General features: G+C 40.9%; 1 protein-coding gene across 3 annotated transcripts; it reads right to left on the bottom strand.

Annotated features, from left to right (window-relative positions):
• Positions 1-48,506: 48,506 nt before the first annotated feature.
• Positions 48,507-56,376, bottom strand: PDP1 (pyruvate dehydrogenase phosphatase catalytic subunit 1). Of its 3 annotated transcripts, none has more exons than XM_067290294.1 (3): positions 56,281-56,376; positions 55,568-55,609; positions 48,507-52,482 (listed from the first exon to the last, which is right to left on the bottom strand). In XM_067290294.1, the coding sequence occupies exon 3, from the start codon at positions 52,436-52,438 to the stop codon at positions 50,831-50,833; it is 1,608 nt and encodes a 535-aa protein (XP_067146395.1). In that variant the 5' UTR covers positions 52,439-52,482; positions 55,568-55,609; positions 56,281-56,376; the 3' UTR covers positions 48,507-50,830. The 3 variants fall into 3 exon arrangements, with proteins under 3 accessions (XP_067146395.1, XP_013797366.2, XP_067146394.1); XM_013941912.2 differs by lacking the exon at positions 56,281-56,376 and adding an exon at positions 55,765-56,040; XM_067290293.1 differs by lacking the exons at positions 55,568-55,609; positions 56,281-56,376 and adding an exon at positions 54,664-55,011.
• Positions 56,377-72,089: the final 15,713 nt, after the last annotated feature.

Raw genomic sequence — 72,089 nt, 5'->3', positions numbered from 1 at the left:
AAGTCAGAATCCAGAGTTCTGGATTTTGACATTGCTCAGCAGCACAGATTAGCCTATGTGGTTTGGGAAGGAAGCCCTCCTCTGAAGTCACTAAATACCTTCAAACATGTACTGAACTCTGGCATTGCAAAAAGACAAGGATGTGTGTCTGTGACTTCAGTGAATGATAGCAAATCTGGTCACCATCTTCCAGGGAGCAAAGAGCCTCAAAGGAACACCAGACATCTCTGCGTGTTGTCAAGTGTGTATCAATCACAACAACAGGAAGTATATTGCAAAAGCAGGCATTGGTAAGCACATTCTGTCTAATTTTATGCTTATACCAATCAACCTAATTAATTCTTCAGCCATTTCTCATCTCTTCACACAGGACAATGAGGAGACAATGGTTTCTCAGTCTAAAAAGAAAATTTCATCTAATAAAGCATCTGGCATGCTCTGTTTTTGAAGGAGAGGTTTTCCATCATTCAGATCTCCTCTCCTCAGTGGTACACTGTAATACAGCTGGATATTATTATCCAGCTATTGTGGTGTTTAATATGAAGTCACAGGGCTCCCCATAATCAATTAGCTAATCTCATTTAAAACATTTGGCCACACAGGAGAGAATGGAAAGCCAGCAGGAGACAGGTCTTCTCAGACATCATGCTTTTAAGTCGCAGTAGCTAAGAAGTAGAGTCCGAAATGCTGTGGGAAGGGGACAGGAGCAGCCATGAAATACTGAAACTGTCCCTAATATATTAACTAACAAGGAAGTGGAGAAAGCTGTGTAAGATTATGAATAGGATCAGGAATGGCATGTTTCCCCCTTATCTCCTTTGTTATATTTCTCTATTGTATATATCCCAAGAAATTTATGGGTAGTTTTAAATTTTGTTTAGAAAGTGATGGTTAGATCAAGATTGGTGACAAAATATAACACATCTGACCTCCGCCTCTTTGTTTCTCATGTTGAACAGAAGTTTTTAACCTTAATCACTGTGCAGAAGAAGTAGTGAACAGAGATGCGTCACTCTTAATTTAATTTTTGAAAAACAGACGTCTACAGCTCAAAATCACTCCCCACATCAACGCTGGCATGCCTACAGGGAGAGATGCCAAGGAATAACTGAAGATGGAGAATGAATTGTCCTCTGACCCTTAGAAATTAATCTTGCCTCATCCTATTTACAGTACAGGGAAAGTTGTAGGTACCACAACACCCAGATGTGTGTGTGCCTAGAGAGAATGATTACTAGATCTTGTTGCTCTCAGCTTTATTCTCATCTTTTAATCTTCCTGAAATCAGCATGTCAGCAGCACCACATGAATGACTAAGAAGGTACATGTGGCCCATGACTGCAGGTCAGCTGGGGGAGAGAAACCTGCTAAACCACAGTAAGTTGGTTGCTTTCAGTTATATACTCATGACTGGTTTTTGGTTTGAGGCAGATGGAGAAGAGAGAAACAAGAGAAGAGAGGTAAAATGCTTAGCTAATTTTAAGATGAAGCTTGGTGAGATTAGGAAAGAGACTGAATGGTAAGGTTGTTTGAAGTAGGAGAAAGCTGGATTTGGTGACGTCAGGTAGACAAAAGCAATTTTTCTCACAAAGCAGATTATGTTGTCTATTATAAAGTGACCAGACTGTATAAAGCTATAACAGCTCCATACCATCCTGGGATGAGACATTTCCTTTGCTTGACTGGGTGAACATGAATTCTTGTAACGTGGCCCAAAGCATATGTCTTCACCTCTATGGGAGAAGTGTCCATTCAGCCCACAGTCACATGTCCTGTCACATAGTCATGTATGCTGACATCCTAGAAGTGCTTAGAAAAGACTGAGGCAGGGAAAAGACGGATCCATTGCGGTAGTCATCAGAGCTTGGCTTCAGTCTCCTAAATCCACCCCTAATCAAGGTGGGTTCATCTTTTCCCTAGCTGAGTTACATCATCATAGCCACTCAGAAATATCTGCTGAATTACAAAGCCCCTTAAAATGTTCCTCTGACCACTGACTGTCTTGCAAACTGGCATGAAAAGTCTTCTCCTTCTCACCACCCTTCCATTTGACATTAACCATACCATGAGCACACTGTCCGTATCTCTAGACTATTGCAGTATTGTTATGGAAAAACACTAGGCGGAAACACAGATTGTCTATCTTTTCATAGAGTAAGTCACTTTTGAAATTAGTTATATTTTCCTGAGATCCCTATGTTTGGATCAATAATTATTTTTCCCTACACCCAACATTAAAATTAGTGGCAATGTTCTCAAGTCATCAGCTGCATGAAAGCTTGCAAGTTGTACATTTTTAATTATCATCTTACTTATCCCATTAATCTTATTGCACGGATCTCTCCAGCAAGATATTTAACTGCTAAGATTGTTCATACATTAGATATCTATCAAAAAAATTTATTTAACACATATCAAGATGTGATACAGCTATTTTAATAACATAATTTGCTTAATGACTTAATTGGTTATTTTACTAACAGATTAATAGCAAAACTTACTAAAGTATACACAGAATCCTCATTACAAAATATCAGAACTGACAATAAATATCCAAGAAGTTGGATGAAGAAAATATTGTGAAAGGGCAGGATAATCCAAAGTGTATTCTTCTTAGATAAAAAGTGTTGTGTCAAATCTGAGGAGGTCAATGTGTCTAGTCTTGTTCATGCTGTGCTCTTCTGTATTAATGGACTTTTTCCAGTGTACTATACAATGTGCCAAGTGTTTCAGGATATTAAATTCTAACTGTCACAAGCTGTTGTGCACTGCAGATTCAGAGCTGAATACAAACGCATCTGGTTTTAGATGCTTTATAAAGATCTTTTAGGCTGATAAGATTAACTTTCCAAAATACATAAGGCAAAAAAAAAGAGACAAACACTACAGATGTGGCTTGGCTTTTATGCAGTCCTAACAACCAGAATTCCCTGAAATTCCATGGAAGATCTACTGCAGAACTGAAGACAACAAGAATTTTGACTGAAATGGAACTATGGGATGTGTACCACAGTAATCAGAGAGAAAAATACCTCTTGGGCCTTTTGATCGTGTTTTCCTCTCTGTACGCTTTTCTAAAATGATTACAAAACCCAAGCACCATGCTATATTTCATAGGCAGGAAGCCTGAAATAGAAGAAGGTCTTTTCCTAGCAGTCAGCACTGATTTTAAAATTCTACCTTATTAGTTACAGTTAGAGCTACACACGTACAACTAAACATAACAACAGATACTGGAGGTTACAGATATCACCCATTCTGTCAGTAGACTTCAACAGCATACTCAATAGCTTTCTACATTTTTCTAACATTTATGATGTTATTTATGTCATTATAATGTTATTTATGAGTGACATTTTTTTAGCTAAAATTGCATATTTAGAGAAAATTTCACAGTGAGCATGTATCCAGCTGCATATGAGCACTTGGGCATATTGTCACCGAAGTTAGGTAGCTGTCTTTGATGCTCTCTCCTTTTTCAAGGCCTTTGGGCTTCCAGCATCAGCTATTGCATTAGCAATCACTCCTGGGTGTGCCTGAAGTTAAGAACCACCCTCGAAACACAGTTTCTATGATCTAATGATGAATCTATGCTACCTCGCAAAAGTGCTGAGAACTCCAGAAGGCAGTAATACTTTCAAAACACCAAATTTTGTGAGAGAAAGATCATGCATGGATACAGCCCTCATATAGGTTACCTTTAGTATAATCCTTTTCTAGTTGATAAGCTTTAAAGAGAGCTGGTTGACTTGCTTGTGGTTCTGCCATGGCCAAATGATCGCTGGCTGGGAAGCGTCTCGGTGGCATGGCGCGAGGGCTGGTGGGGAGGGTGAGCGTGCGGCCCCGGGGGAAGAGCTCAGGCCCATGGTAGTCGGGCTGTGGGAATTTGTGTTAGGTAGTGAAGGGCTGATTTTAGGTGTTGCATAGGGGAGGAATGTTATAGAGGAGCTGCACAGAGGAGCACAGGGAATGGTGAAGGACTCGGGACTCCTGGGTTCATCTGCTACATTACGTCACTTTGTTGCTCTGTGCTACTGATTCCCTTTCGCTTTTTATCAGGTTAATGCAAATGCAAACTCTCTGGCAAGGAACGGTGCTCCCTCTGTGCAGGATCAACCCCTGGCACAACATACTCCCAGATTTCAGCTGCTGCCGCTCCAGGCTACTGCAATACAAACTGATTGCAGCAAGAGACGACATTTATGGCATAATTCCCAGGCAAGCACCATGTCCCTTTTCTGCATTCACATGACACGCACGCTGGGGCCTTGACCCAAGTGGGGAGCTACTCACTGCTCCTGTAAAAATCATCACCTTCCTCCTTCCAGTATACCGTGTTCAGAGCAGGCCCAACTGCGTATGTCTGCAAAAGCAACATCTTCTTTTTGCCTGTTTCTAGTGATCCAAAGCCCAGAATGTGCTGGCCATAATTAGCAAAAAAATAAAACTGTCCTCATCACACTCCTTTTAAAGCCCGTGGAGAGCGTTGCTGCTGACTTTAACATGGAAAGGACGATGCCACTTCTTTCTGCCTGTGCTGGGTCTGGGGCTGCTGTGCTGCTGCCCTTGAAAACCTAGCACTAAGTCAAAGCCTTTAAAGCAAAGAGCTCTGTGCACCAGCAAACAAATGGCAGCGAACACTAAAAGTAACACTTCTAGGCAGTTACAAGACCAAGGAAAATAAAGATGATATTGCAAAGGAAAGGGAGGGAGCTGTTACAGTGCTAGGGTGTTTTTTGGTGACAATTTATATTTGACCTACTTAAACTGTAATGGCTGTTGAGTGAACACAAAAATGGATTGAAAGTTTCCATTTGATTAAATAAGGAGAAGATTAGCCCTGTGTCTAATCTGTACATTCACTGATCAACAGCAAAATCTCGATGGAAACTATGGACCTGCTGCTGCCAACACACAACTAATTTGAACCTAACTTAAAGGGGCCAGTCATGCAAGCGCTGCTTTGGGTATTTATTTAACATCACTCGCAAGCACAGCTCTTTGCCTAGCTCATGTTGCTTTCTGCGCAGCGGTGGGTGAGACACGCTGGCTCTGGCCATGCAAGTGAATTGAATGGTACCGGGTTACGCCAGGTACTGGAGCGCGATTGCCGGCTGGAGGGGTCCCTGCACCCAGCCGTGCTCAGGGATGTCGTGATGGTGGGAATGGGCCGCCACTCTGCCAGGCAAAGGCATGTGCACCCCGCTGGTCTCTTTCCCCCTCCGCTGTGCCCAGCACCTGCTACCTCTCCTTTCGTTGCCCAAGCACCCCAGGAAAAACAGAGCTGACTGCACTTCTCGCACCTTGGGACATCCCAGGGGACTTACATGTTTGCCAGGAGGGCCCGCTCAGTATAAAAAGATAAGCCTTAGCCTAAGCTTTTCCAAGCTAGAATTCCTGATGTTCTGTCCTGCATTAGGCCTTTTGGGGACTTAAAAACAGAGATGACAAACTCAGGTAATTGCAGATTTTTTTCTGATATCTTGCTAAATTTTGCCATCCTTTTGTAACATCTTTCCCTAAATAGACCATTGCCAATACTGAAAATACATTCCCAGAAGAATATACAGTAGAATACTCTGCTCTCAGCTTTTCTCCAGACAGAAAGAGTGCTGAGGGAGAACTATTTAACCCATATGAAGAATTTTAACATAAACAGCCAACCGTCCTCCCACTGGGTGCTCAGAAACTTAGTCCAAGTATTTTTCCTTTATTTCAAGATTCATTATCTAGCACGTGAAAAATGCTCAACACTGCTTGCTCAGTTTAGAAGAAAGTTGTTATTTCTGTGTTTACTGGAAACATAAGAATACTTTGCTTTCTCCTCCCAATATTTATTGGCTCTTCGAATTCCATTACTAAATTCAAAGGAAGACAGAAAAACAAGGCTGCTCCTAGGTAACTTTTTCATGCCTTTTTGCAGGAACTACATATTTTCCGTGCTCTTAAATCTCTACATTTGCCCTGTGGAAACACAAAATCTTTCTCCTTTCGGGGGTTTTGGCTGAAGAGGTCTCTGCCATCCCTCTGAGGCAGTTTCCTGTGCTACTTTTAGTTAGGAATGAGGTTAAAAAAATCTGACAATCTCTTTGATTTCGGATTTCCCCACAAATCCTATTTTTTGTTTCATTCTTATGACTTTCTTTTCAGGCCTTCATTTTCATCAGCTTTGTAAACTCTCTGGATCATGTGAATGTCCTGGCTTTTAAAATCATCTCCATCTCAGCTCAGTGTCTGCATTTTTTTTCTGCCTTTACTTTTTGCAAGGGCAGAGCCAGAAAGGTACAGTGGTTGTGATTGTGGCCATACTTCATGCACGTGGCTGCCAGTCGCAGCATTAGCCTGGCTCCCCGCGGTGTGGCAGCTTCTGCAGTCACTAGAGCCCTGTGCATGGGGAAAGCCGAATGCCACAAAGGCAGAGCCGTAGCAGCTGTGCGTGCAACCCACACCCAAAGACCAAGGGGGAAAAACATCTGTCTCTTTCTTTCTTTGTAATACTGTGTGACACTAGGAGTTTATTTCCAAAGATCTTGGTTGCTGTGCCTCTATTTTTCCCTTGCTGGAGAAGAAAAAGGAGTGATAACCAGTGAGGGAGGAAAGGAGGAGGGAGGAAAAAGCTTCTCTCCTTCACTTTGACATTTGACAACATCAGTTCTCAAGCACAATTTTAGGGGAAAACGTAATGCAGTTTCGGGACCCTCAAATTTGTCTTGGCTTGTGAGTGCCTCTGTAAAGCTGGTGTTCTGGGTAAATCACTTCCTGTGAATCCTAGTGTGTGTCACATTTCCCTGAAGTTGTTTTTAATGCTGGACGTGTTTCAGAGGGAATTAGCAAGTTTTATTCTGCATCAACAAGCAAAAGGAGACATTTTAGTTGTGCAACTGAAAGCACTGTTGCAAAAGAAAATCATTAAGTAAGAAAATGCATTTACAGATCCTATTCAGCAGCAAAGCCCCTCTTTAGTTCTTCTGGTACTTTAGCTTGCAGGGGCTAGGGTCAAACCTCTCATTTCCCCCACCATTTCTAGGGTTACTTAGAGCCCCTAGGGTTTTTATTTATTTTTCCTTCTGTTGTTAAATATAGAAATCCTCTGTCTCATTTCTTTTTTTGTCCTTCAAATTCCTTCTTGTTTTTAGTTTCCTCTCTGCCAACAGTCAAGGAGGAGTGTATTGCCCCCCTCATCTTGGAAGCTTCTCTGAATTTGCAGTTTCATCGCTTTCCTCAATTAGTGCACAGCCTGAGAAGATCACACTTTCAAAACCGTCATGATATTTTAAAAAATCATTAGACACTCACAATACACACATATTTTAAATTCAGGCCTCCCAGTTTGCTTTTAGCTTTACACAGTGCTCACATATGACAAACTAATAATAAGGACTGTAGGTAATAACTCAGTTATAACTGAACTGGCTTTGAGAGCATTTTTTCTAAATTACCTTCTTCACCATGGGAAAGGCAGTAAGCTACGTTGGGGACTGGGATAACTCACAAATTGGACTGTGCCCTGTCTGAAGAAACTTTCAAGACAAAGTCAAGGCACATGTGTTAAGAACAGTCTGTCTACTCAGAAAAAGAACAGAGCCTCGTTTGCCAGCAGGTGAAGGGCGAATAGTTTTATGCCATGGAAAATGAGGCTCTGACACTGGAGTTTACTGGAGTAAACTGCACTGTCGATATACTAATAAAAAAAAGGGAACATTGGCTGTGAGTACAAGGAGCATATTGACCTCATGGAGTAAAACTCAGCTTGGCTGGGAGAGCTTGAAGGAATGATTAACTAAAACAAGAACATTTTACTAGCCCTCTTCTATCATAATCTGAAAAGAATGGTGGAGAGGGGTATAGATTTACAGTCCTGGGGGGCACCAGTCCTTAAAAGGATGGACACTGTCAGACCATGGTAGATTTTGTACTTTTTACCTTCATATGCAACATTTTCTATGAAGTTTTGGTTACTGGCATCATTTGTTGTGCTTAGTACAAATCTTTGTCATTTGAGAGAAGGGTAAAAATGATCTGAAGCCTGTCTTCAGTGCTCAGAGATGCAGACCACTGATTCTGGTTTAAAACAAAGTAGGTGGTTATTGGTGTTCAAAACACAGGGAAAAACTAAAGGGAAGCTGGATGAACAAGCTCAGAAGGCAAAATTGAGAATGATGCTGGTACTAAAGACAAAGTAACTTCTGGATCAAAGCTGTTTTCTTGGATTGTTTCTATGAGGTCAGCCTGAAAAGTATTACCATTTACTCAGAACTATAAACCCACTTGTAAAATGACCTCAGAGCATTTTCACCGAGAAAAAAAAAATTATTACCAATGAAATGGGTTTTTGGGAAGGGGGCTGGAGCCAGAGCCCCTCCCAGATGCTGAGGCCCCATCATTCTCTTTGTGGTCATCAGCATGTGATGAGTATTAACATGGTATCATGTTAATGACAGCCTCAGGCAGCTGGACTCTGCTTTCTGATGGCCGAGATGCAGTCCCTGTCCTGCTGGTAACACATCTTCAGAGCTGTCACGCTGGCTCATGTCATGGCAATTACAGATGTAATGAGCTACACTAATGTCACAACTCCTGATGTATCTGGGATCCATCCTTTGGTGACTAGGATCACCAAAGAGAGTGTCTTACAGGAGTCACACACAGAGAAAAAAATCACTCAAGGCTGATGCGCAGTTTCATTTTAAAAAGCAAGGCCTGAGGTCTGCAAGCATGTTTCTGAAGTTACTCATCTGTCTAACTTCAGGCATGCACAGATTAGGGGCTTGCAAGATTCAGATCTCAGAAGCAAAATACAGAAAAGAAGACACAGGATAGGTGAGTGTGATACTAATTTATGTCAAAACTAGAAATTTCTAGGCAGGCACAGACTTTTTTTGAGGACATGGTATTTTGTCATAAGTGCGAGAGTAAAAAATATTAATAGCAAAGTCAGTGCCAACAATTCTGAAGTATCCACTATAAAGGACTCCCACTGAAAATTATTTAAACTCAGACCAGGAAAAAGAATGCAGCCATAAACTGTAACAAGTGCGAGCTTAACAACATTTGAGAAGTGCTTTGTAAAATCAGGTTTTGTGTCCTTTCTTTCAGTTATTTTCAGTCAAAACAAGTAGGGAAGCTTTTTGCCTGTGCCTGTGTGTTGTGCCCTTTCTTCTACTCTTCTTCACTTGCATCTTCTTACAAGAAAATAGTTAGATGAAGAAGTAGGAAGAGGATGAAATAAAGAGCGAACCTCTCAACAAGACAGCTCTATAAAAGGGAATTACTCAGAAGCATTGAGAATACATCAGAAAAAAACAAATCTAGGGTTTACTGCCCTGGTCAGCTATTTTGGATGAATCAGATTCAAAAGCAAAATTTGACCTCTGGTGTCTGCAAGAAAGAGCAGTGCTTAGTCCTATACCTGGGAACAGTAATGCTTCAGGCTGGTACAGCAGTGTGCCTGCTGCTTCTTTTGTGGTCAGCCTCTGTGCCAGAGCCACACATGCTAGAGAAACACTGTTCTCAGACTTTTTCAGGGACCTTTCTCATTGCTCCTGGCCTGCTGGCTGGCTCCTGTGGCAGGGGGCAATCTGCCCTGCTGCCCTGCTGCTAGCATGTTCCTTGAACATGAGGAACGTACGATTCATGGAACATTTACTGGGGCCTTGATAGTCACCAGTGAGTCACATCATTGGGAATTACTGCTGGAGGCACATGTGGTTTAATATCCACCAACACATCATGCAGAAGGTTAACTTGAACATAAGCAGTAAGGAATGGCACATTGTCTTGTTCAGTCTTCATGCCATCCTGTAGGAGAGTCGCATTTCCATTTAAATGTCAGGCAGGAAAACAGCGTATTGAGCAAAGTACAGGTGTCGAGTCAATCTATTTCAGTTTAATATTCTTATTTGAAAGGATTACTGTGGGCTATGTAGAAAGCAAAATAGCCTGCTGCTTTCAGTCCTGTTCTCTTCCTAAATGATCCTGAAAGGTTTTATTGATGTAAGCTATTTCCTCCATTTAGGCTGAGCTCTGGATTGCCTATGAATCCAGACAAAGTGCCAGGGTGCTGAAGTCTGAAATATCATGACATTTTGCAATTGTGTATGATTTGTAAAGATGGACTACTTGAACTAAACAGATAGAGCCATTTTGGCTGCAAGGTGGGGTCTAGCTAGTGATTTCTCCTTCCTCACAAACATACCAAAGTCCCACTTCTAATGTAACATCTAGATTAAATGAAACAATAAATCTCATCATCAATCTTGCTGATTGAGGAGAACCTTTGTAGGATAAATCAGCAAGGAGAACCGGGGGCTAGGGCTAACCACATCAAGAGGAATTTACAGTTCTGGGAAACTTAGCTGACCACCAGGGACAACACAATGGGTTTCCTACACAGGCAGTGTAGAGAGACAGTTGTCTTCAGAGGGGAATTCAGCACCAGAGCATGGTTTGGGCATCCCAGTTACCTTCTGCAGGGGTCATCTTTCTCTACAGACTAAAATGGGCCCTTAGTTCCCTCTAAGGAAAACAGCCTGAGTTGGGAGCTGGAAGTGAGGTAGTATGATCATCTCTGAAGAGAACACTAAGATGTTGAAACAAGAAGCGTGCATTGACTTGCTGTGCCTGCTGCCAGGTTGCCAGGGTGAAAGCTGACTTTCCAAGGTCAGAGACAGTTTATAGGTATTTTCTGGCTCTTCTGGTTGAGCAGAGAACTGAAGGGAAGAGTAGGAACATGACAACCTTCAGGAAAAAGGGCAAAGGAATTGAGTAGAGCATGGGTGAAAAAACTTGACCCATTCCTGGTTCATAGCTTCTGATCCTGGATTCAGTGGCTGGTTGTATATTAAAGCACCATTTCTCAAATGTGCTTTGTCATGAAAAGGCTGTTACGGGAAGCTACAAGAAAAAAACGCTGCAGTGAGCAGAACGCTGACTCCAGTCCAAAGATGGTCACACAATCCCTCAGGTGCGTGTGTACAAATGACCTTGCTCAAAACAGAGCTCAAGTGAGACGGGGGATCTGCAGCCGCCTAAATTTGCTGCCTTGAGCTTCACTCACCCAAGCCTCTTGTTAACAACTGTTTTGGAACAGTTGCCTGGATACCACAAGAGTCTGGCTTCAACTTCAGGCAAGTTAATTTGACATTAAAACTTGACAATACCAAATGTATTCCCGAATTGAGACACACTTGCAGATGAAAACCACAACATTAGTAGACATCAGCATTAAATCTCACTCGAATGAACAAACCCTTTGTCAGAGATCTGGTTGAGCCCCCCCTTTTCTTTCTCCCCAGGCTCTCGCAGATTGTTGCAATAAGACCCACATACTAAATTTCACGTGCCCTCGACTTGCCAGCCCTTGGAGCTAGGCCAAGCCACGTGTCCATCCGTCTCTGGCCTCGTCTCTGCCTGGTGGGTGCTCCAGGTGCAAGTGAACACTTGCCAGTCCTCAGTGGTGGGGCACTGCAGTTTAGGAGCCTGGACTGCAAAGCTAGTGATGTTGCACCCTCAGTTCTCGCACGTTTTTTAGAAATCCACTTTGGATACGAGCTTTCTGGCTCACAGCTTATTTCTTCAAGGACTTAGGTTAATGAAGGCAAACAGACTCTACTTTAGGACATTCTGACTTAATTACCTAAGAACAAAAACTAACAAAAATGGGATCCTGTGAGGAACCTCCCCTCTCACTCTCTCTCTCCCATCCCATTTGAAGTCTGCCTGGGTCCAAGTTGGCAGGATCCCCTGAATCCACTTGTAGTGACCTTCTTAGGCTCAAATAGCTGAAGACCAATAATAAAACATTTATTAGTTTTTTGTAGCTTTCTGGTTTTTTTTCTGTTTTTTTTTTTCTTAACTAAATTACCAGCCCACATAATTCCAGGCTATTCCTCTCCTGTTGATATACTCAGAAACATAGACTGGATTAGAGGTCACTTTCTGTGAAAGCGTTCACTTATTACAAGTTCACCAGACTAAAAGTCTTGCATTCTTTAATCAGATATTATTACCAAGAAGAACAATGAAAAGGGGCCTTATTTTAGTGAAAATCAGACCACTCTGTCATTGTTTTCTGATTAATGTATCTCCCTTGGCTTGGGATGAGAGAGATTTTCTCTCTCATCCCAAAGGCTGAAAAATGTGACCATTATTTCCCCTGGGAATCATTTAAAATGAAGGGTGTAACATAGCCTCCAAGAAAGAATAACCTAAAAATAGTGCTGTAGACAACATTTTCATAAGCTTTATCAGATGATGAAAAATTGTTTTCCTGTGCTGTGCAGTCATGGAGGGAACTATGAATCTTGATCTTGACAGTGGCTCTGGAAAATAATGAAGGCAAAACTGAGAAAGGAAAAGGTTTTTAAGGGACAGCTTTCACCCTTGAAGATCTGAGTCTCTGTCTCTCACTTGGTCTGGATAAAAACTGTCTACATCTTCAGATATTTCTGATGCTTCTCCTTGTAATATCTAATCATATAAGAAAGTGTAGTTGAAGTATGCTTTTTTGACCCATATTGACAGACTGAAGCAACAAACATGTCACAACAGGCCATTTATTTTTAATGCCATGTACTTTTTTAAAAAATCACTTTTAATGAAATCTTGTCCAAAAAGAACTCCTAAAAAAAATGTAAAGAAAAAAAGTCCCTTACCTATTCAGAGAAAAATGGCATTTTTCACTTAGGCTTATTCAGTTATCAATTAAAAGTCCAGATTGCTAAATTAGCTGGAAGAAGGCTAGGTTTAATCTCAGGAGGCTGCCTTATGTCGCTTTGCATTTCCGGAGATGCGATGCATCCAAGAAGGTGTCTCTCTCTCTCCAGTTTCCAAGCTTTCTACTATATATTTACACTTGCCCAGTTTTACTGCCTACAGATTTTTCAAGCTACCTCCTTTTTCATTGTGAAACATTTTGCAATTTATGATTTCTGGAAAAATCTCTAGACAAAAAATAAGGTGAAGCAAATTGATGAAATTGTTCAGCTTAATTATCATCACCCAAAGGAAAAAAAACAGTTTGTTTTTTAGATGAAAAACATGAAGATGAAAACGTGACTTAGCACCACTTTATAGTCACCTCATACAAGGTGTGTTTCTTAGCCTGGCTTTTTCTTTCTGTCTAATTGCAAGGAAAAAAAAGGAAGCAGTTATTGTAAAAAGATGATAAATTACCTTAAATGGATAGCTGAAGATTTCTCTGTTGGTAATTCCCAGGTGGAATAGAGCCAGGAAGCATTGACAGTTCTGTGGCGTTTGCTCTTGTCCAAAGAAAGAAAGAAAAAGAAATAAAGAGAGAAAGATAAAGGAAGAAAGAAAGAGAAAGAGAAAGAGAAAGGAAGAAAGAAGGAGAGAAAGAGAGGGAAAGAAAGAAAGAGAGAAAGAAAGAGAGGAGAGAGAGGGAAAGGAAGAGGGCCTAGCTACCCCCAGGAATGGGGAAGTGCAAACATTCTACGGAAGAAATGAAATATCAAATGGCACCTAATTCACATCTGCATCTGTTTCAGGTAGGCACCTTCTTTACATGTAAAATACTTTTTACAAATAATACTGTCCCTTTTTGATAACATACATAGAAAAAGCACTATATTTGAAAACCTCATTGCGGGGAATTTCAGATTTGGGAGGAAAGCATGCAAATGGAAGTTGCTAGACATTAACACGTGCAACACTCAGTCTTGCCTACAGATATAAACATAGTAATGCTCAAACAATGCAATGTTTTATGTGCTAATTATATATTTGCAATTTTCAAAAATAAATTGAAAGGTCAATATGTATTTTGCATATATATTATACATCTTCATCTGTATAATTTTTAAGAAGGTGTATGCTACAGTGCCCTCACCAAGGTATCAAAAATCAATATCCTAGGGGGAAAATATACAGGGGAAGATATAAGAAAGTTGTAATTCCTTATCTGACATCAGAACAATGAACTTACCTTTATCAGGTAAAGGTAAAATAAATGGACCATTTATAAATTACTATACGAAGATTTGGAAAGACAGACTCATTGTTTATTAGCCAGGAACGTTAAAGACTGCATCTGCCAGGACACCTGATAACAGAATTATTTCTCAGTGTAACTGAAAAAAAATCTTTATTTAGAAATGAGTAGTATAGTTTTCTTCTAATCTGAAAGATCAGCAGGAAGAAATAAGTCAATCTTGTAAAGAATTTCTAAAGCAGTGCTGCAGTTTAATGAGCGCTAGTTTTTTACCAAGATTACTGTACAACAAAAGTTAAAAAAAGAAATTTTTTTGCTTTTTAAAGAAAGGAATTGCTATTAAAAGATAGTGATGTTCTATTAAATTTCCTGCAATCAGACTAGCAAAACAGAAGGTCTAAAGGCATACTGAGAGGAAAGGATTTTGTTCCCAGTGGAGAAAAGATTTTAAGTATCATTCAGTCATTAGCATCCTTGTGTGATGTTAAGATTCCTCATCTAAAATGTGTTTCAATTTTGTGTGATGCATAGGGAGGTTTAATCTCAAATCTTGCATCTAAAGATGCCTTTCTATAGCAAGGACATATATTCCTGGCCCACAGGTGTGCAGTGGGGTCTCCACAGTATAGCTACAGGATGAATATGTCTAACCAGCTGTGCATGATTTACTCTGTCAGGGCATCCACACAGAGTGGATGTGGCTGGAGAAACCTGGCAGAAATACGGCAGCCCTCATCCAACCTTGGAATTTAATTCAGACTTTAAAGGCCTCATCCTTAAATTTAAAAAAGAGCACTAAAGCAGTTGATGGTAAACATAGATAGCATATTTTGGATTTGGTCTTCTACTCTCCAAAATTAATGAGAATATTGAGATTTCAATTGAGCAAACTCCTTCACAAAAAATTAGGTGGTCACTGTGGGAAATGTTCATGTCATTAAACAAACAAACACCAGAAAACGTCACATTTTTACCATAAATATTTTCTCTTTTGAAATATTATTACAGTACTACATTAGTTACCAGAGCTGGAGTTCAGCTCTTTCCAATCCAGGCTTCTCTGTGGTCTGGACTTTGCAGCATATTGCCCTGGACGCACTGGGGAGGTTTGGCGGAGGAGACGTCGTGCTGCATCACGTGAGATGGGATGTGGCAAGAGACTCTGCCAGACTCTGGCAGGACAGGCAACGTGAAGCACCAACACTGCTCTGCCTGTTGGGCATAAGCAGTTTCGGATCTGTCTGAAAAGATTTTGATCGTTTAACAAACTTTTTGAAATATCTATTAGATCTCTTTCCTTCCTTTCTCCAGGCATATGTGTAGGTTTTCTGACTTCTGTCCTGCTTGCCTGTCTGCCATCTGCCCTGCCCACAGTTAATGAGTGATTTTAGCTGATAAAGAGTACACTGCAACACATGACCAAGTCATGTCACAGCATAAATGACAAAGCAAGCATCATCCTTCATCTGAAAGAAAAAAACACAAACTGCGTGTCAGGTGTGAATGACATTAAAAAAATGACATGACTTGATAGCATTGCAACTTAGATATTCAGAAGGAACTTGCAATCCAGAAGGACTGCAAAGATCTCAGTCTCTTTAACAAAGTTGGCTGATACAGCCTCGAAATAGAATTGCTTTGCTGGAATTGAAGGCAGCTGAGAGACTGCACAGCACTTGGGCATTAGGGACAGCGTGGGTGAGCGTGTCCAGAAAAGAATAATAGCTAAACTGAAACTTCTTTAAAAGTCTGCATCTTGTAACAGAGTCAATAGTATGGTCCAACAGATAGGCAAGTTGGGAGACTTGGGATATCATCCTCTGCCGCTTCCTTCCAGTGTGACCTGTTGTCGCTGTTTGTAATAATGGTTGCACGTGCTGTAAGATGCTTTGAAAACTAGCAATAGTCAGGTATAAGTTCTATTTCCTTACATTGTTGGATGCTTATTTTATATTTCTGACTTAGAGAACAGGTAGAAGCAACTGAGTTTAGGATTGACCTTACATGTTTATGTTATAAATTAATTTTTCAAACTGAGGTTTAACACAAGGAATTGTGCTTTGATCCTAAAAACAAAGAAAAAAGTGTATTTTTAATGTTTCTGTTTTCAAGTAGAGTAACAAACATTTTTATTGAAATGAAAACATTAAACTGAGAGGAAAGAAAAAGGCTTAAATTTACATCTAGATATAACTAAGTATCACATAATCCCCCTCTACATGACTTATGCATTCTAATGTATCACGTAACTCTCTGTAACATAAGTCTTATGATCTGGAAGCAAGCCTGGGATAAACTTACTTCTCAAGATAATGTCAAGTAAATTTCTTATAGGTTATAGTCTGAACAACTTTAGAATAATTACTACCTGATGGAAAATCCTATGGATTTGAAATAACATCTTTGCTTTAAAAAAGAACTGTTCATGCTAGTACAAAACTCAGTCTATCTGCCCAATGACATGAGACATCCAACTGCAGTAACATCACTGCTATTGCAGAAAAGCTTGCTTGTTCCTGTTCCCTTTTTCTTTGTCTCTTCATTACCCATATTCTTGTGAAATTTTGACCTTCAAGTAGTGAACTCAGAAAATTGTTCTTTGATAGCAAGTTTTCTCCTGGGGTACTGCCCATAATTATCTGAGATTTCTATTCAGCCTCTGAAATTCAGAATGTCATACACATTTGAGACAAGCCAATTTATGTATAGTCTTTGCATCAGTTTGATTCAGGAGGTGAAAATTTACTACAAAGTACATTACTACTCCTAAAAGCTGTTGTGAAAAATATTCACCAAATGCTCTACTTTTACTAATTGCCTGTGTGTATGGATGAGCTCCTAACACCTTACTTGTCCTGATTATGGAAATGTACATTCATCACAACCAACCTAGTGTCACCTCCAAACAGAAGCTCCTTAAAAAAGTGTGAGGAAGATGAAGGGGTTGTTTGTTGAAGGGACTGATGGTTGCAATTTGTTGTTGGAAAGGCAGAAAAAAAAGAGGAGAGAAAGGAGCAGAAGCAGAATAAAGTGAAAGGAAGTTCATAAAAGAAAAGAGAAGGAAAAGAACCATCTTCAGCATTTCAGCTCTGTAACCTGGCCTAGGCATCAGCCTTCAGAGTGGCATTTGAGGATTATTCATCCCCACTATGAGCTGGGAGAAAGATAAAACAACAGGAAAATAACAAGCAGACACTTGCCAGAGAATTTTTTTCCATTTGTAGTGAGGTTAGAAACAAATAATCAAAACAAGATTCTGTGCAACTTTTGCTTTTTCCACAAAGCTTTTCCTGCCAAAAAAATTAATGTCACATGGATCTGGTAATGCTCCCAGCCTGGAGCAGCCACCGGCCTGCCATGGCAGGTCCCACCAGAGGAGACCCATGCTATGGACATGCATGGGCTGCAGCACACTGGCCTCTCCTGGGCTTTCAGTCACTCCTCCAGCGCACTTACCCCCAAGTGCCCAGATCGCAGACTGGCTGCCTCCTGCCCTTTCACTGAAGTGTGCGCCTTGGATCCCACTGCCTTAGGCCCCTGGACTAAGCTGAGGCCAAATCCATTTTGATCATCTGTGATTACAGTTCACCTCTACAGGCATCACTGATAGCTAAGGGTATAGGAGGTAACACACCACAGCAACTCCCTAATCATCTTCATAAGAGATGTTAAGGAAGGCAACTTTACAAGGGTTGCAAACCCAAGGGCTAGTTACTTAAGCTAGCAAAAGAAATGTACAGATCTAGGCAAAAGAGGAAAACATCTGCTCGCAGTTTCCTGCTCCCTGACAGCAGTTTTATCTACCTACCACAACCTCCTTGTCCTCCTGAAAAGGTGTGTTTCTAACAGATAGCAGTTATCTCTATGGCTTCAGCATAACTGCCAGATCAGAGAACAAATCTAGTTTTTGTAAGAAAACATCATGGTATTTACCTTTTAAAATTACTTGTATATGTAACAAGACAAACACCGCAGAGCAAAGCCATGATCCTGATTGCAGATCAAAAAATAAGTGGACTGCAGATTAGCTCTGGCATCTTACAAGCTGCAAATTCCATCATCCTCCAGTGTGTAGGAGGCAAAAATTTTGCATAAAGGCAAAATCTGGGATAGTCTGAATCTTGAGACAATCATATAGTGGATCAAGGAATTTAAACATGAGAGAAACACAGCTACCTTGGAAGGCAACCATTGCATGATAGTGGTGCCTAGTTACCACAGCACACAAAACTACAGCCCTGATCCAACAGTGCTTTAGGTGCAATCTGGGTGTAACCAAGTCATGGATTTTCACAGTTTGGATGTGCTCACAGAGGTATGTGTAGAGGGAAAGGCAGAGGACAAAGTTACAAGGTCTCCATTGCTGAATGGAGACATCCTCATCAGCAACAATATAGTGGAAAAGCTAATTATCAGAAAAGAAAGTTTATTCTGAAGTTGGCTTTTTGTTTTAGCAGGTAAGATTAACATTAACACTTCCTGGGTATTTGGGCTAGGTAAGCTCAGCCACTCAAAAGCTGTTGTAAGTGAAATGAAACAATTGCAAATGTAGTTCAGTTAAGGTCCTATTTCAAATCAGATGAACATGCTTGAGAGGCTTTGTTGCTCGTGTGCATACAATATACTTATCTTGAAATAGTTGCCCATGTAATACTCAGCAGTATGAAATTACTATGAATAACCTTATTTGCAGCTCTCTTAGATTTACTAATGCCTGTATTGAACGCCAATACAAACAATTAGCTTTCAGAAGGCTTTCCCACCAGGGAGTGTGAAACAAAGGTAAAAGGATGGTTTGACTGAGTGCTCTTGCTGTTGTCCTTAAAGATGTGGAACTGAGCTTGCTTAGCCACTTTTGTTAGCAAGATTTCACACTAAAAGTTTTTCCTCTTCATAACCGGCATGAACTCAGAGAGACAGCAAAGATATTAATAAAAATATGCAACATAATCCATACAACATTCTTTTTTTTCTGTTCTCCTTCAGGAGAGCATGGTATGTCTCCAGTCTAAGAGTTTCTGTAAATCAGATGATCCTTGTAACTCCAAGCAATCCTTTTGCTTAAATTGTTGTCAATGTGATCTGCAAGGTGTAGGATAGAAAGCAGAAATGTAGCTGTACTATATTTGCACTGCACTCCAAATCAAGAGAGAATGGAAAAATTAAGTGTCAGTCTGGAAAAATAAAATCCCTGTTTCTAAACAGTAAGAGCTGTGAGATATCCAGTGTTTTGGTTAGTATTTTTTCCATGTTAAAAAAAGTGTACTTGTTTTAAATTGTATTTATAGAAGGCATTCTGTTATTTTTGCATTCTACTATGCCTTTAATTTTAATTGATGTTAAATATTATGTGGTAGAGAGGGGGTGTAGCGGAACCTTTTCATCATGGTAAGTTGGAAGTGGCTAATTTAGCTTTTGCTTATAAAGCTCAGACCCATTGCTGCCCATCGCTATGCCTAGTGTGGTTTCACAGTGTTGCTGCTCAATTACATCAGTGCTTTCCAACTTGCTATAATGATATGATATATTAAGTGCATCATATAGTATTGTGTGGGTAGAGTGACTGCAGCAATGAACTGAGCTGTGCCTGAGATGACAGTGTTTTCCACACTTAGTCTAGCAAGAAACCCATGGGTAAATGCACTCCCCTAGCAGAGATCACATTGCATTCAGGGAAGAGTATGAGGAGCAAATTATGGAAAATCTGGGAAATCCTCCTACCCTGATGAACCCAGTCTTATTTCTTGTCCAGGAAAGCAGGCTACTTCCTCGCTGGGACGATCGATGGTATAACACTCCAGTTATAAAGGACCTTCTTTTTTCCATCTTCACTGAACTCCCATGAGGCCTCTTGGTATTTTCATAATTATTTCCAGTTTCTAATATTTCTTGTAAATACAGACTCCTCAGCTGCACCGACACTAACAAACTAAACAGGGCTTGACCACCACCACTCAGCTGTCCCCTTGGTTCAGCTCTGCTGCCTGGCACAGTTTCGGCCCAGGACATGAAGTTGCCTTCCAGGCAATGTCCGGTGCCTTTGGGGCCAGCCTGGTATAGGAGCTATTCCTCGGAGCGAGTGTAGGTGACACTGCTCTGCTTAAGGAGGAGGACGTTTTAGCTGCATGGGCTTTGGCCATGCCTGCCACGCTGTGCAGCCTGCCCGCAGCATGGACAGGCAAGCCCTGGGGATTTCATTTATTAGCACAGACACAGACCACTGGGCCCAGTGTGATGCCCAGTGACAAAATTATCTTTTACGTTTTTTTTTATTTCAGCTTAAAGTATTGAAAGAACTCTGGGGGCTGTGCTGCATATTTTATGTGTTTTTTATGGTATGAAGCAAAGGGTAGATGTTGCATGTTCTGGGCTGTAGCATGAGAGTAAATGAGGCTGCCTGCAGGTGCAAAGGCTGCCAGGAGACTGTTAGATGGTTGTGTAAGAGGAGGGAGCCAAACTGGGCGAGTGTCATCCTTCCTGGCTACTGGGAGGGGGCCCAGGAGTGGGGCACACCTCCAGAACCATGTGTACATTATGTTTCAGAGGGAACCAGTTGGTTTCCTCCAAAAGAGAGGTTAGGAGTGAACTCAGACTGGTGACATGTGGACCAGGAAACCAGGAGGTAGGTGTGAACTGCAGAGCTAAGCTTTCTGAGGTGTAGATGTCATCCTAAAGCAAGCTATCCAATAGGAGAGACTGATGACTAATATCAATAATGTTATATAATCCATTAAATAGAATATTCAATCAAAAATGCTGAATTCATATTGATGAATTGAATGCTGCCTTTAAACCTGTCTACTTCCATAGCATCCCACAACCTCTTTTCCGCATCTTCATTGAAAAACAAGAGAAGCCTCATTATTCTTGTGTGGCAAGGACCGTGTGTTTGATAAAGATGTCTGTAGGACACAAATATCTTCAGATTGCATTTAAAAAGTAGGAAAGAGAGACAGAGAGAGCTAGATGAATGGGAAGAGGAGTTTCAAAGAAAGGGGAAGCAATCTGAAAACAAAGAAACTAGGAATAAACTGAGAAATTAAGGCAAATCTATTCTGTGCAAAGCTGACCATCTGGAACAAGTTACTGAAGAAGAGATGTGGGATCACACAGATTGTTTCTAGAAAAGGAGGGGCTTGAGGGGCATGGAAAAAAACCAACACGGTTGAATTAAGAGCCAGCCACAAGCACTGAGCCAGATGGCTTTTCCTCTTCTTATAATGATATATGTTCTCATCTTTCTATATCTCTGCTAATCACTTTAACACAGAAGTACATGGAGCAAGATGTTAAGGAGGAAACAGAGACCTGAGTAAGATGAAAAGAACTTTACTTATATTGTATGCCTTTCTGTACTATACACTGAAATTCAAAACAGGGATGTTTCTCTTATGCAGTAGTACATCTGTTACTGTTCTGAAGTCTTTAGGCACAAAAACTCTTTCCAAACAGTGCAGAGAAATCATTTGAGTGTTTTGACAGGTTTCCAGCTGCAAGCCATATATTTGTTTTATAGCAAATTTTAGGTTAGTTCCTAGAATTTAAAACATATTCAATCTGCTTTTGTTTTACAATCTGTAAACACTTTTAGAGCTCTATTCTTTATTTAATGATAGATAGGCACAACACAGCTGTTCTCTAGAGGCCCGTATTTTCAGTGTAACCTTCTTCTTCCCTACCTGCACTGTTCAGAGTTTTGCATATGCTAAAAGAATATGGCCAAAGCATCAACAGGCCAAAAGTGCTCTGAAATAACAGAAGAGGGGAACAGTTTTTAATTCATAGCTGCAAGATGCTGAAACTAACCATCTCTCATAGCACCCAGGACCAGAGAGGATGGCTTGTTTACAGCTGGTACAGGAGTATGTCTACATTGCTCAGCAGAACATGCCCAGGGTAGTGTGAGGGCTAGAAACTAAATAGGCATGTCAACACAGAATCTCTTCTTGGACAAATGCATGTGGTTTCTCAGAAAGGCCAGTTAACTCAGGTCAAACATTGCATCAACATGGCTATAACTGCTCCTAGTAGCCAAGCCAGCTCATGTGGAGCCCATATCTCAGCATGGCACTGCCCCATGTCACATAACCCTGCCATGAGAAGAACTGAGGGGGGCAGGAGCCCTGGTTAGCACAGCAATTATATGGGAAACAGCAGTGAAATTGCCTGGCTTAAGTTAACTTTTGCTACCTGCACAGCCACTTCAGAAGGTTGGTTAGTGCCTCTATTTAATAGTACCCTCTGCTGCACCCCAAGCTTGCTTTCTACAGGGTGCATTATGTGACCTTCCCACCAGCAATAAAAAAACCAGTTTCTACTTTGACTTCAGTTTATATTTTAAATGCTGTGATAAAATGATCTCCCAGCACAGAGGAATGCAATGTGTCATTATAATGAACACAACAGGCCCTCAGAATTAGGCTGGCACCCAAGCTACATTACTACTGCTTGCATATAATCTTTCTTTTTAGAGATACTATGCTGACAAACTGTAACTCTCATCTTTGGATTTGCCCAGCTCACGTTCCCCACTGTAAACACTGCACATTCACAAATCAAGCCCATGCTCCAGCAGGATAAGCAACAGTAACAAGTCCAAATTCACCTTCTGACAGGTCAGTCCAAACACACGGAATTCCTATCTTGATGCCAAGTAGTTCTTCAAGGAGAAGAATTTGTTCCCAGAAAGTCCTTCCCCATCCTTACAAAGCTTTGAGATGGGAAATCCTGTCAGCAATAACCTTGACAAGCATTTTCTTTTATACACTCTTGTTAATAACTTGATCCTGCTCAGAAAAAACTTGACTGCTCAAAACAAGCTGCCCACATGCATAGGGATAGTTCTGCAGATATTGGCCAGGACCTTTCCCTCCTTCTCTTTCAGAAATCCTGATTTCCTGCCCCCAGACCTAAATCCTGTGGCTCAGCCTTTTGTGGACTTCAGTTGGGAATGAAATGGCCAGAGATACCATTTCAGGCCCTTCCCTTCTGTTGTCCCCTCTCCTTACTCTCCTGACACCTTCCAGATAGCTTCTTCTCTGGAACATACTGTGGTGTGAACAGCCATCCCATCAGCTCTTTATGGGCTGGAAAACCACCTGAAATAGAGTTAACAGAGCAGTACTGGTGAGATTGCAGAATAACAGGAAACTGGGAGCACTATGCTTTGTTTTTATTTTTTTTACTATTGTCATGATCATGGACAAGAGATCACATACATATAAACACAGAGCCCCAAACAGATGCATCCCCCAAAAGCTTAAATCTGTAAGTATAAATGTTCAGCATAAATAGAGACTGAATAAGAGATGATAAGTAGGGAGACAGTAAGTCAGCGGAGATTTTGCAAGAGATATTGGAAGAAAGAAAAAGACTACACAAGAGAGTGCTTTCATGGTCAGACTATGGCAGCATTATGGACAAGCATTTGTTAAAAGGCAGGGAAATCATATCGCAAGAAGATTTTGGTGCTAGAAGTGAGACACCTGTAACCTCTTGATCCCAACTGTGCTCTGGGAAAAAAAGAGCTATTTGCATTCTTCGCAAACAAACAGGGATGCATCAAAGAAACTACTGCTCCTATCACCAGTTTCTCCTCCTAACCTTCAAGACCCAAAATTGTAGCTCAAAAGGGTGATATTATTCCTCCTAACTAAGCCTAGAAAAACTGAAGTAAAGAAGGGCTCTATATCACAGCATGTCCTAGGAAGTCAGAAGAAATGTAGGCATCATTAGGTTGCTCAAGGCAAGCTGGCATTCATAAAACAGCTTCTCACAGGCACTGATCCAAAGGCCTGTTGAAATTAATCGGAGTCTTTCCTCTGACTTCAGTGGGATTAGGATCAAGCCTCCCACCTATCCCACCAAGGCTCCATTATGACTAACAAGTAACATATTTAAAGGATCCACCCTGAACAGATGGTCAACTTGCATCATGGAAGAGCTTCCATCAGAAGCTCTCTTCAAAGGCTGATATAATGCCTGAAGAAAAGGGTTGATGTAGTACATGTGTGTCATATGTAAACACAGGAGGACATCTACCAAGATGTAAAATCACAAAGAGAAAGTCTGCTACACATCTCACAGGATGTTTCCAGCACTTCAAGAGTTAATGAGTTTCTATAAATTTGCATGAAACTCACTTTGACCCTTTGACAAAGAAGTCACTCTTGCAGAAAAATCAGCAGCTAAAGAAGCTTTCACTTACTGCACTCTTTTTTCTTATGTTGGATTCAAGACACTTGCACTAATAAAAGATGACTTCTCTCACTTCTCCTTCCTGCAGAATACCCCCTAGCCACGTGGAAATTTTTGCAAACTTTGGTGATACCTGCATTCTAGCAATTCATGCTGGAGGGGGGGAAAAAAAATAATGGAAAAGCAGAAGTAATGAGAAGACTTAGCTTGTAAAACAGTACTGTGTATCAGCAGCAAACAAGGAAGAAAAGCCATCTGGATAGCTCTGCACACAAGATTGAGAAAAATAAAACAGATCTGCTGGGGAAAGTTACAGTGATGTGCTAAGCTACTGCCACAGTAATAGACCAGCTTGAAAATGAGCTGGAAAGGGATACAACCACCCTGGTAGCCAGAAATTATTCTAGAGCAGAGGATTCTTGTACTGATTAATAAAGAATGTCTTGAAGTAGGAGGACACAGGACTGTGCTTTGTTGTCTGGAATTGAAACATCTGCTTCTGGAACATGCTTAGAAAAATGCATTGACAGTGCTGTAATTTCTCTTAAAGAAAATCAAGAAAAGCCACGCCTAACCGCCTTTAGATCAACATGACCATACAACATTTCCATAAGTATTTGAGCAAAAGATGAATGGGCAGCTTTACTTCACTATGTGATGGGGGGCAATGACTATACCGGAGGGCATGGTGAAGGCGGTTTGTCCATTCTAAACAGTTTCAACTCACTTATACCTATGTACCCACTTCTTTTCTTTATGGAAAGCAGTGTTGTATATCATGACTGTGAACATTTTAGAAATGTGGATCAAAGATCTGGTTTATAAAGCTAATTGAGAGCTGGGCAATAGATGGTGACATTCCTCTAAGCAGACACGGGAAGGCATGTACCCACTGTGCAATGGAGACACCCCTACTACTAACCTGGGTGGTTGCTTCCCTTTTAGCTACTGCAGGTAGGAAGCAACAGCTGTCTTCTAGTATGCACTTTCAAGATAGGGAAGAGTCCTCCCCATCTTTTTTTGCCTCAATCCTTATGTCATATGAGAGTGAGAAATCAGAAAGAGAGATACCGGACATTTCACTTCAGTTGTTCACTTATATACATACTAGCTCGAAAATTGCCATGCCTAAATAAGATCCATTTGTTTGTTTGTTTGTTTGTTTTACTAAGTAACATAAACAACTTTGCTTTTTGAGAAGTATATTTGTATATTGCTAACTATCTTTTCCATGAGTAGACCAGCTAAAGCTTGCATGGAAAAACAAACAAAAGGATGTCATTAAAATGGGTTCCAGAACCTTTCAAAGGATTCCCAGTGGTCTTGTCCTAATTAAAACTGAATGACAAAACAAACATGCTTGCAATTTGCTAGGATAATATTGAGTATTCATGAATTTTGCCAGCCTGGGCCATATGTGAATAAATGAAGCTTGTGGAGTTGAATTTTAGATCATAATCAAGCATTGTAAGCTGCTTGGATTGAATTTGTAGAGTATGGTACAAGCATTTGATCTTACAAATCCTTGCTTACCCTAGCTTGTTCACTCACTGAGAAATATCTGTGTAAGAATTTCACAGTGTCCCCATTACTGGAATAGGTGAGCATCTAATGTATAAACTTCAGACCTGAGTGAGTCATAACTTTGCTTTGGGTCCCACTCTGCCTGCTGTCAGTGCTACCATGCATACTTATAATCTATGCAAGGAAAGTAGGTGGAAGGAGACTTTTTTTTTCATTTAATATATTTTTCTTTCTATTTGAACATCGGATAGACTAGTTGGCAGCACTAAAAAGCTAGAGACAAGTGATAGACCATGAGGATGGCAGGAGAAACTAAGTCATTACATCTCTGGTACAAAACTATTGGCTTCATTTGACTTGCCCCAGTGATATGTTTAGACCAGCTGTAGATGGAGTCTGCAACCAACAAACAGTTTAAAATACATACCTAGGAGGAAAAAAAACCCACCCTCTCTATATAAATACTCACACAAACAGTCAAATTTCTAGCAAGCCAATAAAGAATTTAGGCAATAATGAAATGGAGGAACAGAACACAGGATCTCTGGCATGCATTGGGTGTCCATACACCTCATGGGTTGGAGACAGGCATCTCTGCAGAAATATCCAGAAGCCTCCTACTCAGAAGTAGACAATAAAAAGCAAGGTGGAGGAAGAGGATTGCAATTCTGAGGATCTGAGAGAATTAATTCAGGGCTGCTGGCAGGTATTTCAATCTCTGGGAGACCCAAAGCTAGGAATCCTTCTCAGAAGAGGTACCTACAACACATCTTTCGAAGAACTGAACAAGATTCACTATTTACTTTTGAAGTGGCACCCACCTTTAACCTTTGTGACTGGTGATGACAGGGCTCCTCCAGAAAGCAGGGGACCTGAGTTTGAGAGCTGCTCCTGCCACCTCCCAGGAGGACTCAATAACTGCTAAAGGAGGGGAGGGTGGGAGAGACAGGGACACAATCCATTCTTCTGTTGAAACTGCATACGAGTTCAGGAACGGATGTGAGAGACATGGGACTGAGGAGAGAAATGGAGTGAGAAGACTTGCAGAAAATATGATGGCTTTGGTAAGGGCATTTGACAAGGATGAGGGAATACTGTGGCTCCTTCTTCTAAGATTGTGACTCTTGCTTATATTAAGTAGTCACAGATAAGATGCAGAAACAGTCCTGGGAGCAGTGAGAAGAAGAAGGTAGCCGTGATGCACTTGGTGCCTAGTCCTCAGCCAGTAATGAGTATGTTCTGAGTCTTCTGAACTGGGTCCCTTAATGAACTTGGCACCACCCTAGATAATTCCCCTATCCCAGCCTGGCTGCAAGGGAAGCCCTGTACCTATCATCCTGGGCTGGGAATACCTCAGCATGCAGGATAAAAGCTCTAGATGGAAATGAGCAGGAGGTGTAAGTACTAAATTAGTTTTGGACTGGATACCTCCAGTCCATTAGTGAATACAGCCCTCAAGGACAAATCTTGTTCCAGTTTCAATTAATGACAAACCTCCCCTCAATTCCAGTGGGCCAAGGAAGGGACAATATCAGTTGTCCAACCATGGCTGGAGAAATAGCTGGGCTGTAACAGTGTATTTCATTACAAATCTCAGTGTGCTAGTACAGGGGAGGGAGAGGCCTTCACTCTGAAGAGGTTATGATTACAGATGTATTCAGCTTTCCAAGCATGTGCAGATGGACATGGCAGCCCAAAATGAAGCTGCCTCTCAGAAAGGTAAAGCCTGTCTGTGTTGCAGATGAACAAGGATAAAGAGATATCTCCTGATTGCTGCACATGTCTTTCTTAACCTTGCTTTTTCAAAAGCTACTGTAGAGTAGGTTTTAAAGTAAGTGTTTTTAAAATACAAACCACCAAAACAAACCCTCTGCTGATGCAAAAACATTCCACTCTTCACACATCTCTCCTCCTCCCTGGAATAAGATGAGAGAAAGAACAAACTACATATGACAGACATTACTTTGCACAGGCTCAGCTCCACAAAGGTACTTAGGATTTGTCATACTGTCTGTTAGATGCTGATTTTTAGGTACTCATGTCTAAAAAGGAGCTGTCACGGTTGCCTTTTGTATAATATCTATCACAGAAAATAGACGAGGATCAAGAATTGGGTTCAAATCTTTTGCAATTCAGACCTTAATCTATCACTTCCAGTGTCAGCGTCAGAAGCAAGTGACTGTCTAGATGTTCTGTTATTCAGATATTCAGAGCAATCTGCAGCTTTCTGTGTCCTCACATAAACAGCCTTGTGCTACCACCAAGAAACAGGGGCCTGTGTCTATGAGAGGAAGTAACTGCTGGGTTAGCAGTTAGCTGGAATAGTTGTCACTTTTTGCTCTGCTTCCACTTAAACCAGCACTGAGGATAATTAGTGAGACTAAGAAGTCCACAGTCAGATGTTCCATTTATTGTCACTGCTTCTTTTTTTAGCATACAGTTTTCTAGTTATGAATGCTATACAAATTATGTAGCCGTAAGTTTCCTTCTACAGAACACTTTGCTATCTATATAAATTATCTTTACTGTTGGAACTGCTGCTACTTTGATCTGCCGCCACTGTGCAAACTACCACAACTTATTGAAAAGAATCAAAACTTCTTCTCCGTGCTTGCACAACTTCCCAAGTGCCTGTACCCAAGCAACTACAGCTAATTTTCTTCCTCTCCAGGCTCTGGTCCCCGGCCCGAGCCCAGCTGCTCGTTGCTGGCCGAGCAGATGCTGCCCCCTGTCTGGCTTCCCGTTTCTTGGCCCCAGCTGAGCTCAAATAAAAGAAAGGGAAATGGTTTTTTTCTTTTTTTTTTTGCCTTTCCTTGCATGATCACAACCCAGCCTTCGCCTGTCAGGTGTATCGCAGGAGGAACTTCAACAATAAGCTGGCAGTGAAGGAGAGGAAAAAAAGAAGTATTTCTTTAGGAAAGTAATTTTCATAGACACCATATAGCTGTTGTCAGTAAACAGTTATCCAAATTGCTTGGCATTATTTGAAAAGGAAGAGGAAGGACCTAACTTCATGTCACAGCAAAGGAGTAACTTCAGATTACCCCAGATCTTTTTGTGCTACAGTAGAAGGACTTTGTGGTACTTTATTCAGTTTTTGCCTGTGCTGTTCTGCATCACAACCTTGCCAAATGTCCTGTGATAATCATTACTAGAGTCTCTGCAGCTTGTGGAAGAAACCATACCCAAGGTAGACAAGCTGCAGTGCAGTTCCTCCACCACTTGTCTCCTTTCAGCTAAAGCAATCTGCATTGGAAATGCCACTGGTTTCCTTCCAGGGGCTGCTAAATTTCCACAAGGCATGAGGCCTCTTTTCCAAAAACTCAAATCAAAGTCATTCTTACATGATATAGACAGACACTGGATACTCATGAGTGTTTGTATATGTATTTTAGCTTTTCTATATGAAATAAAATATTTTTCTATAAAAAATGGTTTTGTATTAGTGAACTCTGCTAGGAGTTCTGGAGTCATTCTGGAGTCAGGGTACTCCAGAATAAAGCTTCCCAACATGAGGCCTGTTCCTGTGTTTAGTTGAAAGTGTTTCTAGGACATGCTGTGATTATTTATCTCTATGGTAATCAAATTACTCTGAGCATCCCAACTGGTATATGTCTTAAGTAGGTTATAAAACCTTCATTTTTTAAAAATGTTTCTCCAAGGATTCTAGCAGTTTCCTTTACTAATTTTGGATATTTTCCTCTTTAAAAAAACAAAGTAGGTATTACTGTTTGCAGTGTAGGACTTTGATTGCATTGACTGCTATTGGTAGCATTGAGGATATATTCTGCAGTGGTAACCCATAGTTCTTTTAGTGATCTGAGCCCCATTTTATTAAGCATTGCCCAAACACTGTCCAAACTCTCTTCCTAAGGAATTTATTTAATAAAATTCTTTGGGCAATAACAATGTTAGCTAACACTGAATAAGTATCTGCATGGAGTACAATTTAAATGCTTCCTTCAATGAAGAGGAGGTGGCCAGTGACCAGATCTACAGCTGCTGATACCTGCAGCCACCATGCTCCCAGATTTCTTCATGTTTGCACATGAACTTGCACAACTGGTTATCTCTGCTAGAAACTGCAATTTCCACACCTACATGGACAAAAGTTGAGGACGGGAGAAGGGAAATTGAGATGCATTAAAAGTTTGAAGAATTGGGAGATATGCCTCCACTTCTTTAAGAGCCTAGAAAGAGTAGGAAAGCATTTTACTTAGGGACAGGGCAGGTGAAATCCTGACACTATCAGAGTGAATGGCATTTTGTCATTGTCTTCACTAATGAGTCAAGATTTGACCTACTGTCCTCATTTGAAAATATATAATTATCCCATTTCATAAGAAGGGCACACTGGTTGGTTTGTCCACATTCATGCAGCAAAGTGATCAATTAGAAGCAAGCTGAAAATGATTTCCACATCCATAAAAACTGTTGAAATTTCTAAACAAAAATATCCATCCAAAAAAGAACAGAATTCAGAATCTCAAGTATGCTTACACTCTGAAAACCTGTGTACACTCTGAAAACCTGTGAAAGAATAACTTTAGATTAGACATTTCAATTTTTTATTGCCAGGATCAAATATTTTGTTTCAGTTTGGTTTTAATTTTACTGTAAACCTAGATTTCAAAATGAGGCTGTTTAAAAACCTCACTCAGAAAAGTCAAAATAGAATATCTGAACAAGTGTAAGGCATTTTTCAAAGAGTTTTAAATTTATTGAAATTGTCCTTTTCTAATAAATAGTTTGTGAAATTGGCACTTTCCAGTGCAAAATAATTATACTGATGAATTTCTGAGTAGCTCTACAAGTAATGCAACCTGCCTTTCACTATGATAAATTGCTAGTAGGACTTAAGATTAATAGTTCTGCTAGTGGGTTCAGACTGTTTACATAACAAACCCTTGTAAGATCTCTGTCAAAATGGTGGGTAGCCAACTTAGTGGTTTGTTTCTGGATGGCTGCTTTTTTCCTACACTTGCTGGTCATTGGACTTTTATCCTGTCACTTCTGATAGGGTGGATGAATCACCTGTTGCACCTAACTGCTCATGCACCATTGACCCATGCAGGCACAATGACTGTCACATGCACACAATAATCCATTTGGATGTGGATGGTAGGTCCAACATCTCTCAGAAAATGTTGGGTCCCCTATTTTCTTATCACCTTGTTGTATAACAACTCTTCCCCCAGGAGCTAAGAACATCATTCTACAGGACTTCAGGAGATCAGGTGAGTCCCAGGACAAATCCACAGAAGCTAGTGGTGATGGTCTTACTGAGTGTGGCAGATGTAAGGTTTTCACATTGGGCTGTCACTTCACCCTCATCAGCAAAGCTTTCAAATACTGATAGGTGATATGAGGAAACCACTGAGAAAAAGAACTAAATCCCCAAAGCATCTCCACACTAGTGGAGAGTCTGCTCAGTATCTACGCAATCCCTATATGCTGCTGCGATACTGCAGGGCAGGTACTGCACATATCTGTGCCAATTAGGTCTGATTCGAGAGGCAGCTGTGAGAGATGAATGGGTCTGCTGACTCTTTACAATAAGCAGTGTCAGATTATACAGGAAGAATGGATCCAATTGACTAAAAGGTGACTAAACAAGAGGAAGAAAGCCAGTTTGGCTTTACAGAAGCCTACAGGTGAGGATAAACCTTTTAAAAACTGTTTAAATTTGGTTTGTCTAAGCATATGGTTTGTCTAAGCCCACAATTTGTCTAAGTGTCAAACACTTACAGAAACAAGTCAACATGTTGGGAAAGACCAATCCTTGTATTAGCCTTTCAACATTATAATAGTATTATTTAAAAACTTCTGGAAACAAGTGGCCTTTCAAGTAAATTATAAGAAAACATTCCTTCTTATTAAGGAAGGTGTCTTCACTAATAACAGCACCTGCAGAACATCCATTTCAATGGCAATAACAAACGTCCAAGTGACAAAATAGCACTGAGGCAACAATGGTGAACTGATTTTTTCATACTCAGGGCTTGAGCCAAGCCATGTTGCACTAATGAAAAATGACAGTAGGTTACGTGGAACAGTGTGTGTTGCAAAATAACATCCATATTAAATGTTTAGTTGAAAACAGAACAAAAACTTCTCCAGAGAGCTCTTCCATTTATGAGTGCTAATTTAAAATTATTCAGGCTATCTTTCTGTCACACCAAAGAACACTCTAGCATATTAGTGTACCAAGCAAGTGCTTTGTTTTGGATATAAAAATGGACTGTTTGAAATAGATTTCCTATTCCAAAGCTTGTAATGTTCATTTTGGCGTACCTTTCACCCTTCTCTCACCTATTACTTTTTGTCATAGCTTGTATTATTCTTTGGATGTTTATTTTATTTTGCTTCACTGCATTTTTTCCCTATGTAACTATTTTCACTATAGATAAAGAAAATGGTTTTGGAGATTGACACCTGTCTATTTTAGCTGCTAGTTGAAAAATGTATTGGGATTTCCCTACTATAAATTGCAGATTAAGTTAGAAATTGTTTTGAACTTTTCATATGTCTAGAGGGATTGAAGAACCGGAGCGATCAGGCCTTTCAGTACCTGCGAGAACTACTGCCTGCCTAAGCTGCCAAGAGGGAGAGGAGGAGAGAGAAAAAGAGAATGAAATGAAGGCTTCACCCATAAAGACGCAGGCCTTGATCCTAACAAAATGACAATATTTACATTTGATATTGAGTAATGAGGTTTCCAGCAATTCCCTCCAGGAAGATGGTTTTAAACACAGTGAAGAGTCCATCTTTTTAAGAGCATTTGTCTGTTTAAGTAAACAGTGCAAAGGCCAATTAATGGAAGGAGGGGCTTGAAAGGGACATGGCTGCTCAGTGCGCACCATTTAAGGGAAATGTTTTCTGAGCACAAAATACTGTATTTGCTACTCTGTGAAATCGAAACATTTGAAAATTCCAGTTTAAACCAAGGAAAATGCCTGGAGACACAGCCCCATATATTTTAACATTCTTTGATGTCATCTGAAAAGCAAAGACAGAGCAATCTCAAGCTAAAAAGCTGAACTGAATCTAGAGAGATACGTTCTTGACATATGAGTCATTCAGCTTGTGCCAGCCAGAGCACATACATACTCAGACTTGTGAGCTGGGTAAGCTTTGCCAACTAGCCCCTGCTAGCAGCATTTTAGCTGGGCCAAACTTGACAAATGTAAGAATGTAAGAATGTAAGAAATTACAAACGAAAATGAAGTTCAGAGGCTGCTTTCAAGCAGTCACATGGAGTAAATTCAAAGGCTGTGAATATCTCCTCCTAAAAATTCAAAGCGGTATTCAGTAATGCAATAAGGTTATCCAGTAATTTCAACAGCTCAGCCCCTATCCATTCCTTCCAAGAGCTGAAGACTGGAAGGGCGGCATACGGGGCATCATGCAAACGAAAGCATTTTTTGTTTCAGAGAATGATGACGCACCTTTCATCTCCACAGAGAGGCTGAGTTTAGACTATGTCTCTTTTCAGAAAGTACACAGATACAGCACAAATACTGCCAGTAAAAGGAAACCAGGAGGTTACTATGCAGCAGTCTCTCTCTGGCACTACATTTAGCACCTTGTGTGCATATAAGTAAAAGCTGTAGTATCTCAGGTACAACTATGACAACTGCAAATACAAGGTCAGCTTTTTAGTAATGCAAACATTAACAAAATTAAGGCTTATTTCAAAGTTTGTGAACTTGCACATAATGTCGAGTTTTCCAGAGTTTTCCAGTCTTGAGATAATTGAATCTCCTAGTCTACAACTGTCTTATCTTTCGGAGCCAGGCACGATTGTCAGATGAACAAGCTGGAACCTGCCAATTAAAACCTGAAAAAAAAAGAACCTGCAGGTTCTCTACCAGTATTCGGGCAGGCAGGGAGGATGCTGTCAGTAAATCAAGCCAATTATTTGCCTTCCTTACCTGCCTCCCACAAAGTACACAGAGGAAGCCTGACTTATACTGACCAAATTTAGCAACACAAGAATTTTCAGATAGCTCAGGTCAGAAGACCACTGAGTTCAACAAGCTAGGATAACTATCAGTATCTGCTTTATCAGAAGCATCAATAGTGCCTATGACCAATTGTAGCCTGCTCAGTAAACTCCATTTCAAAAATAAATCTCTAACTACTGCTAGGGAACAGGATTTCTTTCTAGGCTGAAAACTTGGGTTATAGACTGTGCAATTCACCTGCGAAGCTCTGACTGCATGTAGCACCTACAGGTCTGCTCTTTTCAGGACGATGACAGAATTAATGTTGCATAAATGACAGGATTATGCTCTCATAAAACACAGAACTATTAATGCAGAACAGAGACTCTGCAGAGAAAATTTATATTAAAAGAAAAGAACACCTATGCATGCTTTGTTTATAAAGTGGCTGTCTGTTCTCTACATGGAAAGATGGGCAAGCTGGTCAAAATTTAATGCTTATCAAGTACCTCTCACCTAAATCAGATCTGTCACTTCACATATTTTCAAATTCTTTGTCTTCTTAGCCCATTTCAACCTGGTTAGACTAGTTTATTCTTCCTTTGAGGAACAGTAAGTGTATTGAATTTTAAAAGGTGTCTTTCTTCTAATGTTTGATGATAAGGAATTTGCATTAATTACAGTATAGTAATATTAGCTTCTGCAGGAAGCATTTGTTTGGATAACTGACTGAGCCAGGAACAAAATTTCCAATAAATCCATGCAGCTATGCATCATACTTATACAATTACTACAGCATTCTTCCCATATTCCATGATTCTGTGTCATCTATACCATCTTCTAAGCCAACATCATAAACTGTAGAGAAAGGTACAAGAAATCCACAGTATACAGTCAAAAATAACTTGCCAATAAAACAACTTACTCTCTGCCATGCTCAGAATAGCTGATATCCTTAAAGGTATGAAAGTAATTCCAAATTCCAAATGCTTTTATAAAATCCTACAAGTACTTTAGCTGTTTATGCCCTGATTCTCTCTGGGACCATGACACAGAGATGATGACAATGACTCATTCATGCCCTTTTCACAACACATCCTACAGGTCAATTATAAGGAAACCTTTCTTTTAGAAGTTTTACTTTTACTTCCTTTCATTGCTGTTGCATGTCCTCTTCTCACATGGAAAAGGGCAAACAGATTGGTTTATTTTATCTAAAGACTTGTACAGAAAAAGCTTCCAGTATCTGTGTAGGTTTTTTTCTGCACCCAGAAGCATAGATATTGGATAACGTATCAGTCAAATTTCTTAGCCGACAAATATTAGGAAAAGGATTTTTAAACGATTATTTTCATATTGCATCTCCATTGCTGTTATAACCCTAATCCCAATGAAAAATCAATACACCTAGCTATTTGCCATTAGGAAAATCATCACAGCACTGTAATCACAATCCTGTCCCAAGGACACCCTCAGTTAAATCCACAAAAGAGGTTAAGCTCAGTGGCTGTGTGACTCCTCGGGTTGCTTTGTGGCACTTCATCACTCAGTCAGGTGATGCTAATGGAGGAGGAGGAGGATAGGTGCCCCGCTGGGTACCAAATCCAGGTCCAAATATCTAGACTGTGTGCTTGCTGGAGAATAGAGATGGTGGTAGAGACATGATTTTGTTTCTCCTTCTCCTCCCCTTATTTTATGAGTGAAAGGGAAACAGTACTAAAGTGAAATGAAGCCAAATGGCTGCTGATGTTACCCTTGCTATTTGCCAAAGCTGGGAGCAACACAAACATCACTACCAGGAGCAGGACCATCTGCTGATCCCACTGCTTTTCCTGCCTGGGAAGTCTATATTGTAGGCACGAAGAGAAGCAGTACTTCCTAAAGGCACCATGAAGGTTCAGTTAATGTAGAAGAGGGGGAGCACCACTGAGACATGAGAAAAAAATATTCTCTTATAACATTTCTCAATGTCATTATGCAGTAACTTCTATTCCAGCCATTCTCTGCATTTGTTTATTCTAAACTATGCAATACTTGCTCTTTTGAATCACAACAAATAAGTGAAGATTTTTTAAATCATTTTTATGCAGAATGTATTGATTCCCCTCAAAAAGAATGGCTGCCTTTCATAAATAGTCAAATTTAAATAAAAATCCTCCAGAAGGATTATATTTTAAAAAATTTAAATATTTTTATTTCAGGTGGACCTAAATTTGTTTAGACTTTTCCTAATTATGTTTTGTGTTTGGAAACAAAGAGGAAAAGGGAGAACATCAAAGACAAGCTGCATATAAGAAGGACCTATACAATTCTAATGAAGTCAAAAATTGAATTTTTCTCACTTGAATATTCAGAGTTTCCACTTCAAAAGGATCCTTCATTTCAGTATAACATTCAGATATGATATTCTGAGGCTGAAAACACAACAAATTACTTCAGCTTTCCTGAAAGAATATCTGACTGAAAAATCATCAGAAAACAACATTCTGGACAGACTCACAGATAGGGCCACTTTCTATAGAAGAGTTTCTTCTCCAGGGTCTTCCTTGTGCCAGGTTAGCTGCTGCTAAGAGTGGTTTCTCCAGCCAGTGTAAAATTCACTTAAAATGATCAAAGGGTGTTGAGCAGTCTTGCTCAGATTAGCCATTTACACCCTTGCAGCCATTGTAATTTAGGCTGTTTCTTAATTTCCTCCACATTACAAATCTTCATGACAATCTTACCAACACCATTACTGTGCATAAAGGGCTCACCAGTCGCTCCAGGAGAGCATCTCCCTTTGCGCCTCCTTGGTCTGGCTCTTTACAAAAACATCTGCAGAGTGCATAACCATGACAAACTTGGTCTTGTACATGAACACTGGGTGTTTACCAGGAAATGTGAAATGGGTGTTGACACACAACTGAAATGCTTTTTGGATATCATTTGTTAATGATTTTTGTCTGTTTCTAAGGCTAGGCAACCTAAAAACGTAGATCTAATATTTTTAGAGCAGAGATTAGACGATGTTGCCCAATGTTGTGTTACAAAGATTATCCACAAGGAGGAGCCAAATTTACAAAGACTTCACTATGGAAAAATATACTGCAGCTCTTTGTTAGCCCAGACACAGACCAAACAGATCAGTGAACAATCATTGCTTGATAAAAGAAATAGTGTTTTTTTCAGCTAAACTCCCATTAGGAAAAAGATTCACTAGCTAAAGGATGTTTGCCTAATTACATTATCTTGACTTTTCCCAATTACGTGCAGAAGAGAACAGATGTCTTACAACTGGAAACAAATACAAAGAAAGGGAACATCAAAGACAAACCGCCTATAACAAGGGCCTATAAAATCAAACAAAAGCACCTAACAAATTAAAGAGACCAAATCACTGAAATATTGTAGTCTGCTTTGGCTTTTTTTTTTTTAAACTCAATTAGTTATGATGCCAAAAAGATTTTGCCTAGGCAGGAAAATTGTGATTAAGTGAAATTGGTTCCCCTAGGGACTGCTGGATGATGCTGAAAGAAAACTGCAAAGGTTAGTATAAAGTTTTACACACTAAAATAGTTACTAAATTAATGTATAAAAGCATTTTGCATTTTGAAGCTACTGTGCTAATTTCAGTACAACCCACAAACCTTAGTTTATCCTTGCACAGTCTTTGTAAATACCCTCATTGCTATATTATGGCTACAAAAATCTGTAAAAGGGTAGGAGAAGTGACAGATTCAGAGAGAAGGGCAGGACTGCAAAGTGGTTGTTCATTTGTGACTTCTTTTGCTGGATTTTCAGATATAGTGAGCCTTCAAAGAGTCTTGTGGTGTCAAAAGGATGTATATGCACTCTGAGCTTATATGGGCATAGGTTCTGAGGTTTGTAAATTAAGTGGGTATATTTGAAAATGTGACCCTGGGCAACTTGTCTGAGGTTACCCAGCCATGCTTGGCAGAAAAAGGAACAAAATCCTCATCTGTTAAAGAAGAGGAGTAAAATCCTGCCACATATATTCATGAGAACCAGTAATTATGCCTCTTGAATTCACTTGAGCCAGGATTTCATTCAAGATTTCTTTCACTAAACTGGTGTTAATTTAATTTTCAGCTGATTCACTTTCTCTGAAAGTGGTATGGTTTTCCCTTCCTGTTATATGTTTATTTTACATGCTTACCCAGAGGTCAGAATAAGGTAAGTGGTTTCTGTCTTTTCATCTATCTGTTACTATCTTGATTACATTTCTATTTCCTTAATTTGCTGACTGCACTGCAAAATAAAATTACCTGAGTTGTAACTAACATTTAAAAAAAATCTCTTGGCTATAGTCTTTTTTTATGCTCTCTGTATTATTTGGAAACAAGTACCATCACAAGAGCCAAAGATTGTTTAATAAAGTCAGTTAAATACTGAATTTTGACATTCTAACAAAACCCTGCCCAGCACTGATATCTGCTAGAAGGTCAACCCAGCAGGGCACAAGTAATCCAGGAGGTTTCTGGAGTGCATTGATGACAACATCCTAACACAGGTGATCAAGGAGATGATGAGGAGAGATGCTCTGTTGGACCTCATACTTGCAAACAAGGAAGAACTGGTTGGGGATGTGAAGGTTGGGGGCAGGCTTGGCTGCAGTGACCATGGGATGGTGGAGTTCAGGATTCTGAGAGAGCGGGGCAAATAGCAGGATCACAGCCCTGGACTTCCAGAGAGCAGAGCTTGGCCTGTTAAGAGATCAGCTTGGAAGAATACTGTGGACTACAGTACTGGAGAGAAGAGGGATCCAGGAGAGCTGGTTGATTTTCAGGCTCCAGAATGATCCATCTTGATGCACAGGAAATCAAGTAAAGGTGGCAGGAGGCCTGCATGGATGAACAAGGAGCTCCTGACAAAACTCAGACATAAAAAGGAAGCACACAAGAGGTGGAGGCAGCTGCAGGTGACCCAGGAGGAATATAGAGACACTGTCCAAGCATGCAGGGGTGGGGTTGGGAAAGCCAAAGTCCATCTGGAATTGAATCTGGTGAGGGACATGAGCAGAAACAAGAAGAGCTTCTACGTGTGTATCAGCAGCAAAAGGTGACAGACGATCTGGTGACAAAGGACATGAGGAAGGCCGAGTTACTCAATGCCATCACCTCATTTTTTACTGATAAGACTGATAGCCTGTTATGATGAGATGACTGACCACCTCTTTTGTCTACTTAAGTGACTAATTATGTATCATAAAGGAATGAATAGCAAATTGTTGATATAAAGTGTTTGGGAGAAACTTACAGCCTTAGAATGATTTATTCAAATTCATAAGACACAAAACACTGTTTTAGTCTCTTGACTGCAATTTTAAGAAAAATGAAAAATGGCAAATAAAGAATGTCTAAGTAATCTTGCACTTCTTTACTGCTTCTCTAAAGAGTAGTGGAGAAAACCCATTTGTGTGGATGCCAGCAAATGGAATTAAATGTAGAAAAATTACCATACACATTTAGAATCCAAGATAAATTTTGCAAACCCTGTTTCCTCGACACATTTACACAACTCCAATGAGGATTCATCACTACAAACCAAAACCTCCAACTCATCTGTGTTCCTAATTGACATCTGCGCTCTAATTTCAAGTATTAAATTTTTGAATAATCTGTCTGGTAAAGGAGGTGATCTCTGTTTCTTAGGCACAATGCTGTTCTGAAGTGCAACCACAGGACATTCAAATAACAACTGTGATAAGCAAACTGACACCCATACTGCAGTGAGATGAAACAAAATAAAAATCTATTTTTACCTTGCACTCTGGAGGATGTGTTTTTTTTAAATGAAAATAAAAACTTTCTCTTGTCATTTTTTAAAGCACAGTTTAAAATTATTCCCTATTGTAAATTTTCATTGCTTGCCACTTGTGCCTTCATGGTATGTATTTAGTTAATTGAAAATTTTCCAACAGTAGGAATTTTCTCTTGAAAAACTCCAGCTCATAAAAAACAAAATTTTTCACAGAAGTGTGATTATTAGTAAATAAAACATAATGAATATTTTACCTTGGTCAACAATTAAAATTCTCTCACTTGAATATATACAGTTTCCATTTCAAAAGGATCCTTCATTTCAGTATAACATTCAGATATGATATTCTAAGGCTGAAAACAAATTATTTCAGCTTTTCTGAAAGAATATTTGACTGAAAAATCACCAGGAAACAACATTCTGGACAGACATGCAGCCTGGGTTGCTTTCATTTCACTGTGAATCAGGATATATAGAAGAGTTTCCTCTCCAGGTTCTTCCTGGTGCCAGGTTAGCTGCTATTAGGAGTGGTTTCTCCAGCTAATGTAAAATTCACTTAAAATGAATCAAAGGGTGCTGAGCAATCTTGCCCAGATTAGCCCTTGCACCCTGCAGCCATTGTAATTTAGGCTACTTCTTAGTTTCCTCCTACAAAAACAGCTGCAAAGACCTATTTCTTGTGAAGGTCTAGTTTTTTTCAAGGAAGAGAGTAGATCAAAACTAACTAAGATCAAAACAACTTTAAAAAAACATTTCCTCTGTCCTTTCCATTTGTAACCTACCATTAATTTTGTCTTTTTTTTTCCTCTTTGATATGAAAACTTTGAACTTACAGTGGAAAATATTAATTTTTTGTTCCACCTTATTATTTTTTTCAGCTGAAGCTGGATTTTCCACTTCATATTTTATGTGCTTTTATCAAGAAGCATAATGTTTTGCAGTCAAGTCTAGACATATTATTGCCACTGTTAATCTAATATTCTGGAATGTAATTTTTTGCTTAATGCATAGTACAAAATATCAGTTTAATAATTCATATTTTCCTACTGCAAAGGCTAAATGTTGGAGTTATGTTCCTTGCAGGTTCTACCCAAATGATCACATCATCAATATAGACTTCACTGTTCTGCCAGACTGTTACCAGTGGAATATTTAAGGAACTAAATTTACCTCAAAGGAAGTCTCTGGAAACAAAATATACCCAAAAGCCAATTTATGATTTAAATCTTAGTTCTTCATCTAACAAGCTGTATCTGCCACGCATCATGTGACGGTTCTAGTTTTGCAAACAACTCTGTCATCTTCTTATTTACTCCCCTCTTGGTGGTAGCTGGCATGCTTCTTTCTCATTCTCTGCAGGACCGTCAGGATCTCTGAGTGCCCAGAGGGCATTTCGTTTAAAGAACATACTTGAACCTAGCTCACCCTTGTAGCAGGCTCTTCTAATGGGTGAGGGTGATTTAAGACAGACATAACTTTCTGTACTTTTGTCTTCACCCAGTGTTCACCCAGGTTATGGAGAACTGGAAAAACTTGTCCAACTAGTGAATGCCACAGTGATTAATCTTCATTTGGGCAGCAACTGGTGGGATGTATGAGAGCAAAACTTCCCTTTTTTCATCTTAATGATCATGGAAATGTCAGCATACAACTCCTTTTAACTACACTGTTAGCTAAACATAACTTTTCATGCTCCAGAGGCACAGCCTTAGGGCCCAAAAGTCTGTGAGGAAACATACTGCAATCACACAAATGAGACAGAGTTGGAGACTGATAGAAAACGAAAATGAAGTGACAAGTTGATAAACAAAAGGGCAAGACAGAAAAATAACCCTGAGCAGGCCATGAAATGAAGAAAAAAAGCTATGAAGGATTATTGGCTGTGCATTATCCTCGACAATGTATCAAAGAAGCTAAATGAATTCTGATATGTCAGCTACTTTCTGCACATGCTTTTCCCCTTCTGTTCTTCCTTTTCTTTTCCTTTTTTATGGATGCTTTTCAGCTGTGATCTTGATGTCTTCCTTCTATTTTTCTGACCCTTTTTTCTTCCTTTCTCAGCCACAGCTGCCTTTGCTTTTTCTCCCTTCTGCACTGAGATGCCATAGTAAGATATAAAATCAAAAGAGTAGTATTTTTTTAATTTGTGCAAGCATTGGTTTTTAAAATTTCCTGTAGCCATAGGTCTGTCTTGATGACTGGTCTTTCTGTTTTCACCTGCTGATATAAAAATGGCAACATAAGGCTCATTAAAAATCAAAATAGCACATGTGCTTTGTTCAGCTTTTTCGGGAGAATGTATTGTCTGTGGCTTAGGCATTCAGTATTTCTGATCTCGTGTGGAGTCAGCTTTGTTTTTACTTTATCTGAGCATGGCTCTGTCACCAACCATCACTGATACAAGATATTTGTCTTCATAGCTATCTTTTCTCACATCATTATAGTTTATTGGGCTGCCTTTTGCATGTAGTTTGTGACACTCAGATAGGTTTACTTGTATTTGCACAATTTCAGTTTTAAAGACATCTCACAAAATGATTTTTCCCTTTTATGTATTTCTACTTTATTCTAAATTTCCATTTAGGATTCACATTTACTGTATTTCTGGGTACTATTGAAAAATTAATCATTCTGTTACTTCTCTGAAACTGTCTCCTCCCTACCTACTGCCATTTCAGTAACTGCCTGAAGATTCACAGAGCCTCTCTGTTGGTCATGATGTGCTTTTTCTGTCTGTTCATTAGCTAGACAGATTTCAGGTTGTATTGTTTAGCATTAACTGATGTACTAGGTAAGAGCTGCCAAGCACCCTTCCTGTTGGTACCCCAGAATGCTTGATCTTACATCAAAGTGGCTTTCATGATTCCCTGATTTCAGAACTGAGCTTTTAATCTCACAGCTGTGATAAGCCTCAAAGGCTTCTGCAAGCTGCATCAGGAAATGGGGCATGCAGCATTCTGATATTTCTATTTTAATGCAGGTTAGCAAAAACAGAAGATGAAATTGTCTGAATTGTCTCTCTTAACAAATTTAATAATTATATAGTCCAACTGTTTGAACCCTTGTCATAGCTTAGGCAATTTTACTTCACAAAACATTTTGTTTGCTACAGTGGCTTTAAAGTACAGTAATATTATTAGCTTGAATGCTTGCCAGCTGCCAACCTGGAGGGGTTTTCTGTTATTTCTGGGGACTAATCTTGTATTATGTTTCATTTCTCTCCTCCTTGTACTTTATGGTCTGTTGGATTTTCACAATAGTTTCTTACATGCTCTTGACAAAGTACCAGGAGTAGTCAGTAGCCTTCCTCAGCTGTAAGAAATAGGTATCTATAGATTTTTTTCACCTGCTTGGATTTGATTCAGCATGAAGTTAAACACAGCTCAAATGCAAAAAAATCAGACCATCGGGTGTCTATTAGAAACATCTTCAAAATTTGTTGTACTTACCTACATTTCTGACACTGGGCTAGACAGCTTCTCAGTCTCTTTCATGTCACAGTGCTTGCTAATCACAGTGAATTGTACCTTTGTGTCCACTTCTAGATCAGATTCCCTGATTTGGTTTGACAAGAGTCTGCCTTACATCATCACATTACATTCATGTGGAGGTGCCTGCTAAAAGACTCTCCTTCCCTCTGTACAATCTACAGCTATGTAAAAGTTAATTCTTTTTTCTCAATTATCCATATTTAGTCTTTTATCTGCTGCTCTATTATTTTGATAAATAGCATTTTCTCCACAATTTAGGAATTAATTATTTTTCAGCTTGAGAAAGGGCAAGTTGATTAACTTGCCTTTTCATCTCTTCTGTACAGCCAGTAGTTCTTAAACTTTAGTTCTGTGGTGGAATCTACTTTTACAGATCCCTACTCATTCAAGCTAGAAGCAATGTTGAGAACTGCAGCACAGTCTATAGAGCTTATGAAAAGGAAACCATATATTGCTGTAGGAAGCGCACATAAAACTATTAACCAGTGGCAAGGCTCTGTAGCAGGTAAAAGGAGTCCTCAGTATAATAGCAACAGGAGAGAGGGAGGGAAGAGAAACCTACAGCCCATGACAGCCATTTCACCCTATACCCTACCTATGTAGGCATTTCACCCTATACCCTACCTATGTAGGTTGACAGAAAAATATAAAAAGGACATCAGGCTTTGAGATGCACTTCTGTATACTCAAAGGACCAATGGGCAAAAAAATGCGCCCTTGAAATAGGGTTATTCGCAGGTACATGACTAGGTGCAACACTGAATTCAAAAACCTAGATATGGCTGTTAGATAGGACTGGCAGATACGAGAACTGCAGGACTAATGTATCCTTGAAGATACCGTAAAGGATGAGTTTTGCCCCCTGACGACAATATCTAAATGAAGCTGTCTCTATGTGAACAAGTGTCTAAACTTCCGTTAGAGTCAATGGCTTCTAATGTGTTTGTTTTAGAGTAGGCCAAATAGCTATTAAGACTCCACATCATGCACTGAATAGAGCTCCATAAACTAATAGGAGTTTGGATACTTAGCAGTCATGTACACACACAGGTACCTAAATTTAGGTGTCTTAAGCTAAAGCTGAACCTCACATAAGGTATCTCTCCACATCAGAGTGACGATGTATACACAGGAAAACACTGTACCAGAAATGGTAGAGCTGTACTAATGTAGCATTCTGTACAGGTTATTATGTCTTGCTTCTTAGCAGAGGTAATAAAAGCACTGTTGTACTACTGCTAGCTCTTCTGTACAGTAGTCACAGTTTTTGCTAAGACATGAATAAAGATTCACTGCTTACCTTCTCCCCCTCTAAAAAGGCTGCTATTGGAGAAGGTCTTTATCCTGCTCACTTCTCTCCCACTGCCTAAAACTGGAAAGACTGGCTGGTTCCAACCAGCAGTTTTAATCAACTTGCATATAATCCATAAAATCCTAGAAAAGTGTATTTCTATAACCCCAGCTGTTGAGTCACCACAGCTTGCAAGGAGGCATTGGGGATGGGCAACAAGGAATACCTACAGAATTCATGAGCATAGGCTTGCAGCAATTTTGACATATTACAAAAGTAGTGAGGGGCCTCCTTTAAATAATTTGCAGAGCTTAAAAAAAGTATAATGCACAGCTGTGTCACCTTATGGGATGCCCTTCTGTTAACCTCAATGATTTCCTTGTCTTTCATTATACCTTTTTTTTTCCTCCCCTGTCTTTCAGCTAGCTTTCAGAACACGTGCACAGGGTGCACAGAGACAGACCTAAGTGGATTAATTTTGCAATTAAGATGTGAGGCACTGTATCAAATGTTATCCTCAAGTACAGACACAGGATATTACAACTACTGCAGACTGTTTGCTCATGATGCAATATAAAAAACACACTTTGGTATTGGCAAGGTTTATTAAATAGAATTTCCTAACTAGAAAATTACTAATAGAAAGAAAGTATATAAATCAAGGATAGTATTTCTCTTACAAGAAAAAGATCCACCACAGTGGCAAACAGTCTGCTGTTTATAACGTCATCTGTGAGCTGAGACCAATTAGCCACTCTGCTCTTGTCTGATTCAGACTAGGAACTCTAAGAACAGTTGCTTTTTTCCCCCCAATTAGTATATATATATATTTTTGTACAGAATGGGATGAAAGAAGGATTGAGGGGGAAGCATCCCAGATTAATCAGCAGTCTAGGGCCAATGCCATTTATCTACCATGCAAGAACCCCTCTTTGACCCTAAAACTAGAATCTAGGTCCTGCACATCCTAGCTGAGTAGTCCTGATTTTTCTAGGATGACTTGAGTCTACTCCTTTTATTTGTTAACAGACCAAAAAAACCACCACCACCACCAACAAAAAAAAACCCAAACCAAGACCCTCATTTCTTGTTAATTGTTACAAGCAAGAAAAAATACTTAACTATTATGGTATAGTAAGCAGTGTCCGTATTTTCTTAAGTTATGTTTTATGTCATCCTGGAAAGTTTTATGAGTGATTAAGGAGAGTCATTGGCAGTAATTGCTGTTTTTCAGAAAACTTACACATTGATCGATACATGAGTCAAGTTTTTTGCCCCAGGGCCTTGCCAGCACAGATGAGACCAGAAGAGTCTCCTATTTATCCATCTCTGATTGCTTTTGTTTTCACCACAGGATGCTGCTGCCAATTCATGCTCAATTTGGGATCCAATTATGAAGGTTGGAAGGTTATCCCTTCTCATTGCCAGCAATCTATTATTAACAAAGATATGGGCAGCAGATAAAAGGGAAGGCATAACCAGCAGAATAGCCATGAACTAGTCATATCTACTATATCTCAAATACAACCCTGGATTTATCAACTTATCAATAAGGTGGGCAATTTATTACCACTGAAACCTGTCAAACAGACTTAAAGTTCAGTTCTATCTGCTTAACATTTTTATTTCATTGAAACAGCACAACAGCTACACTGACTTGGGTTGTTTCAGCACCTGATTCACATGGATGGAAAGCCAAATAAAAGCACTTGAATTTAAGACTTTTTTGTTTAATGTACTAATTACAAGACTTGGTCTATTTTTTCATTTCCCCAAGAATCTACTTCCAGAGATGAGAGCAACTCAGGAAGTAGTTCCAAGTTTTAGCTTTTACAAGACAATAATTAAGATTAGCAGTCATCAATAACATTTAATACCTAAGCTGTTTGGGATAAGAGAAAAAAAAAAGTGAACCTATGAGTTTCCTCCACTGCACAGGTATTTGATGTTAGAAAGTCCATAATGCATTTTACTTTAAATTACAGACTGTAATTAATAGTTTACTCTTGTGAAATATGGTAAAAGTAACTCCCTAATCAAGATTTGGTAAGTCAGGTTAATATAAAACTGAAAAGAAAGTTCAGCAATGAGTTTGCAAAACTTCAATTTGATAACACGTTTCTGACAAAGGGACAATACCCACTTGTTTGCACAGCAATTAAATATGCTGTAGCTGTTGAATAAATAATTTAATACAGAACATTAGCAAGCCTTTTCCCTGCACAAAGAAAGGACCTCTAAGGGCAGAGATTAATCAAACAGTTTGGTGGTAGGAGTGACATGAATGCATCCTGTATTCACTGTTGAATGAAAAGCAAAACAAGGGGCAGGATCCTGAAGCTACAGGCTGCAGTTGGCAAGTGCGAGTTTTCAAATAAAAATATGAATAATAAAAAGACAGTATAACCTAGCATTTAAGAACCTGAATGTATACATTCTAAACCCACTTCACTTTAAACCACATTTGTTTTTAAAAAAGGAACAAATATGTAACAATGAAGCATCTCATTAAAATGATTATTTTCTGTACTTAAGCCTCTGAATGTAATGGAAAAAAGCATCTACCAAAACAGTGCTTAAAGAACGCTATCCCATACTTGAAGCACTTCTCAGAAGGATACACAGATGGTTTGATCTCTGGAGACGGTCACTTTGGACTTGCTCATTTTGGTAAGCTAAACAAAATGTGCTCATTGTAAATATAGTAGGATAGCTACGAACTGTAGTGTGCCATTTGGCACACTGGAAGAAAGCTACTTTTCTGCCCACAGCATCTGCTTAGTTTTAAGCTTCTTCAAATTAAAGACAGGGCAGTTTGGCCAGATTTTGCAACTCCATAGATTTTGGGTTTCTTTTTATACATTACTGAATAACAAACAAGAGCTGCAAAAGTTTCTTAGGATCAAGCACATCAACTCACAGAAGTATTCCCTTGGCACCCCAAAATGCATTGGGCTAGCACTATTTTTGGACTGCTATGCAGCAACATTGATGGCAGTGTTCAGCAAACTACATTCATAAGGGCCACTGATGCAGATCAGATGGTGTGTATTTATTAGCAATCATGAAACCAGATGGATTGTCTGCATCAGGGAGCTTAGGACACTGCAGAGGAGTAGGTCTAGGAAAACATGAATTATCCATCTATGCCAGGTGATCTCACTACAAGTATGCATCCCAACAGAGGGGGCCTAGAACAGCCTAACATTTTGTATAGGACATTTATTGGAAATAGTTACTAAGGATCCTTTTGCTCCAGAATTGTTTGAAGTACAGGGACCTGTACTTTGAGAGTTTGCTTATAAACAACACTTCACAATGAGAGTATGCTCTTTGTTGCATGCATCATGTAATAAGTTTGCTACCTGCAGGACTCTGCCCTATGATGAAGTAATGAGTAGAAAGGGAAAATATTTTCAAGTTCTGCACTTATAGAGCCCTGCACACAGAAGACATTGAGAACATGAAAACTATTACAGTAGCAGCTGATGCTTTTTATATTAGCTTTTGATAGCATTTTATACCCACATACCTTTTTGAGCACAATGGAATAGAATTAACTGAGAGCCTTAACTTGAAAGCATAGACCAAGTGAAGACTCCAACTTCCCTCATACCTACCATCACTATTGTTAAACAGTTCTGTTGACACATTAAAACAAATGTCTTCAAAATTTGTAGACAAAAGGTGAATTTGAAGGCTTGTGTTGACAGTCAGAATTCAGCCATTTTTCTGGGCTGAGCCATATATTCACAGCTGTGACATCCTTACTTGGAAAAGTATTCACAGCATCCCCCCTTACTTTTCAAAATGCAACAGGTCAGGTAGACAACACGAACTGTAAGAACCTGTCCTCTGCTTACGGCATATAAGGTGCTCTTATTTAGCTCACCATCATTTCATTCTTAAGGCATTTTGACTTGCACGTAAATATTCCAGATCATTGTTTGTGAAATTTGTATTCCTTTGTACAGGGTACAGTCCACAACTTATTAATCTCGAGTTTGGCTGTGCACTGCTGATAGCTTGCTTTATCTGGCCCTGAGCAGCACTGCCCTTTAAGGTATTAAGGAAACAATGGGAAGCAGGACATACGCTGATATTGACAGGGAAAGATTTAAGCTTTGCTGCCAGGGGGCAGCAGCAGCATGCCTGGCCCAGGGATTCACATCTCACAGGGGAATTTAACAGCTTTAAAGCCCAGTTCTCAGTGTGTTTCCACTTATCTGGTCTATTCATAGTGCGGGGACTATACAACAGAACACATTCTTGAAATAATCAAGTAGATCATAAGTTTCATCTTCAACAGAATACTTATTACATTTTATATCAATCTAATACACAGATTTCTGCATAACTGATCATTTTATTGGAATCTATTAAAACATGTTTGTTCAGATCACCTGTTCAGCAGGCAGCTATGCTGCTTCTGTTCACTGCATACATACTGAGCAAGTCTCCAAGCAATACATAAATACTATATTGTTTGACCCCACACATACTTTACTACAAAAAGCATTTTTTCCCTCAGTAAAAGTTGTATACATGGAACCAATGTTCAGTTCATCTAGCCATGACTTGTACCAAATCCATATCAAGAATCATAGGTTAAATATATCAATACATGTAATAGAGCTTTAACAGTAGAAAAATGTAAGAAAGTTAAGTGCTGCAACCGTTTAGATACACTGTATTTGAATGAAAGAATAGGAGAACAAATATATTGACCTAATGACAGTCACCAAAACACAACATACAGAAGCAATGTCAACAGCCAGTACTTGTCTAAGCATTTTAGAGCTCCTCTTTTCCCTTCAGATAAAGATGGGTTGTTCACATCTTGAAGGTGAACTTAGATACCATTGACCTTACAGCAAAGCTGATCCTTTATTTTTTGAGATTGGGTAAAGAAACAGACATATTAAAGCTGCATGCCACTAAGTACACAGCATTTGCTAGTTTGACAAGCCAATGTTTATTAGAGCACAAGTTCATTGTTCAAATTAAGTGTACCCTATGCAATAGTAACCTTAACCAGCAATACTTTTTATTTAGTAGAAAATGCCACATTACTCAATTGAGAATAGGAAGTTATATTTCCTTAGTGTTGATTTAATTAACTATGATAAAGGTTTGGAAGATATTTTAATTAAAACACTTTGGTAAAATTAAATGTACTGACTGATAGTTGTTCTAGAGTTTCTATAGCAGAACACAGGACTCAAGTTACATGTGTTCTCAGTCATCCAGGACTGGTATTTCAGCCAGCATTAAGTTTTTAACCTAAGGGTGGGTTAAAAAAAACCCTGTGTGCAATGCAACATACCTAGAACAGATACAATGAAGACCATTAAATCAGTTGTCAGTCCCTACTTTTTACAGTTATGAGTTGTAACAAATTCAGGCACACAAATTATAGTTCAGGGCACTACCTTTTAAGTTCATATCCAATCATTACCACCAGAGACCCATTTAAGAGACTGCTCTGTGACAACTTTCTGGATTGTAAGAACATGCATATACCAGCTGCCTAGAAATATATGGCTGCTAATAATGAAGTTGCCACAAAAAGTCATCACACATGCATGCTAGTTAGCTTCCCAGCTATTTACAAGCCATACCTTTTTTTGTAACTTGTAAATGGTAGTTTTCAACCTGACATACTTATAAATGAGTTCAAGTGCAAGACATCCAGTATGTGACCACCTGAAACAGCTAAAGTGAAAATGAGTGCAAGCTACAAAGTCAAGGAGTTTAGCAATGATTAAGAACATACAGGTGACCTGATGAAAATGTATCTTATTATCAGATAAGTAATACCAAACAGGATTGGAGTCCATGAAGGACATGACCTTTAGAAAAGCCAACACAGTTTTGGCCAACAACACTGACTTTTTGGAAAGCCTGAAAGTTTCTTCATATTGCAAGCTGAAGTCCTTCACAAATACAGTTATCCAGTATCTTACTGAATGCTGTAATGTATTATTGCCCTATAAGTTGTGCAGAAACCTGCAAGCCAAGAAACTTAATGCACAAGAAGTTTAGAAGTTACTGTGCATAAGATATGATTAAACTATAATAATCTCAGATATTGATTATGGCTTAGACCTGCATTGAAAGTCAACACAGACAAATATCTTTAAGTGAATGACATTGTTACATTGAAGACTTAAAGTCATCTTCCTCTGTTTAGAGGAAAAGGTAGACAGAAGATATTCACAAATAACCATATCTACTTTGCAAGAATTAGCCCTATAAGAACCCAACACTCTCTTAAAGATAAGATTAGTAATAAGGAATAGTGTGCAGATATTTACAAGTGTTTAGAAACAGGCTGTGTTTCTTGAACAGCTGAAAAGTTTGATAGTTAATTTGTGTCCTCCTTCCTTCCCTCATCTAGCCCTGCCAAATTCAAAACATTGTTCTAGCAGCATTCATGAAATCAATAGTGCAAAGTTATTACAGAAGCCTCCTTCCAAGCTGTGTCACCCTCTTCAAGTTTATATTGGGTCAATAGCACTTCCCACATGTTTAGAGCTCTGGGGGAAGGCAGGATCAATAGGTATGCTTAATGTAACAAGCAACCAATTTGTTTGCCTTTTTTTTTTTTTTTTTAAATCTGCTGCTCCTACTGGCCATTGTTACAACTTTGATAACCAGTTCACTGTAAAATTCATAGTTCCTCATTTTGACATGCACCTACAACATGTGAGTTGAACTGCACCACAATAATTGTAATGTCATCTCTATACATTCGAGCCAGCTCTTCTGGAAGACTAAGCATCTTGGACAGTCGCTCATGATCCACAGTGCCAAACTCATTATTACCCACTGCATGACGTATCAGGTGAGTTGCTGCGTTCTGATCTTCAAATACTGAAGAAATTCTTGCTCTTCTTTCTGTTAAGAGACCATGCATCTGTCCCAAAGTTACCTTATAGCCACCAACAGCTATTGGCTGTTGATGGTGAACACCAGTGAGGTACTCCCCTACAATTCTAGCCACATCTTGTCTGTGCATAGTCTCCCACAGTCCATCTGTGGCCAAAACCAGGAACTTATCCTGTGGCCTTAATTTGTGATGTATGACTTCTGGCTCAGCTGTGAGGTATGGAGGAGTGTGATAGTTTGGAGGAATAAACTTTGTATATTCATTGTCATTCAGCTGATCAGGGCCTGATTCTACTACTCTCTTCTGCAGTTCAATACTCCATTTGAACTTCACATCACCAAAAGCTCTGAAAGGCATCAACAGGCCTAGGAGGCGGTCTTGTTTCACAAGACTTTTCTCTTCAGACTTTGGATGCTCCATTTTCACACGCTCCACTTCATGTTCATTTTGCGCATTGTGATCATAGGAGAGATTAATTGCAGACCAAGATCCATCTTCTTCCTGAACCCCAAGCATTGCCCTACTGTCACCTGTGTTTGCAACATGCAAGTCAACACCATCTACATGAGCCACACAGGCAGTTGCACCAGAAAATGCTACTCGTAGTACTAGGTAGTTGAGAAAAGAATTTGAATCTCCTACTTGAGCTTCCAAAGAAATATCATTATCAAGCCTTTTAAATGCATTAATTAAAGCTTCTTTCACATCAGTAGTCTCTCCACTATTGAGATCAATGAGCTCCTGCCAGTAAGTTCTCAGACTATTGAAGTAAAGCTTGGAAGCTTCTTTGCTAAAATAATCATTAGGATGTTTGTGCCACTGTAATATGGGCAACAGAGCTCTACCACTTTCCACAGCATTTTCTATTTCAAGTAAAGTCTCATGAGGTAACAAAGAGACAGCAATGTAGTAAAACAGTCTTTCACTGACAGCTTGAGCACAAGCACAACCTGCATGGCCATCAAACACACCCAGAAGCATTCCTCTTGTCTGTAAGCAAGTGGCAGCACTTCTCCTGTCTTCTATTGGAGCATTAGCAGGTAGCTGATTGCTATCAAAGCCAAGGACAGAACTTATATTTTTACCATCAAATTCTGGGACTTTAAAACTGTATTCATTTGCCTTCAGAATGCTGTTGACTTGTGGAGGAGTGAGGTAAAATCTCTGTGGTGTGGAAGCATAGTCCCTTGCATGAATAAATTGATTGAAGTTCTCCTTTGGCCTACAAAGCGCTGCAAATTTCCTCTGAGGTGCACATCTGAAGTGACCGTGAGCAAAGTGAGATGAGAAGCAACACAGATGTTTACGGTGGCAGTAACACACAGTACTGCATATTCTGCCAATCTCACAGTTACGAATCAATGGAAACAGATGAGCTGGTGCTGGCATGGCATCAGACAACAATGGTAGCCTGGAGCTTCGGACTGGAATTGCTGGAAGACAAAAGAACAACTAGGCTTAGGGGAACTGCTAACACATTTTTCCCAAAAGCCAGTGTTAAGATATTACAGCATCTAAACAAAGATGCTTATAGTGTGGAATACACAGCTTTAATAGGTCTTGAAAAAGAGAAAAAGTATTAGAAGATGCTTGTTTATAAACAATATGCCAGGTTATAACAATAAACTATGTCATAATTAGAAGCTTGGCTCTTATACCCACTCAAATAGTGGGTGGGAAGTAAAAAACATCATCCAGACAGACAATGCAGCTTCATATAGAAGTTACAGACAATAGTTAGTGTGTGCCATTCTACAACACTGCAACGTCCCACAAGACTCCTATGGAGATTTGCTTTCATGATGATTTCCCAGCTGACAGAGCCAGATATGGCACACAGGGAAGGAAAAAAGTAGTCAGTCCTATAAGACTGAAGAGGAGATAAAGCACTTGATTGCAAGATTCAAAAAACAACTTTGAGGTGGTATACAACTCAGTTCAAGGTGATGTTTTAGGTGATAAAGGCAAAGAGTAGGTCACTGCTCGATATTCTTTAAACAATCATATGCCAGTAGCAGGTTTTATTTCTTATCCCTCCCATTTATATAGGAAGCTTAATATCACACGTGTGACACCATGGTATACAGACTGCTGGCTGTGGATATTTTATATGTAGCAATTTTTTAGCTTATTACATAATAAAAGGTACAAATATAGTACAAATGTGCACTTACACAAGAGTTAGTGTCAAATAGCACCTCCTTTAGAAAGCAGACAGATGCATCTCTACTAACAGTTCATCTACCCCAGTAAGTTTTAGAATTAACTGCTAAACAAAAGTCAGTTGAAGGACTACATACAATTTTTATTTGCTTCCATACTAGAGTAGAGTCAGGCAGAATAGTCTAAAGCTAGACAAATATTCTAATACATTTTGCCACACCTAAAAATTTTTCAGTCTTCTGAAAAAAAAAAAGATTATTCTGACAGTCCCCCTTCTCCCCATTTATATATACAATCACTACAACATTACTGTGAGCTCCTCTTCAATAAATCACTTATTATGCCTCATCCTCAGAAAGTACTACCTGGGAAAATAATTCTACAAATCAGCACAAAATTTTGAGTTTTATGTCCTTTTGTTTGAAGGGCATACATTTACAGGGAATTCAGTTCTCCCTTTCCACTTTTTAGGATCAAATTACAGCATAACATCTTCCTAGAAAAGACCATTACATGGTACCTCTTATGAGGCTTACTGTAATACTGTTCTTAAACTCTAATCTTCATCAGCACCATCTATCTCAGATTTAATTGTACTATTGAGAAACTGGGTACTACTGTGTTGTGCAAGGTGTTTAAACAGTCACTTAGCTGATTAACTTTTTTAGCCAAAGAGGTATATCACTGCATTCAGAAGAGACATAGTACCTATAAAATATGCTCTAAGGCCCAATCTAAAGGGGACATGCAACGCAATTAAAATGGCAAGTGTTTTGTGACAGCCCTTATCAGTGTGCTTTCCACAGACTTTGCCATGGGGTTTATCATCTAGATCAGCTGAGACATATCTGGAAATATATGAAGCTTTATTCCCTTCTCTTTAGGTTGGAAGAAAAGGAAGGAAGTGATGTTCTTCTCTCCAAGCTCGCTTGTTCTTCTTAGGGCAAACAAGAGTGGAATCTGTTACTCTTGCAAAATATAAGTGATGAAGGCAATATTTCTACCACTCCAGTGGCTCTTCTAGCATTACATCTTCATTCCCCATAAAGAAGTGCTTGCCATCCTTGATTTACACTCACAAAAATTCTTGTCCACTGATTCTCCCAGGTCTCCTAGTAACAGCCATGAAGACTGACTGGCCAGTTTTCTGTTGTTCAGCTATCAGGAAGAGCTTTGGTTGTAGTCCTGCAGACCACAGCCAGCTATCCAGACACTCAGCAACAGTGTACTGGCTTGAACTTAGATGCATACTACATGTTATGTTAGCCATTTGCTTCCCAGAAAGTGTATTTCTCTAGCTCAGGCTCACATGCATAAAGCATGACAGAAGTGAACTGCAACTCCAAATACAAGTTTTGGAAATATTTAGACTTGTAATTACAAGGGAGCTATTTTGATAACAGTTGTGTTTATTTCTTCAGGTAACATTTAAAAGCAGGTTTTTTGCTTACAGAATGAGAACCTCTGCAGATTCTACAGATGTGTCTGGTCTGCAAAAGCAACTGGGATTTTACATTGGTCTCCCACTAGAATCCAACTGAACCAAGTTCTTTTGACTGCTGAGCATGTGTGTTCAGTGCTGATCCATACATCATTCCACAATAGCAGGTCTGTAGCTGACAGTTATGCTGTTGATCCATGATAAAGCAAAAATAAGCATCTTGCTGTTAGAGGCTCTGCAGTGTCACCAGAGGTTATTTGCCAATTTTTAAATCATTAGTTTATCAAATATTACATGAAACCTAATAGGATGTAATAAGAAGGTGGCCTCAAGTTTTCCTTGGCTTGTATCCTTTATAGTGAATCCATACATCAGTTGAAGACAGACATCACTTAATGCTAGATTTAATACATCCTAGCCAATTAAGTCAAAGAAATGTCAACCTCAAGCAAGATTACCCCAAGTCTCTCTATTTATCCATAAAATAACAATGCCTAGAATATCACAAGATACTCCAGCTAACTCTCTCAGATAAGTACTTTAAGGTTTCAGTTCATTGTGATTGATCAAGAGATGGCAGAGAAGGAAAGAGATCAAGCACAAATTCTGCAATCCAATCATGATTTGTCAAGTGATCACAATCAAGTCAGCCTTAGAACACCTCTCCAAGCTCAGAACAGGATACAAATATGACTTTTCAGGCCATAAACATGATACAACAAATGAAGAGTTAGATAGTGAATTCAAAGGTTTTGCAGTACTATACTGATAAAATGGAAAACATGCAACTCATTCCTTTAATATAGATTGTCACTGTACTAGGAAAGACACTTGATGCTGCTCAGACAGGTTCCTCCAAGACACCTGTCTTAACTGTGCCAAAGACACCATGGCTTAACATAAAGTACACTTACCCCAGCTGCCTGTCAGACACTTGACAGACCTGAATGAGTAGCCTGTTGGAGAGGATGGGGGAGGAGGAACAAGAAGTATTCAACACCAGCAGAATCGTTAGTCCTTCCCTGCGGCGAGGTCTCAGCCCAGCCTCGCAGTCCCTTCCCCGGGTCCCGTCCGGCCCCCAAGCCCAGCGCTTCAGCGACGAGATACGTACCGATCCGCCTGGGCCCGGGACACACACACATTCTCCTGTCACAACAAGAAGCCGCCAACATCCACAAAGCAGAAGCCCGGGGGGAGGGGGAGAAGCAAGGCAGAGAGTTTGTTAGAGAAGACGGAGAGCTCCGACATTGAGGGGGACGAGAGAGAGGAGGAGACACGCACGCACACACGCACGCAGCCGCCCTGCGGACGCCCGGAGCCGCCGCCGCCGCCCTCCCGGGGGACTGGAGCCAGCGAGCCCCGCAGCAGCGCGCCCGCAGCAGCCCGCAGCGAGCCGGCAGCCAGCGCCCCCGCCCGCGCCTCGCCCCGCGGCCCGCCGCCGCGCTCCCTTCCGGCGAGGCGAGGCGCCGCTCCCTCACGCCGCGGGAGGAGCCCGCCCCGCCAGCGCCGCCGAGACCGTTACCCCCGCGGGCACCCGCGCGCCCACACGCGGCCGCCCCGCCCGCCCCAGGGACGAGCCCCTTCGCCCTCCGCCCGCCCCCCAGCCCCGGGCCGCGCGGACACAGACCTGGCCGCCTTCCTGGACGGCTCAGCCCGGGCGCCCCAGGCGACGCGGGGAAGCGGCTCGAGAGAACGAGCGCGCGCCTCGCTCCCGGCCCGCTCTCCCCTGCCGACAACCGCAACACTCCCACCGCCACCGCGGCGCTGCGCGGCCGCTTATAAACCCCTGCCGCCCGGATCGCGCCGCCCATTGGCTGCCAGGGAGGGCTGGAGGGCACGTGATGCGGAGGCTCGGCGGCGGCCGAGGAGACGCGAGCGGTGGGGGGGGGAGGGGCGGGGCGGGGCGGTGTGTGCGCGCGCAGCAGGCGGGGGCGCGAGAGTGGGCGCTGTCTCCGCACCGCCGCGCCTCGCGCGCGCCCCGGGGGGGGCCTCGCCTCAGCCCCCGGCGTCGCCGCCCGAGGCCGCCCCGGGCTGCCGGCGGGAGGGCGAGCGCCGCCGCCCCGCTGAGGGAGGGCGAGGCGAGGCGGGCCGGGCGCGGCGGCGGGGCCCCTCCGCGCAGAGGGGCCTCGGCCGGGCTCCCCTTGCCCTGCTCGCCTCTCTTCCCCCTCCTCCTGCCGGGCTGGGGCTGAGGCTGAGGTGGAAGCGGGCCGCCGGCCCTTGGCAGAGCGCCGGGGCCGTTAGGGGCGGTTACAGGTGGCTGTGGGAAAAGCGGGCGCGCTCTCCCCCGGCCGGGGGTCAGGAGCAAAGGAGAGGACAGGGCGGCATGTACTGGAGTCGCATCACACACGCAGCATCGCAGGAACCGGCCCCGCTGTGATCAGAGGCAGTCATCTAGCCTTTGTCAGCCAAGAGGACTTAAAATGGGGAAAACTTCCTTAACATCTTCTATAGGGTACTGATTTTAAGTCTAAATTAATTTTAAAGAGAGGGAAATAATTTTTTTCCCCTTGTAATATATATAAAGCACCTTTGCAATCAGAAAGTATGTTAACTCGGTGCAAGACCACTGAAGCCTGTGCTGCAACATTTGGGTTTTCTGTATTTCCTTTGCTCCCTGGTGCTTTGTCGTCACCCGAATGGCTCGAGGCAAAGGCAAAGCAGGCTGCCTTGGATGGTGAACGAGCAGGAACCCTTTCTCTGCCCTGTCTTTCACAAGGAAGGTGGGTTGCTGCTGCTGCCCTCAAGGGATGGCTGGAGGGCAAGGGCTAGGAGGGAGGGAATAGGCCCTGCCGGGCAGAGCAGCGCCTGCTGCTCCTACCCACGCGGCCGACAAACTCCCCTCCTGCCTTTCTCTCCCCCTCTGTTGGGAACAGCCCTGTCCCCGTTCCTCATCTGTAGGGCCGCATTCAATTCTGCATATGCTTTGGAGATGCTTTGAGCCAGCCTTGTTCTTCATGTAAATTTTGGAATAAAAAAATACATAAATTCCATAAAGTTTTAATTCCCTGGATTGTCACTTTCTCTGGTTATAGATGCACATGATCTCATGCCTTTCTATTTTTAGGGTGGCTGGGATGCCCACTTTTCTGATGCTGTGTGCTGTTGGCAGCAGATGATGTGTTCAGCTAGCCAGCTAGCCTGTGGAGTGTTGCAAGTACCATTCCTTTAATAGCTGTAATGAAACCTTGATTTTGACTATACTTGCATCTTTATCCAGCTTTTGTAGGATGTTAACAGCTGAAACCAGTGGAGGAAGCAAAGGAAAATCTTCTGTTGTTAGTGCTCAAAAAACTCAAGAGGTCTACTTGGGATATAAGAAAATGTCTAGAAACCACTAGGAAAGTATATTACCCGGTGACCATCTACATGAAAGCCTGCTAGGAAGATAAAATAGTGCCATCCTTAAAAATACAACAGTCTTCCGTAGCAGTAGTTGGAACACAAAATATTAAAATGATCATTTATTGGTGTCCTAGGTGAGTATTGTCACATTTATCTGTTTATCTAGAAATCTACACCATTATCATCTCTTTGAAGTTTATTTGAGCAAAAAAACCCCAAACAAGTTAACTGCATCTGACAAACACCATTGTACATTAAAGACTTCATTAAACGGCATGGAAGATGAATAATTTGCATTCTTTTTTAACAGTGGCACATGGATAGAAATAGAGTGGCAGTGTGCTGTAACAACAAGCATTTATGTAATTTTCTACAAGAGTGACTATGAAGCACTAGAATTTAGAAATGTTCGTAAAAACTATATAAGGAGGCACAATTAAGGCATCCTCTTACACGATCAGAATGTAAAAAGCTGTAGGAGCAGAGCTCTGTGCCTGGGTGTATTTGAGTGATAGTTGTATTAGTAGATATACAGAAATGGATTATTATGAAATCACCTGATTATCTCCTATTCATGGCTGGAAATACAGGTTTTGGTTTTGTATTGTCCATCAGACCTTGTATTGGATGAGTAGTTACTGCCCGGTGCCTGGTGCCAGGGTGCGACAGGTCCTCTGGGACACGAGAAGCCTCCAAAAGTCGTGGACAGTAGGCACAGGGCTGGGGACGCGCAGCAGTCCCCAGCTGCTGTCTGTGGGGAAGGCAGCAAACTGCTCATCACACAATTGTCATGAGAGGACTGAAGGAGTGTTACTGTGTGGGAGAAATCTTGAAAGATCCACGTCCCGTCCTCTAGGTAAGAAGTGTAAGAGTCTTTCCCTGTATTGACTGGCAAGGTTGTCTGTGTCGTTAATGGCTTCACGATGCTGAATCGCTGACCCTTCCTGACTTTGCAGCATGGAGGCAGATGTTACAGTTTGGGATTTTGCTGAAGTGATACTCTGGAGGTAGACTTGGTTCTTTGCTGTTCTCCCCTCTCCTTTCTAACTAATGGACAAAGGAAGAGCAAGGTACTGGATGAATTGGTTCTCTCATGTAGGAGATCAGATGAGATGATTATAGTGCTCTGGCTTTAAATATCTGAATGGGCTGAAACGAATTTTATTGTCAGTTTGGGGAATGTGGACTGGAAAGCCTTGCCTGCCAAGAGAAGAATGCTGATTAGGTGGGAGAACAGGAGACTTTCCTGACACCTGTGCTTTAAACCTGACAACACTAATTCTTGAATAGGGATGTAAATTGGATTCATGCTTTGACTTATTAAGAGAATGACACTAGTCTATAGTTGCCTACTGAGGAAAAATAAAACCACAAAATCATTAGCATTTAGCACTTTTGGTCTTCAGAACATCTTGCAACTGTTAATTCGATTCCCCATAGCATGCTGTGAAATTGCAAAATTAGCATTATAGTCCCCTGTTTTTTATTTTATTCATCCCTTTTTCTCCCTGATTTAAGGCTGAGAGAAACTACTCTTAGAGTTGGTGTTAGAAGCTGTGGCTCCCTTTCTCACAACATTCTGTTGATACCACGTATCTCTGAACAAAAGATAGAAAATGTCTAAACAGCAGTACAGTTAAAATACAGCAAAGACAGAAAAAAGTTGGAAAGTGTTTTTTTCTGCTTCCGTTAAATCTGAATTTTAAACTGTCAAGAGAGAAGAGAATTTGGCGTTAGCAGCCCCATATAAATCCCATAAATGAAAGACAAAATACTAAAACTTGGCTGACATTTTGGTCCTTAAGCTCATGCTAGTTTGCTGACATGCCAGAAGCTGGATGTTGCAGTCTGAATGGAATGCTACATTTTCCTTTTCCTCGTCTTGCTGCTGCCAAGACCTTTTTTTTTTTCACTTTGAGCAACTGTCCACTTTTACTAATTTTAATGAAAAGGTATGACTAAAAACATGTAGTTTCATGTTTAACATTTTACATCAGGTATGGATGGAAAAGCAGTTATATGTAATTGCCTCTATTACCTCAAGATATGTGAAGTCTCACTGTTTCCCTGGATGAAAGGTTTATAATCTGCGTGTGATGAAAGATATCAATTCTCATCTATTGTGTCTGTTGCCAACAGTGAGTAATTCTGCACTGCAGAATCATAGGCAGCTATGCATGATCACTGCAGCCAAAGTGCTGCAGTAGTTACCCTATAGCTTTTTACACAGATTTCCAGGGAAACTCCATTACAGATCATCAAAATGCATTTTCATATTAAATCAAGTGTTTGTAATAACCTAGTTTAAATAAGTCCTTGTGCCTAAAGTAAAAATACTTTATTGGTTCAGTATTACAGAAAGTCAGTTCAGGAACACAGAATAATACTTCAATTGATTTTATATCCCCTGACTGTGCAACATTTTTACAATATCTTTGCACACAGTATTTTAAAAATGCTATTTTACTCCTATGTCTTCACTGTGGTAAAGCACAGTCTTCTAGAAAATCTATCTCAAAATTCTGTGCACAGATCAAACTCTTCCACCTGGCATGCTGCCATACTGACCTGGAGCATAAGAAAACTTTTGCACTGAAGATTCATTAAAGTTTTGGGAGCCAAAAAACCCCCCAATTTCTAGAAAAGAGAAGAATAAACGAAAGAAAAACAGCATGCACTGAGTAAATATGGAAGAACAGGACAAAACTAAACTATCTTGTCTCCTTTCCTGGAAGCACCAAAGAAGACTGATAGCAATGTATCGCTCTGTTCCACAGAGTGATAATTTGTTTTTAGCAGAAATTAGTAGCTTTACAAGGCAAAAATGTCATTAAAGCTCAAAGCAGACAGAATACCTGCAAATAGCAAGGGCCTGTGATCTTCATGCAGTCTGCTCTAAAGGTTTTTGGTTGCACATTCATGTGCTCTGCAGCCCTGTGGGGAAGTGTTTGCTTTGTACAGTGCATTGCTGCTCCCTTAACACAGCTGGATTCCTGGGTACAGGGAGTGTTTCTGAAGTTTTACACTGAGCCCTGCAAAAGGTGATTAAAAAAAAAAAAAACTCTTAAGAATGTCAGCCTCAGAGTAAACCAACAGTGCTGAGCAACACAGTTTCTGGGGTTCAACAAAGATGACTCATCCCTCTCCTGCCCTTTTTAAAATAGGCAGGGAGAGGCCAGTGGTGAGTTCCAAAGACAATTGCTTTCAGTGGATATTTTGCTGTTGCTGTCCCATACCCAGAGATAATTTGTTTACTCTGTTCCCCCTAGAGACCCTTTGTCTCCTCACTCTGTTCCTTTCTGAAATAAAGCACTGGGTCTGGCAGGTTTTAATTCATTTATTATTTGAAAACAGTTGGGATCCAATGTCCTACAATTATGTAATAATTTAGGCTGGAGGGAACCCATGGAGGTCATATAGCCCAGCTCCCTGACAGAGCAGGACCAACTTCAAAGCTAGGTCAGGTTGCTCAGGGACTTGGCCAGTCCAGCTCTGAACATCTCTGAGGGTGGATATTCCACAGCCTGTCCGGACCCCTCTTCCAGTGCTTCACCACTGCCCTTGTGAAGACTTTTTCCTTACAACTAATCAGCATTTTCCTTGCTCAGCTTGTGTCTGTTTTTGTGCATTTGGTAGGAGCTGTGCTGTAGTTTATACCCTTCACCTGGGTAGATCTTTCAAGATTTAGTATCCAGTTTGAGGAAAACAGCATTTTGACAACTTGACAAAGTAAAGGAAATATTGTACATAAATGCTAGTGGGGAAGACTTTTTTGTCATGCTTCGGGAATGATATTTATGACATTATTGGTGTCTGTGCTATGAGCAAGCAGTTTCAGGATATCAGGAGGTCAGCTCCAATAATTATCTTGGCTCTGAAGGAGCTGATCCCTTTTCCAGCTGTTGTTCATCATTCGTATTTTGTTTATTTGTTACAGTTATTTTAAAAAGTAACATTTGCAGTTATTGTGGCTGCCATGCAAAAGATTTCTGTAGGCTCCAAGGGAAGTAGTGGAGACTGAAGCTGGGAGGGGAGGGGAATCTGCCTCAATTTTTCCAGAAGAATAGCTTTGAGCTTAGTAACAGACAAAACACTGTATTTGCCTAATACTACTGAAACAATGTCGTCCTGGTTTCATTTTATCATGTGGGCTACTTCTGAAATTGAAATCATTCAGAGATTGCTGATTGGCCATAGCCTTTCATCTCTAGATCACTGCAGTCAAGAGATGGAAAGCCCACAGATGGTCTGTCAAAACAGTTGGTTGATTTGACCTTAGATCTTGCTAGACGAATATGAACATTAAAGAAACAATAATTTCCATTATTAGGAACTATTAGGAATTATTAGTGACTTTGGACATGAAGAGATGCAGCATATGATTCTGTATTTGCAGAATCATTCTTATGTTTATGACTCTAATGTAACTCTCATGGAGAAAGAGGAAGAAAAGATGCTGCAAAGGGAGGAAGATGTGGGGTTAGCTCCTTCTGGCAGAGCTCTGCAGTGCTGGTGGAGGCAGGCTCGTCGGGCAGGGTGAAGAACCAGAGAAGACAGCTCTAAGGGACTGCCTGGGCCTGGGTGTCAAAGGGAGTAAAAGGAAGAGGTGTGATGTTTTCTGCCTGCCGTTGTGGAGGTCTTCCTAAAAGGTGTAATGAGGGCCTGAAAGAGAGGTGCACCTATTAATTGGCAGTGTGGGAGAAGCTACGTCACTGCTATGGTTCTGAGCGCACCAAGCCACACTGAATTGTCAGTAAGAGATGCTTAGCCCCTTGCTGAACCAGAGCTCTTTTACACACTGGTCAAATGAGGTGTTAGCTATTTGACAGAGAGTTTTTGCAGTTCATATTAAAATCACCAATATTGTTCCACTGGATGCAGCCTCCGAGGTTCTTGACCACCTTCTTGATTCTGGCAAGACAAACCCTTTTTTCTCCCACTTTCACACAGATCTGAAAAGCTGTGTGTTCTGTGAAACACTCCAGTTTTGGTCACACATCCCACCTTGTTCCCTGCTACATTATCCTACCCTGTGTCTGCAGTCTGCTAGCTCTTAGGATGACAGGTTTTATTTAGTTTCTTTAGTCCATTTAAGGTACAATGTGGAATTAATCTAAAATCCTATCAGTGAGGGGATGATAGAAATATGTCCAGCTGACATTGACTTTTTTTACATAAACAGCCACCATGTATATTGTATGTATAGTACGTAAACTTTCTTTAAGAAATGCCGTATCTAACCATTAGTTAGATATAACATCCATGCATTGCAAACTCTACAGAGTAAGTACATGGCAAGTTGTGGGAAGTCTCTTAACCAGAACTGGAGCCACGCAGCCTGCTTTTGCAAGCAACAATAGACCCTCTGCTGTCACAAAGAACTTCTTTGGTCTTCAGGTAATAAACACATCCTGCACAACCTGTATCTTCCTTCACACTGCAATTCAACATCTGACTTATAAGCCCAGCAATACCACCAAATATTCAGGCTGGACACATTTGCAGAAATGTAAGCATGCTGTGTGTGCTATTTGGGGGGAGGAAGTATGAGATCAGGAGGGAGTGATGGGAATAGCACTAAGTGCAATTATCTCAAGGAACCATGGTCTACCCCAGCAATGAAGAGAAGTAACTTGTACTGATGACTACCAAGAAGTACTGGTGTTACCTTCTTGCCATTAGCATGTACTTTGGAGTGGAAAGTAGTTATGGAAGATAAAGATTAGCTCAGAAATTTAGATTTAGAATCAGGAGCAAACTCTGAACTATCTCTTTAGCTATCTTAGGGTCCGGAGTTAGATCAGGTTCCATTTCCACTTGTAACAGAGGAAGTTAGAAAAATTACCGGACAAAAGTAACTTCTTTCACTTCTCCTGCAGTTTACCTATGCCTAACTGTTGTGGAAATAAGATCCAGCCCTATCTTTGGGGATTTAAATTATATATTTGATACAAACAAAAGCATATTTTCTGTAAAAGAAAGATGAGTTAGTTTAATGTTTCCTTGGTTAAAAAAGAGTTATTGTAAACCTACTACATAAATATTTACTGTTTGCTTTGTACTGCATGTTTTCTTTATATTTTTAGAAAACAACCCCAACATTTATTTGTTTTATCCTCTCACCTTGAACCTGGCTTGTCTCCTGTCTCTAGACAGTGTGCTTCTCAAAACAAGGAAAATACTTTCTTGTTGGCTTGGAAAGGAGGTATTTTGGGTCTAGTCATAGACAAACAACTGAGAATGTAGTTTATTTAATATAAACATTTTACAAAGATCTGAAGTCTTGGGGCTAGGTGGAGTAAATTTCTCTGCTCTTCCAGGAAAGTGCCCTGACCAGAAGATTACAGAGTCCCAGTCTCTGAGCCAAGGGATGGTGGATTCCTTTGTGGGCCCAGTGGGGCCAGTTTTCACTGCAGGGGTGAGGATTACCCTCACCTCAGGTGATCTCCACCTGGACAGTTACAGTACTCTCCTGGAAAACCAGGCACTGTGGACTGAAGGTGAAAATTTACCAGCATTTTCTACTTATAGGGAATAAACTTTATCTGCTGGACTATTATACGGTAAGATAGGAACAAGTAGAAGGAGCAACACCATGGCTTAGAAGAGAAGAGTGAGCTTTGTTTATGGTACTCAGAAACTGGAGGTAGGCACCTACGTCCGAGAGATCCTGTGGATCTCAGCTGTGCCCCTGAGCCAGGCTTTCAATCACAACAGATGGCTCAGCTGTGTCAGCAGCATTTGCAGTAGGCTGGCTTTAGGGGTGGCCTGCTTGTCCTGGGGAGTTTTTCAGAAGGTCATTTAGGGATCCCAACTCTGCTCTTGCCCTGGATTGGCAGCCAGGTGCCCCTCTTGGCTGCGGATTCCAGCCCAGTGCTGGGTCCAGCTCGCACACCCGAATAGTTTGCATATCAGTTGCACAGATCAATGATGCCCTGATGCAGAGGGTCAGGCAGATGGTGCAAAATTACAGGTTTCCACTCAAATGGGCTATGCCTCTGAGGAACCTCCAGAAAGGTGTGGGAGCATCAGGAAGATGCTCAGTAAGTTGAAGGTGAGAGCTGCCCTGCTCATTCTCAGGAGCTCACAGCAAGTGTTCCCTGTAGATGATTTTGGGTTTGCAAGTCATGAATGCAGGCACCTTAGTCTTTCCCCAGGGTCATTTTTACTCAATGTGTTTCACATGTCCTGGAGCAGGTCCAGATTGTAAGCTAAGTATTTCAGAGCAGTATTTTGAGAGGTAAGATTATCTCTTCTACTAGCTTTGATGCTGAACACTGGGGCTAAACAGCAGCCACATCGGACTATCTCTTCAAAACTTCTTTGAACTTCAAATGCGTCTCTGTAGCACACAGCTTTGTATAACTGCAGAGGTTTGTTCAGTTTGACTGGATGTTATATAATAAGTCTTTTATCTTCCCTTTGCTTGTGATCATGTTATGTAGGCCGCCTTCTTAAATTTCGGCAACCCTAAGGCAGCCTGAGTCATGGGTATGAGGCTCTTTTTTGCACTGTTGTGTAAGTTAGTGAGTTGCAAAGGTCATGGGAATGAGTTATTTAAAAACTGAAACATGCTGGGCTCTATCCAGCTTAGAATAGATGAGCTCAGAAAAGCTTTTACGTTTTAAATTACAGCGTTGGTTATCAAGGACTGATTAACTTCAAGTCAGTATTTCTGTTTCCTTAACAAACTGCACTAGCACACAGCAGCAAATATTCCTATTTCTTTTATATGTGTGGCTGATGTAATCATGCATTCACACAAGGCAATGAATAAAATATTGCTTTCAGTCTTCAGAAAGCAAATGCATTTACAAGTTTTCGCCATTGTAGCCACAGTCTTAATGCTCATTAGTTTTCAGTGCTCACCAGATTTAATCTCCCTTACCCTTTGTTCTCAGCAGTAGCATTAGATTCATTTGGTAGTCAAAATACCTACCTGAGCACTTTGTTCCACCCACTGGACAACCTGGTTGTGATGAAGAACCTCTCACTATGCTCCTGTGTGATTTGGCTCAGTCATAGCAATGCCATGTGGGAAAAAGGCACGGGGAGAGAACTGTGGAGGTCCAGAGGGCACAGTTTTATGTTTCTGCTCTGTGTGGCCCATCTGGTTTAAGTCATCCTGCTGCACCCACATCTGTAGAAGGCACTTCCTTGCTTCCTCCTTCACTGGCCCTCCCAGGTCCTCCAAGTTAGCAGCCTTGTGGGAACGTAGTCCAAGTGTCTGGCCATGCTTTAAAGTGGAAGTGCTCTAAAGCAGCCCCAAAGCATTTTTCTAATGCAGATCATTTCACAGGGCAGTTCAGAGCGTGGCTCTGCAGACAGCTCAGCAGGTGCAGGGGGGCAGGTGGCAGCCACCGGCAGATGGGCAGAGGGGGCCATGGGGTCTGGGAAGCAGGATGTCATACCAAGTCGTCGTTGTTCTCTTCATCAAGTCTATGCAAATATCCCAACATAATTTTGACCATTTGCAAAATCCCACATGTGCAATTGTAATTTAATCCCATTTTCATGTGGCAAAATGTGTATGATCCCATCATTTCTTGGTGAAAATAGTAACAGAAAGTTATGGGATGAGATACGATAGGTTAAAATTGGCTCGGCCTGAGGAATCAGTTAAATGACTCTTTGATTACTAAAAATCAGAACAGTGCAGTCTGCCACCCAAAATACTGTATCAATATCACAAAACTAAGCAATAGCTATCCCACACAGGCTAAGCTATAGTATGCTGGTAAATGATACAGACAAAAAGTAGTTAAGCCATCAGTTTGTGCAGTCACATGTGCCCATATGAGAGAAAAGGTAAAAACATCAAAAATGAAGAATGGAAATGCAAAGGGCAGAGTAAAACAAGTTCAGGGACATGACACTGAAAATAACAGAAAAAGAGAGCACTGGGGCAAAGTGCTTCCTGGAAAAGGCTTGAATGTGAGCACAGATAGGTTCTTGCTGTTTGCCTGCCTGCTTTCTGATGTGTTCAGGAAAACAAGAACTTTGTACATGTCTTTTTAGATAAAAATCTCCATAAAGAATAATACTTGACTCCATTGCAGTATGCCGAGCACCAACGATATGACTCTGGGTGATTGCTGGGATCAAACAGGGACAACTGCAAAAGGAGAACTGGTATGAGGTGGAGAGAGGGGGCTTAAGGGCTTTGAGGTGTTAACCAAAAAAAATCCCAGTGATTTTCTGAGATTCAGGTCTTGCTATTACGTATTTCCATGTATCAGCAGGTAGAATATAAAAGGTTTAAAGGGTTGCATGTTCCTTACATGTTAATAATGAAGGAATGCCTTACCCAGAGTCAAAAAACAATGCATTGGGTTCATCTGCAAGAAGCTGCTTAAACCTACCATCGGCTGCAAATTGGCAATGAACTTGCTTTCCTCCAGAGGAAAGCTACAAAACTGAGCAAAAGAAATCTGTGCAGAGAAAGTCTGTTCCCTTCTCTAAAACTGCTCCTACCCCCTTGAACTACCTCAGGTCAAGCAACTGGAAGACGGCATGTTCTGCAGGCAGGCGGCTGCTGGCAGGCGTACAGTACAGCTGCAAGTACGGTGCTCCCTGCCAGGCATGAGTCCGTGGTTTCTACTACTCTCCAATTGTCAGCTTTCTGAGGACACCATTTAGTCATTTCCTGGGAAGACAAAAGGTGCCCATCAGAGCTAATGATACTTTCCTTGCACATGCGCTGCCGTGTGGGAGGTTGTTGTAACGTGCACTTGAAAAATGAGCATGACGGATGCAAAATGACAGCAGTAAGGTTGATGCAGCAGTGTGCAGTCAGACGGTGCCCAGGGTCACTACGCCCTTTGGCAAACAACGAGTTTTCTTCTGACTTACTTTTTTCAGCCGTCTAAATAAGTAAGCAGGAGAAATGAGAAGTATGTTAGTTTTCATTAGCTCTTCATCTGAAGCCCGCACAGCTGAGTGAAGTCACTGCAGCAGTCTGGAGAGGCTATCTGAAAGCCCTGCCGAATCTGAGATAATTCCTCCCCTCTCTCTGAGAAGCATGTATGAAAAAGGGTGCTTTTCTCCAAGGCAGTTTCCCCAACAGTGCTGGCAAAGAGCCTTGTCCAGCATGAGCGGTGAGAGCAGCTCTGGAAAGTCATTTCAGGCTGCCGCAGCATTCCCAGAGCTGTAGTAAAGGTCAGTGTGTTGTGTCCTTCAGTCCCATGGAGTTTTGCTTAGCAAATCTGCATCGCCGACACCTCTGAACCGCTTCCAGACTGCGATATATTCGGTCTCTCATGTGCACAAGAAGTGCGCTCCCCGTGTCTGGCTTGCGCTCAGAGGCATGGGACTTGCTGCCCAGCATTACACTGTCATGCCTACTACAGCGCGGCTCACACCCAAACGCTCCAGGCATGTCAGGAAATAGAAGTTTAAGAATGTTGTTGTGCTGCCAGGTCTTCCACCAAAAAAAGAGGAAGGAAAAAAAAAGGTCAGTTCAAATACTTAAGGATGACCTATGAAAATGGATCCACCTCCTTGTCTCAAATGCATGTCTGTCTCAAATGCATGCCTGTGATGCAGTCATGGAAACCCTCCTGTGAGCAGTGATCTTGTGTATAAAATAAGGAAAATTTGGTTTAGAGAAAAGGGACTGTAGTATGGCTGAGTGTCTCCCCACGCACCTGAATCACCTCCGCAGCGTGACACCATACCATTTTTCCAGAGTCGTTCCTTAAGGCCATGTCTCAGCACTCACAGTGCTGTACCCTCCTGTTTGCAGGATCTTAGCCCGCTTGCAACAATCATAATTCTGGCATGCACCTCGCCACCTCTACCTCCTATTTTGCGACCATGTCCGAGCCTGTCTGGCCTTGCCACCAAGGCCAAGCCTTCGGCAGTAGCGAGGTGCTGGGAAGCCACGTGTCCCCAGCCTTCCCAGGGCTCTGCTGGCTCTGCCCTGACACGGTGGAGGAAGAGCTTCAGGGAAGAGAGTCCTGCCAGAAATTTGCCCTTCCCTGCGAACTGGAAACTCCTTTTTATTTTCTTGTGTCCAAGTGCCACTAACCAACCTTATGTCGCCAAGATTTGGGTGAACTCCAGCTAAGGGACCATCAAATGTAACTGCTGCTGTTGCTTCTGTACAGTCCATTGGCCTAATGAATCAGGGGTCTGGAGCGTTCTTCCTCTTCTTTTGATCACCAATAAATAGCAAGTGAAAGCTCGTTCACTGGCTGCTTTAAACCAGATGACTACATCAGTCATATAAAGAGAAGGGCGTTGTTTTTGGTTTTTAACAATTATTCTTGTTCTTCCTTTTGCTTTATCCTCTGTCAGCTACATACACTTTCTGCGCCAAGTTGCTGCAGCCATAATAAATCCTTTCTGCTTGGCAAGCCCGCCCCAAAGCAAAGCTTTGCTGAGCTGACGTTGCATAGTTCCTCATGCCTATTTCCCCCTTCTTGGAGAGAGTACTCTCATTTTCTGCTGAATTTTGGATATTCCATGAAATGGCCCCTGCTGGGTACTGCACACACGAGCTGTTATTGCAGCTGTATCGCCCAGCCGCTGTGACAGGGCACCTCACCTCACCTCTCTTCTGCCACTGGCACTGGTGCTCAGAAATACAATCGTGGCACAAACAGGCAGCAAAAACAGGCGGATGAAGCAGAGCAGAATGACAGGACTGTCCCAGGCGCCAGGGAGCAGCGGGCGAGGGAAACTGGTTGCCTTCCCGGCAGCCCAGACCATCACAAGGGCTGGAGGCAGAGAGGAAATATCACTACGCTGATCTATTACTTTTGTTTTGTTGTCTGTTAATATTACACTGCTGCCTTATTCAAGCTCCTGTATGGGGAACACCAGGGACTGTGGCACCACAGCAAGCTGAAGCCACTTCTCATAAAGTTTGATTTTTGTTAGAGTTCATGTCTTTGAAATATTTGTAAGGCAATGTTATAGATAATTTATTCAGCCTTGCTGAGTGCACTATCTTTTTATACTCTGTTAAATACTGTGAATGAAGGTTACCATAGTTACAGCTCAGTTCAGAAATTAGCTTTATTTTATTGTATTTCCAGTTTCTTATTCTGATTCCTTTTGCTTTGATACAATGAAATACATGTTTCCATCTCTGTATTAACCCCGATATGAAAGATTTTGTTCATTCATTTTAAAATGCATGAGCAAGTGGGAGAGGAGGGCATTTTTCATTCTCTTCTTTTTACCAAAACCAGTAAGCTATGATACTTCCTACACCCAGTCTGCATAAATACTGTGTATAACTTCTACTTATTTCTTGAAATTTAGTTTGGCATTTTAGTTAAGCACAAAAATGTCTACCATAAAATAAACAAGTACTCCTATGATTTCCTTTTATAAAGGATATATTGCATGTAAAGAGGTGCATTGTATTAGCATGTATTTTGATTAAAAAAGCAGGTCCAGATGCAACTGGATTCAGCAGGAGTCTTAACGCTGACTTCTGCGCGGTTTGAATCGGGTCTTAAAATGGTGGATGGTATGAAGGAATCGTCCAGGACTTCATCTAATATGTACTGAAAAGCGAATGTCTCCTCCTCTAGATGAAACATGACAGGTATATATCTTACTGCCAGAACAGCTTGTCTCCAGGAGCTGTTCGCTGGCATATCAGGAATGACGCATGGGTAATGGGAATGATTCGGGAGTCCTTGGGAGCTCCCGGGTCACTGCAAAAGCCGCCTGCAAGCCCGTCTCAGGCGAGGGCAGGGCCCGCGCAGGGCTCGGTGGGGCCGCGGTCGCGGGGACGGCCGGGGAGCCGGCGTGGCCGCGCAGGTGACGTACATGCGCTCAGCGCACCCCTGCGCCTGCCCTGGTTTCGCACCCATTGCAAGCCCTCTTCCACGCCGCAGACCCTTTGCGCAGCGATGGGTCATGTTACTGAATCAGCATCTCTCACTTAATACAGTAATGAGAGTAGATCCAAACACCTATGCTATGTACTTTTGACGCAGTGGGCTGGATGCATGCACAGCAGCCAGGGCGTGCCATGGAGCAGGGACAGGGCCAACCTTCTCCCCGTGAGTTTGTTCCTTGGATTTTTTTCCCATACTAGAATAGGGCATGTGTTCACCTTACAGAAGGGATCCACTGGCCATTTGGGACAAACCACCACAAACTGACATGAACAGGGATTTTATTTCAAAGCATTCCCACCAGCTGAACATGATATTGGACACAACATTAGCAGAACGTTAAGTAAGACCCACCACCTGCCATGCTTTAATATTAAAATGGAGCTCTCGGTGATTATACCCATGTAACAACTACACAATGGACATAATGAAATATGCATTTCATACCCCTAGTGAAATAAACATCGAATTTGCTTGCAGCATGTGTGCTGTGAGGGTATATGCTTGACTGAGCATAGCTGCTCCCGGGTCTCTGTGCAAGGATGCTTTACACATGGGTTGAGCCACTTGATGAGTCATACGAGTAGAATGCACAGTGGAAAAGCTCATTTCCCCAGTTACTCAGAGGTAAAATATTTTTGGAATCAAGCTTGGTTTGTGTTAGGAATATTAAGGATGTTTCTATTTTTCTGATAAAGTTTAGTTAAAAAAAAAGAGAGGGAGAAATCATTGCTTCAGTTACCATTGAATTCTTTCAAAAAGCCTACAGCTGAGCTTTCCTTTCCAAATCGGTTTGCACAGCTTTGTCTGAAACATGCCTTGAAAAAGTACTGTCAGCTTCTGGATCAAATACAGAGGATTGCATTTGCTCTTTCATCGTTGCTTTATATTTAATACGCCACAGCAAACTGGCATTGAACCCTCATCTGAAACATGGACTGTAGGAAATCTGCAATTTTTCAAGCCTTGATGCTGTGATTAGAACATGAAAAGTCAGATGACAAAAAAGATTTGAAAGAAATAAATGCATCCTTAGTTCAACTAACGCTATTCAAATTCTTCAATATAATGAGTTGAATTAAAACCATATTTTAATTAAAATCTAAGCACTGGAACAAGTGCCCAAATTTTCCCATAGCTAAAATCTGATGAGGCTAAGAGTGAAACAATGCTGGAACTAAAGGTCAGCTAATAAAGTGGGGCACATTCTGTGTTCACATATTTGTGCATGGTACTG

This window comes from Apteryx mantelli, chromosome 2 (assembly GCF_036417845.1).
Source record: "Apteryx mantelli isolate bAptMan1 chromosome 2, bAptMan1.hap1, whole genome shotgun sequence".
Lineage (NCBI taxonomy): Eukaryota > Metazoa > Chordata > Aves > Apterygiformes > Apterygidae > Apteryx > Apteryx mantelli.
Note: the sequence above shows the minus strand (reverse complement) of the source record. Positions and strands in the feature narration are given on the sequence as shown.

Coding starts and splice junctions, on each gene's coding strand:
- PDP1 (XM_013941912.2), bottom strand. CDS start 55,825: ATGTTGGCGGCTTCTTGTTGTGACAGGAGAATGTGTGTGTGTCCCGGG. Junction 55,610..55,764: donor TCCCGGGCCCAGGCGGATCG/GTACGTATCTCG, acceptor CCTCTCCAACAG/GCTACTCATTCAGGTCTGTC. Junction 52,483..55,567: donor GTGTCTGACAGGCAGCTGGG/GTAAGTGTACTT, acceptor TTTGTCTTCCAG/CAATTCCAGTCCGAAGCTCC.